Raw genomic sequence first — 60,581 nt, forward strand, 5'->3', positions numbered from 1 at the left:
ATGTATGCGAGTGGAGATCCAGCTTCTACTTTGAATCACTGGGACCCCAGTTAAAAAAGAGAGAGGGTGTGAAACCAAGTGGCCCAAACCTGGGCATCCAGCTGGGAGCGTGAGTGTGTGTGTGTGTGTGTGTGTGTGTGTGTGTGTGTGTGTACTTAGAGTGGCCGCACTGTCCACTGGGGAGGGTCTCTATGGGCTTGAGGCTTTCCCGCTCTCGCCCCTGGCCCACCTCCACCCCTCCCTGCCTGTTGCATGGCTTCTGTCTGGATGAGGCTCCCTATCCTAGTTCCTAGCCCAGGAACCAGAGAACAGATGTCCGTATACCCTCCAATACAGAGTCTGCGTACAGGATTTTTCTGAGGGTGTAGTCAGCATATGAAAAGGTGAGCATCCTTCCCGAGTTCTATTTTCCAGAGGTCCTTTTAACAGAGTATCCCATCTTTGATGGGGGCAGAATGGATGCCCACTCATTGGGACTTACAAGATAACAGTGGGTTTCCCCAGAACCCCAATATAGATCTTGACACAGATCTAGCCTCACTTGTGAGAACATAGGGCAGCATGAGCCGTTACCTCGAAGGGCGTGAGGCTCCCAAGTCACTGTTTGGTTGCCTATGATTTCATATAGTAAGCTTGAGGAGGGTCTGGAGTCCTTCTTGTCTCCTACTAGGGTTAAAGGGGAATTTTCCCCTCCCCTAGAGAGTCTGTGTAGCTAAGCAGTGGAGAAGGGGGTCTCCACAATCATGGAGAGCCGGCTGGCACTGGTTATCCAGTCATCCCCCAGGATCTGATCATGCTTTAGGGAGGGTTACTAACCTTCAAGATGCAGTGGCCTTAGGCCACCATCGGCTGTAGCCCTGCTGTTGGGCACCAAATTTCCTTTTGCCCCTCCCTGTAATTTCTAACATTTGGTGCCAGAACCCTGGAGGGGATCAGTGGCTAGGTCTCTCTTGTAACCTGGGAAGTAGCCAACAGACGCACTCACTTTGTGCCAAACTCAGTCAATAGCAGGTTTTCTCAGGCTAATTCCCAGATCCTGAGAGGTTTCTGACAGGCCACCCTCCAGGGACCGCTCGGTTCCCCTTCCCCCATTTCTTCACTCCTTGAGTCCAGCCAAAAGGATCAAGAGAACAGGAGGCAAACTTCCAGCAGGACCTAAGGAGAAATGGGTCGTAGAAGGAACTCTACATGAAAAAGGAAATCCTATAGAGGAGCAAATAAGACAACCTGAGGGGAGGGGAGGGGAGGGGGGAAGAAGGAAACTCTCTAAAGCACATAATGTGCTTAAACATATCGAAGTCAACCACTAAGCCAAGCATGGGGAGGAGGGATGGGGAGGGAACGGGGTGGGGGTTGGGTAGGGGCTAACTGGGTGATGTGTGCATGTATGTCTACACAAGTTTTTTACCCCATTATGATATATGAATACAATGCACCAATAAAAAATTTTTTAAAAATTCCAGCAGGAGTGGGACCAAGCTCTGGGGATTAGACTTACTCCTCTGACTGGTGGCTTCTGCTGGCTGGCTCACCCCTTTCTCCTTCCCTCCTTCACACACAGCCTCAGCATTGGAAGGTCCTTTGCAGACCCAGGTTTCTGCATTCAACACCAATCACTAATTCAGGACTGCTAATTCCTACCCCTGTCTTTTTGTGGTACCCAGAAAGGCCCCCCAAAACACACCCCTCCCCCAACAACCAGGACTTCCGGCTCTAGAAATTCCCTTGAAAAGGCCTGGGGATGAGGCTTGGTATTTTTTCTTTGCCAAAATAGAACATGGAACCCGACTTTCTGTTTCTGGCTCTGCCCATACACCAGGAGGATGACCCACACTCCAGCTGCCTTTATATAGGAATTTTTATGAACAGCCCATCAGTCCTTCAGCATCGTGTCTTACCAGCTCTTGGATTCCCAAATTTTAAAATACCCCCTCCCCGTCCCCACTGGTGTGCATTTAAAACATCTTTCCACTTTGGGACTGAAGGGGAAGCTTAAACCAAAACGCCTTATCTTTTACTGTAACAAAGCCTAGCTTCCATATTAATTAGGTGATGAGAATCAGTGACCTGCCTGAAAATGACACATCTGACCCCCAAAATCCTATAAGACAGATAACTTCATTGCGCAGATAGGCAAGGGATGGGGGCGCCCTTTATAATCTAGCTTTTTTTTCCCTTCTCTGCTGGAGGCAGGCAAACTCTCTTCCCTTCTGCCTGCCTTCCCCTGGTTAATGGTTGCTGTGTGTGTGTGTGTGTATATATATATATATATATATATATATATATATATATATATATATTGCATATATTATATATATATGTATATCTATTTTTCATTCTTTATTTTGAAACCAGATCTCACTGTGTTGCAAAGGGCCTAAGTAGTAGCTGAGGCTGTCTGCGAACCCGGATCCTCCTGTCTCAGCCTGCTGTGTATATTCTAATCAACTAGCTGTCCTGCCTAATCACCCAAACTGTTAACAACATGGCCTTATCACGCAACTCTTTCTTTTTTGTTCTTTCTTTCTTTCTTTCTTTTTTTTTTTTTTTTTTTTTTGGCATTTCGAGGATAGAGCCCGCCAGACTCCTCCCTCGGAGGACCAAGCCCAGGTGCACAGCCAGAGCTCAGGTGGTCGGCTCCCATCACGGTCACTGCCAAGCCACCAGGTCATCCTTTTGCCAGAGCACCAGCCCCTCCCGTTCCGACCCTACCCCGCACTCCATAGTCCCTCAAACTCCTCTCCTGTCTGTGTCACAGCCAGCTCCTCCCTTCCCATCTGCCTCCTAGGCTGGCTGAGGATGCTGTGCTACGTCTGGGCAGCCAGGCTCACTCCACCCTGGTGGGCTTGCTAGCTTCTCCGCAGTCCCTGCCACCAGCGGGGCTGCCCCACCTCTGGCCTCCGGGTTGGCTCCTCCAGGCTCGCCAGGCGCTGACACCTGGAGCTCCTGCAGCCCTCTCCCCAGCTGGCCTGCTGGCCCTGCCAGTTCCGGGAATCCCTGGTGCCCTGGTGCCCAGGCTGCCCAAACACCTTCCCCTTTCTCTCCTCTCCTCATTCATCTTCGCGCTGTCTTGTCCTTATGGGAGGTCACCGGCCCCAGGGAATTATCTGAGTTTTTTCAAGCCCACTTTTGCCCAAGTGGAGGTGCAACTAGGATCTTTCTCTGATGCAGAAGAGTTCCATCAACAGGCCCCCAACACTTACCCTGTGATCATTAATGCTGTTCGCAGAACCAATCCTGATTGGACTTACCAACAGGGAGAAAACTTTTTAGAAACCATATGATCTCCTGCCTTTTGGCAGGAATGGACAAAAATGCCTATACAAAATAATACTCACAGTAAGACACAGGTTTCAGGAAGTCCCATTTCAATCTCAATGACTGTTCCAGGAAAATATCTGCATATGAGATCTGTGCCAAGTGCCCTTAAATGTAATCACACTGTAAATATCACCATCCCAACAACAGAGACGAGCCTACTCCCAGGTTGGTCAGTCTTTTAATTGCTCTTAGTCTACCATTCCCAAGGAATTCCAGGGTTGCTGTTCTATTGGCAAACTCAAAAAATTTTACCTTCTCTATCACTATAACTCATTCACGAGTCATTTACCCTGTGACTGTGATAGCAATTTACTTCTGTGGTCTCCAGCTCTTTTTGCAGGATTGTCAGCCACATCACTGGCCATTCCCAGGTTAATGGTTGGTGCTTATATTTGAATAAATCAGCAGGCCTCTAATCACCAAAACTGTTAACAACATGGCCTTATCCTGTTAGCCATCAATGAAGAACTAGGTGAAGTATGTCACGCAAGTCTTTTTTTTTTTTTTTTTTTTTTGCAGAACTGGGGATTGAACCCAGGGACATTCTACCTCCAAACTATACCCCCAGCCCTATTATTTAATTCTTTATTTTGAAACAGGGTCTCACTAAGTTGTGGAGGGCCTCACTAACTAGCTGAGACTGGTTGCAATTCTGTGATCCTCCAGTCTCAGGCTCCCAAGTACTGGGATTATAAGCACGTGCCAACATACCCAGCCACTCAACTCTTGAAATAGGGCAACAATTGATTTCTTGTTTTTACTCCATCACTTGTGATGTCAGAGATATCCTGGGATGTGTTGTTTTAATATTACTGGTAATTCAAAAAACATAACTAGTTCAATATCTGATATGCAAAAACAACTAGACCATATTCACCAATCAAAAGGAATCTTTGGATATGGTTCTTCCTGGATAGCATGGGTCCTGCCCTCTCTACCTCCTTTACTCGCTTTCCTCCTCATCCTCCTCTTTGAGCCATACATAACCTGATTATGTTAAAATTCAAAAAATTCACTAACCGCTTGACCAACAAGCTTCTCTTACAGACCAGAGGCCAATACATCTTCCTCTCAAACACACAGGACCTTTAAGATCCTCACAGTGCCTGCACCACAGCTTCTAGCCCTTGATCTACCTCCATCCCAATGCCAAGCAGGAAGTAGCTTGAAAGAAAATGGTGCCTCATTTCCCAAGATAAATATTAAAAACCTCTGGAATATGGACGCTGTGAGGTCTTTTCAGAGGAGACCCAAAAACCATTGCGGATGCAGGAAGAAACGTCCCCAACTTTTATCCCCCTGCCCCTAGCCCATAAATTTACTAAAACCTGGCCCAAGGTCAAGCCCACCAATCAGTGGATTATGCAACTGTTCCTGCACTTCCTCCTTACCTAAATCCCATAGGAAGCCTCAAGTCTGTAAGGAAGTGGCTGACTCGCGGGTTCTTCCCCTGGCCAGTCACTCCCTCTCAGGTTTCATCCCAAATAAAGCCTGTTCTTGTGCAAGCCCTTATCTCCTTATAATTCCTAACACTCACTCTTTTGATAAACAATATTACTGATAATTACCATTCATCTAATACTTATTATGTCATAAGCTCTGTGCCAAATAACTTTACATATATTTACTACATTTATTTATTCCAAACCGCAAGGCATATAATTACAATTCCATTTTATGAAGAAACAGTGTTGGTCTTCAGCCAGTTCACAGGTTCCAAGCCAGCCTCAGCAACTTAGGCTGTCAATGACTCACTGAGACCCTGTTTCCAAATTTAAAAAAAAAAAAATAGGGCTGGAGTGTAGCTCAGAGGTAGAATGTCCCTGGGCTCAATCTCCCGCACAATAAATACATTCATACACACATGCATACATACATACCACAGAATATAGATCAACAAAGCCAAACAAAACCCACACAGACAACAGCAACAATCTAAGTGAAAAGTTATTCTCAAAAACTCTCAAATTTGAATAAATAGAAAGAAACCTCCAATAATAAAAACAAACAAAAACTCAACAGCTTTGCAAGAAGTAGAGAAGAGACAGAGGGTCTTTTGATAGTCCAGATTGCTGAAGAACCCTTGAATTACCACAGACACTCATAAATGCTCACAAGGTCAAGGTAAGAACAACAGGTAAAACTGGAGAGAGCTTTGCAGAGTCCACATCCTAAATTAGAGCAAGGCAGGAGAGGTCTGAGCCCTATGAACTCTCAATTCTGTGCCTATGAAGTCTCAATTTTCTTAGAGGACCATGTCTCATGTTAAGGAGAAACTGCTAGAAGTAGAAGCCTAAATGAACAGGTCAGAAACAGAAAGGGGACAGGAAAGGATGAAAATAACAGAAGAGGGAGCGCCAGAATCCTGAATTGAGGAGGGCTGGGGGATTAGCTCCAGGGCATGGCTAGCAAGCAGGAAGCCCTGGGCTCCACTCCCAGAACACACACACACAGAACACACACACACACACACACACACACACACACACACACACACACTTCACCTTACTTGAACAAGAGCAAGGAGACACATCACATAGTTAAACAAAGTTACTGTTAGAAAATAAAAAAGACCAGGCGTGGTGGTGCACGCTTGTAATCCCAGTACTTGGGAGGCTAAGACAGGAGCATCATGGTTCGCAGACAGCCTCAGCTACTTACTCAGACCCTTTGCAACTCAGCAAGACCCTGTTTCAAAATAAAGAATAAAAAATAGGGCTGGGGGCATAGCTCGGGGGTAGAATGCCCCTGGGTTCCAACCCCAGTACTGCCAAAAAAAAAAAAAAAAAAAAGAAGAAGAAGAAAAGAAAAGAAAAAGAAAAAAGAAAGGAGCAGAGTAACATCACTAGTACACTAAAAAGATATTTCCACAGATAGATAAAACATAATTTTAGAGCCGGGCATGGTGGCATACACTTATAATCCCAGCATTTGAGAGGCTGAGACTATAGGATTGCAGTTCGCAGACAGCCTAAGCTACTTAGCAAGGCCCTTTGCAATTCAGCGAGACCCTGTTTCAAAATTAAAAAGACTAAAACATTAGGGCTGGGGTGTCGCTCGGAGGTACAATGCCCCTGGGTTCCATCCCAGTACCAGAAAGAAAAAAAAAAACCATAAATTTTATTAATTTTTTGTGGTACTGAAAATTGAATCAAAGGGCATCCTACCTCTAAGCTACCCCCTACCTATTTAATTTTATTTATTTATTTATTTTATTATTTTATTTTTGTGTGTGGTGCTGGAGATTGAATCCAGGGACATTCTACCTCTGAACTACACACCAGCCCTATGTGGTTTTTTTAAAAATTTGGAAACAGGACCTCACTAAGTTGCTGAGGCTGGCTGTGAAGCTGTGATCCTCCTGTCTCAGCCTCCCAACGACTAAAATTACAGGCATGTTCCACCATAACTGGCTCCACCACTTCTTTCTTGTAAATAAAATTTTACTGAAACACAAACAAGCTTGTTGGTTTACATATTGTCCATGGCTGCATTCTTCCTGCAGGGACAGAGTTGAGTAGCTATGGCAGAGCCTGTATGGCCCATAAAGCTGAAAATATCTTATATCTGGCTATTTATGGAATAAATGTGCCAGGCCCCATTCTAAGATGTTGCTCTCTTCCACATAGTCAAATGAGCATGCTGATATATTCATTGGATCTACATTACAGCTAAAAGGAATAGGGGGTGAACAGTGGAAGGAACTCTCCTGTTCTTAAGAGAATAGCTTGGAAATTGTATATATCATGTCAGCTCACACGCTCCCCAATAGAACTTCCTCTCATGACCACACTTAGTGGCCAAGAAGGCTAAGCCACGTGGTCTATTCTGGGTGCCACGTGCCTAGATAAAAGTCGGGGTACCCAAAACAAAAGAATGAATATTGAAGCCGATTAGCAGCTTCTATCAGTAATTCTATTCAATTTTAGAGACAACTGTGGGTTACTGGGTAAGCATCTACTCCAAACACTTAAAGAAAAGAAGGTGAACAAAGTCATTTTCTTATGCAAGTGCTAGGAGAGATAACTTTCCACAGGTGGCTTAAATAAAAAATAAGATTCAGCTGGGCGTGGAGGAGTGCAGGTCTGAAGCCAGCCTTAGCAACTTACTGAGGATCTCAGCAACTCAGTGAGACCTGTTTCCAAATAAGAAATAAAATTGGGCTGGAGGCGTAGCTTGGAGGTAGAATGCCTCTGGGTTCAATCCCCAGTACCACACACACACACACACACACACACACACACACACACAAAAAAAAAAAAAAAAAAAAAAATTCAAGTTCTTTTTTTTCCTCACATTCTCCACTTAACCTAATTTTATTCATGCTTGCCTCAGGATTGGGAATAGATAATTTGGTAAAAACATAACAGTAAATACAAAAAATGCCTTATCACATACAACTTTTAAACTATAAAATGATGTATCCTTAACTAGTTCCATGCACACAAGTCTAACATTACATTAGACTTCTAGGACTATTTTATAATAAAGTAATTCCTAATTTTTCTTTATAGATAGTTCAAGCACCTCAAAATACAAATTCCTATACACAGTGAGTACTTTACTTAAAAGGAACACTAAATAAATTAAGTACATGGACAGCCTTAGGATAAGCTGATATTATATATTCAGCTAGGTAGACAATGAGCCACAATGCCGAATAGAAAAGTGTAACTGCAAATAAAATTTAAAATTAAGTTAACTAGCCGAGCGTGGTGGTACATGCTTTAATCCCAGCATTTGGGAGGCTGAGACAGGAGGACTGCGGTTTGCAGACAGCTTCAGCATTTCAGCAAAGAGGCAGCCTGCAGCCCACATGTCAATGGCTTTAGTGTAATTATTAGCAGAAAGTAAGATACATGGGCATCTGTACCATTTAGTAACCAAACTGGAAATTGGCTCATCCATTGGGAAAAAATATATACTCATGTAGGGATGAGAGAATGCTTCCTCTGCTGTCAACAGATCCATGGGGCTAAATGTCAGAATTTGTTCCAGGAAATCCAGTGCTTTTCAACTAATTCCTAGAAGAAGCTGAATTAAAGGTTTGTGTGGCTTAGTCATGTCATTTCTAATGTAAACTGGAATTACACTGAGAAGCTCCTGACAATCTTCCTCATGTACAACAGGAATAGATTTTAAAATCAGTTGCATCTGCTCATGTTCATGTGCACCTGCCAAGAGCATTTTACCAGTCAGCATTCAGCAAAGGGGCAGCCTGCAGCCCACATGTCAATGGCTTTAATATAATTATTAGCAGAAAGTAAAATACATGGACATCTGTACCATTTAGTAACTAGATCTTCAGAAAGATGAGCCTAATGAGAATGAGGATACATGATCCATGCAAGACCAAAACCACGACCTTCAGCACCAAGTGTAGATGTCAGCTGCATCCGGGCAAGACCCCAGAAGGATGAGGATGTGCTGCCTAAAGGTCTGGCATGACCTGTATTCAGGTCAAGTCAAAAAGAGCTGCAAACATCTCTGAGTACAGGCAGAACCTCCTCAAGGACAGACAGGAGCAATTGCCTAATTGAGAAGCATGTGAAAGGCAAAGTTCCCATGCTCTGTTTAGTTACTAAGAAATGTAACCCAAAAGTTTAAAGATATCCCCAGTTTGAGCCGATTATTTCTTAGCTTATGTTTCACTGTTTATGTTAGTTGTTCTGTGTAAGAATAAAAGCTAGGATGCGAATAGGAGTTTTGCTACATACCCGAGGGAGCTGTAGTCCTCCGCTCATCTTAAAGACAGTCTTGGCTGCTGCCTCTTCCTCAGCAACCCGGTTCACCTACATACCACCAAGTCTTCAGTTTTAATGAAAAGGTTAGTTGGTTTGTGATCTCTGTACAGAAGATCTCATTCATTACAGAATGAATATACTTAAGCCCACATAGCAGTTAATACATGAAAAGCCTAGCATGCTCTTCTGGACCCTGCTCCAGCACATCAGCCAAGTCTTTCTCCATGCACTCCTGAACAATGTAAACACTGCTCAAAATGAACTAGTAAGAGAGCCCGCATCATCTGTTAACTGGCTTCCACTGGGACCAAGAATTTCACTTTCGCAATGTTATTAGGATCAAATCTTCTAATCACTTTTATTTCACAGATAGCATGTTTGACACTCTGGGTTTCAGTAAAGGACAGTTTTCTTGATGGCTACTCTTTTGTCACAGTCATTGTCTACAGCAGAAAAAAAAAAAAGCCATTACCTCCACAGTCCATGTAACCTAGAACCCAGATCAAAACCATGAATGTTCATCAGACTTTCAAATTTCTCTACCATTTTGAAACTTACTATTGCCTTTTCCTTTTGAATTGTTGAACTTGTGTAAACAAGGAAGAAAATTGGCATCAAAAGGAAAGATCTTTCAAAAAGGGAGAAGAAAAATGATCATGCTTTCACAGCAAGATGTTTTCTTGAGCCGGGCGTGGTGGCACACGCTTGTAATCCCAGCATTTGGGAGGCTGAGACAGGAGCATCGCAGTTTGTGGCCAGCCTCAGCTACTTAGTGAGGCCCTTTGCAACTCAGTGAGACCCTGTTTCAAAATAAAGAATAAGAAGCCGGCGTGGTGGCGCATGCTTGTAATCCCTGCATTTGGGAGGCTGAGACCAGAGAATCGCGGTTCGCGGCCAGCCTCAGCTACTTAGTGAGGCCCTCTGCAACTCAGTGAGACCTGGTTTCAAAATAAAGAATAAAAAATAGGGCAGGAAGTGCCGCCTGGAGGTTGAATGCCCCTGGGTTCCATCCCAAGACCCGCAAAAAAATAAAAATAAAAATAAAATAAAGAATAAGAGCCGGGCATGGTGGCCCATGCTTGTAATCCCAGTACTTGGGAGGCTGAGACAGGAGGATCACGCAGGTTCAAAGCCAGCCTCAGCTCTCAGCAACTTAGTGAGACCCTGTTTCCAAATAAAATATAAAATAGGTCTAGGATTGCAACCCAGAGGTAGAAGGCCCCTGGATTCCATCCCTAGAGCGCGTACACACACACACACACACACACACACACACACACACAGAGAATAATTAAAAAAAATAGGGCTGGGGGTGTAGCTTGGAGGTAGAATGCCCCTGGGTTCCATCCCTAATACTGAAAGACCAAAGTGACGCCATGACAAGCTTCAGTTAAAACTTTAAGTAAAGTTGGGCGTGGTGGCACACACTTGTAATCCCAGCATTCAGGAGGCTGAGACAGGAGAACTGCGGTTCGCGGACAGCCTCAGCTACTTAGTGAGACTCTCTGCAACTCAATGAGACCCGGTTTCAAAATAAAGAAAAAAAAAAATAGGACAGGAGTTGTAGCTCAGAAGTCAAATGCCCCTGGGTCCCATCCCCAGACCTGCAAAAAAAAAAAAAAAAACACTTTAAGTAGGCTTAGGTTTCCTTTTCTTAGAAGTTTCTATAACTCATGGTCCCTTCTGGAGAAATTGTAACTGTGCTAATCTGATCTTCCCCTAGACACAGGCAATCAGTGCAGAGTACCTCTGTGTCTGGAATCAGTAAATAACCAAGCAAAGTCACTCTACTCTGAGAAAAGAGACCCCCACTCAACTTGAACATTTTTTTTTGGTGGTACTGGGGTTCCTGGAAGCCCTTCTACCTCCAGGCTACACTCCCAGACCTGTTTTTACATTTTTATTGTGGAAACAGGGTCTCCTAAGCCAGCGCGCGCGGCTGGCTTCAAACCTGCGCGATCCTCCTGTCTCTGACTCCCAAGCGGGGGGGATTACAAGCATGCGCCACCACGCCCGGCACAACTTGAACATTTCTGAGATAGGTACCACGGGCTAGACCAATCAACTTAAAGGTCATCTAAGATGGCTGAAATTTTCCTGATGACAGCCCTTTCCTATGGCACAAAAGCTAAACCAATCAGGGACCGACAGTGGTTGCTTGGTTGCAAAACAACCAATCAGTGTAATGGTGGGAAGGGTGGTCTTCTTGGGGGGCAAAGTGCTCTTCCTCCGTGGTTGGTGTATGTGGAGAGCCCAAGCTTGAGCTTGAATACAATCCCTCATGTAATTTACATTGGCTCCTGGTGATCTTTGGCAGATAACAGACTGGCATAACAATACCACAAAGAAAAAAAGGTGTCTTTTTGATGGTCATTGCATATGCCAACCAGGCCCGTTGAGTTCCTCTTAGATTTAAAGCTCAAAAATCTCTACTCATATTGAGAACTAAAAAGATTGCAGTTAGCTGGGCGTGGTGGCGCACGCTTGTAATCCCCGCCCTTGGGAGGTTGAGTCAGGAGGATTGCCCAAATTCAAAGCCAGCCTCAGCTACTTAGTGAGGCTCTCAGCAACTTAGTGAGACCCTGTTTCCAAAAAAAATATAAAATAGGTCTGGGAGTATAGTCCGGAGGTAGAAAGCCTCTGGGTTCCACCCCCAGTACCACTAAAAAAAAAAAAAAAAAAAAAAGATTGCAGTACTCATAGTTAAAGAAAGGGGCGGCTAAGCCAGGCGTGGTGGCGCATACTTGTAATCCCAGCATGCAGGAGTCTGAGACAGGAGAGAATTGTGGTTTGTGGACAGCCTCAGCTATTTAGTGAGGTCCTCCGCAACTTAGTGAGACCCTGTTTCAAAAATAAAGAATAAAAAATATGGCAGGAGGTATAGCTTGGAGGTCAAATGCCCCTGGGTTCCATCCCCAGACCCACCAAAAAAAAAAAAAAAAGAAAGAAAGAAAGAAAAAGAAAAAGAAAAAAGAAAAGAAAAGAAGAGAAAGGGGCAGCAGCTGGGTATAGTGGTGCACTCTTATAATTCCAGTACTTAGGAGGCTGAGACAGGAGGATTGCAGGTTCCTAGCCAGCCTCGGCTACTTACTGAGGCCCTCTGCAACTTAGTGAGACACTGTTTCAAAATAAAGAATAAAAAATAGGGCTGTACCTCAGAGGTATGATGCCCCTGGGTTCAAACCTCAGTTTCACACACACACACACACACACACACACACACACACACACACACACACGAAAGAAAGAGAGAAAAGAAAAAGAGAGAAGGAAAGAGGCAACAACTCTGCAGACATTTACAGAAAGCACTCAAGAAACTCAAACGGAGTACAATGACATACTATGCACTCATATACTGTGCTAAAGGATTTGACATGTAACAAAAATGTGAATATGTATGCACACAGCAGGCTTCTATGAACATTCTCCTCACACTGCAAATACATTCAGTGTTGGACCGGTCCCGAGCACTATCACTCTAAGGTGCTTGTAAGCACTACTTCCATTTTGCTTCTTTTCTTCCTTCGTTGCCATATATTTCCTTCCTTCCTTCCTTTCTTTCTCTTTCTTTTTCATTTTTGCAGTTCTGGGAATGAAATCCAGGGGGCATTCTACCTCTGAGCTACACCCCCAGCCCTATTTTTTATTCTTTATTTTGAAACAGGGTTTCACTGAGTTGCAAAGGGCCTCACTAAGTAGCTGAGGTTGGCGGTGGACTGTGATCCTCCTGTCTCAGCCTCCCAAATGCTGGGATTACAAGCATACACCACCACGCCCGGCTCCGTTGGTATATACCCCAACAGGAAGCCCCGATGCTGTTGGCTGACAGATGTCATTTTTTGGTGATCAGGTGCCTCCACCTCCCACAATCACAGTCAAAGCTACATCCATCTTAAACCTCGTTTATGGCCAGCCTCAAAACTTGGGCTGACTTCGCGCTCTGTGAGGGCTGGCTGACTCCACTGGAGACTTTGGCCAGCCAGAGTCAGCTGAGGCTGAGTCACTGGGGCGGGCTGGGGGAGGAGATGCAGAGCCTCGTGCCAGGAAGGCGAGACTCAGGCCACTTCGGCCACCTCACATTCCCAGGCAAACCTCTGGCCTCCAGCCAAGATCCAAGTTCTAAAGATAAAGATTAAAGATAAGAGTTAGCCAGGTGTAGTGACACATCCCTCTAATCCCAGTACTTGAGAGGTTGAGAGAGGAGGATGGCATTTTTTAGGACAACCTTAGCAACAAAGTGAGATTCTTAGCAACCTTGCAAGACCGTTTCAAAACAAAAAGAAGTTGGGTGTGGTGATGGATACTTATAATACTTGTACTTGGGAGGCTGAGACTGGAGGATCACAGGTTGGAGGATAGCCTCAGCAAGTAGTGAGACTTACCAACTTAGTGAGACCCTGTTTCAAAATAAAAATAAACCAGGGGGCATGGTGGCGCACACTTGTAATGACAGCACTTTGGAGGCTGAGACAGAAAGATTACACAGGTTCAAAGCCAGCCTCAGCAACTTAGTGAGACCCTGTTTCCAAATAAAGCATAAAATAGATCTGGGAGTATATAGCCGAAAGGTAGAAAAGCCCCTCAGTTTCACTCCCAGTACCACCAAAAAAAAAAAAAAAAAATAGGTTGGGGGTGTAACTTGGAGGTAGAATGGTCCTGAGTTCAATCTCCAATAACACACACACACACACACACACACACACACACACACACACCCACACACACAACAATGAAAGAAAAGAAAAAGGGGGGAAAAAGGACGAGAGTTAAACGAATAAAGTCATGAAAGCCATGAAGAAGTGAACACTTGACCATATGTTGGAACTAAGGGGCCCGGATGACACTCGAAGTAGGGTGGGGAGTGGAAATGCTGGGCTGATAATGGTCCTGATGGCTACACTGCCAGGCTGTGGGAAGAGGAGAACTGGGCCAGTGGATATTTGCCACTTCCTGGTCTGGCAGACTGTTGGATTCATAGCTGAGTATTTGAAAGCAGAGGGAAGAGCACAGTTGGGAGACTGCCAGGAACATCTGTGCTAAGGAAGTCAGCACTTTCCCCAGAGCCAAAAGGCAGCCTGAGCTATGGGCAGGGATGCAAGACACCAAAGGGTGGCAGCTTACTCTTAGGCTAGTGGAGAGAGAGAGAGAGAGAGAGAGAGAGAGAGAGAGAGAGAGAGAGAGAGATTGAGATTGAGGATTGGGGCATTCTACCTCTGAGCTACACTCCCGGCCCTATTTTTTATTTTTTAATTTTGAAGCAAGGTCTCACTAAGTTGTGGAGGGCCTCATGAGATTGCTGAAGCTGTTCGTGAACCTGCAATCCTCCTGTCTCAGCCTCCTTAGTGCTGGGATTACAGGTGTGTGCCACCATGCCCAGGCACCTCACATATTTTAAACCAAAACATAAATGTGTGAGCCAGGCATGGTGGCACATGCTTGTAATCCCCACACTTGGGAGGCTGAGATAGGAAGATCACACAGGTTCGAAGCCAGCCTTGCTGGCTTAAGAGACTCTGTTTCCAAATAAAATATAAAATAGGTCTGGGAGTGTAGCCCGGAGGTAGAAGGGTTCCATCGCCAGTACCACCAAAAATAAATAAATAAATAAATAAATAGATAGATAGATAAATAAAATAAATGTGTATTAGTTCGCCAATCTTTTCAATATAATTAAGGCATTCATTTGGTGTGTGTGTGTGTGTGTGTGTTACTGGGGTTGAACCCAGGGGCATTCTACCTTCGAGCTATACCCCCAGCCCTATTTTTTATTCTTTATTTTAAAACAGGGTCTAAATTGGGGAGGGTCTCACTAAGCAGTTGAGACTGGCTGTGAACCTGTGATCTTCCTGTCTCAGCCTCCCAAGTACTGGGATTACAAGTGTGCACCACTCTGCCTGGCTAGGCATTCATTTGAGAATGTAACTGAGGGTGACTTTCATATCATCTTTCTTGCATAAGCCCCACCAGGCATCATCAAAGATTTCTAGCTTTTATTTCTTTAATGGAGAACTTTAAGATACTGTATTTTCTCGGTAATTTGAGTGCAAAACCCTATATTTTTTCTTCCAACAGTTTACAGTTGATTGCCTCACAATTGCTGTTAGTCCAACAGCAATTTTTCAATGAACCACTTCTATCAAGTCTTTCCAAATAATTTGACTTGATTTTCTTAGGAACAAGTTTGTTTTAAATTAAGTTATGAGTTTACACATTTACTTACATTACATAATCACAATTAAAATATAACTGGCATTGGCAAACAGAGATTAGCTTTGTAGGCTGCCTTAACAAAGTGCCACAAACTGGTGGCTTAGAAGGATAAAAGTTTATCATCCCACAGTTCTGGAGTCTAGAAGTGTGAAATTGAGGTCTCAACAAGGTCCCGCTTCCTTTGGAACCTATACAGGATGGCTCTTCTCATGCCTCTTCTTAGCTCCGAGTACTTTTCTGACAACCTTTGGCATTCCTTGACTTGTAGATATTTCACTCCGGTTATCTTTGCTTGGCCATCTTCTCTGTGTTCAAATTTTCCCTTTTCACAGTAATACCAGTCATGATCCCGAGGAGCTCAGGCCAGAGCTTGCTGCTGTGGCAACACGAAGACCTTAGCAAATTCTGTCTCACTGTCCCAACCAGCATCTACTTAATGGCTAGGGTGTATCTACCAGAACATGATCGAAATAGGCATAGGAAAGATTGTAACCATGAGGTTCAGGTTGGAGATATGGAGGGGAATATAGTTTGCCTTCCCTGACACTGGTGACTCCCAGAACCACCCGAAGCAGCTCAGAAAATGAATGGGTGTATGTGCTTATATTCAGGGACAGAGCCTTAGAAAGCCATGTTCACAGCACCTACAGTGACCCCTCCCCCCAGAGCACTTGGTTGCCCCACGCTGCGAGCGGAATCTTTGGCAGGTTCATGAGACCCAGATTCCCAGCAGAGATCAGCATCTGACTGGCCCTCACTGTGTGTTGAACTAAGCCCTCGAGTAGATAACATCCAGCAAAATTCCATAGTTCCAACTAGACCTAGACCACAGCTGTGAGGACTTCGCTTTTAGAATTCCATATCAGCCCTGCCCTGAGTGCGTTGATCTATTCTGCCCTGACAAAACCTGTAAACGGTAGTTCCCATTCCCTTCTACCTTGTGCTGGTGAGCAGGGACGCTGAAGGTCATTTCAATCAGATTCAGTCCCAGGGCACTCCAGCCAGTAGCCTGGCAAGCAACAGAGAAGGAGGAAGGGTTTAATAATCCCTAGCTCCCAGTCTCTCTAAGGGAAATGTAACCAAAGCTTCTCTGGGTCAGTCTGACTCAGCAAGTGATCATTTGTGGGTTTTGCCTAGCTGGCATCCCTTTTCCTAGTAACAGAATTCAGCATTTCATTTTGAGGAATCACCTCTTCCCCTTGTGGTTTAACAGCTATTGCACAAGCTGGGCGTGGTATGTGCTTGTATTCCCAGTACTTGGGAGGCTGAGACCAGAGCATCACAGGTTCTGAGGCTAGCCCCAGAAGATAGCAAGGCCTTCTGCAACTTAGTGAGATCCTGTTTCAAAATAAAAAAATAAAACAGGGCTAGAGGTGGAGCTCAGACATTGAATGCCCCTGGTTCAATCCCCAGAACAGTCCCCCTGCTTTCTCCCAAAAAAGTGATTGAACATTCAGGCTATAAAATTTGAGTTAGGCCTTGGCAGTGAAACAATGATATCCCTTTGGTAGCAGGTTTTTGGTTTTGTTTTGTTTTTGATTAAGGGCATATTGTGGCCCTGGAGACAGGGCAGATGGAAGGAAGAGAGAGGTCAAAAACCGTAAGGTAAATAAATAGAGGGTATTAGAGGGTAACAATTGCTAAGGGAAGAAATGACTCAGATTAAGGAAGTCAGAAGCCGGGCAAGAGTCAATTTTGAAAGAGGTGGCCAGCATAGTTGTGAGGTATAGCATTTGAGCATCAAGGAAAAGTGGGGATTAGCCATGCATATCAGAAAGGATGACCCTGTGGAAGGTCCCTGACAGCATGGCTCGAGGAATAGCAAGGAGGCCAGCATGACCACAGAAGAGGAAGCCAGGGGAAGGTGGCAGACAGTGAGGTTTTTAAGGGCAATGGAGGAACAGATCATGTAGGGCGTTGGCTTTTATTCTGAGTTAAATGGGAAACCACTGGGAAGATTTTGACTTTGATTTTTATAAGGTCACTCTGGAATGAGTACAAGGCTGTAGAGAGACCAGGGAGAATACCACTGTAATGACCCAGGTGGAAGATGATAGAGGCATAGGTAGGAAGTAGTCAGACCTTGTCTGCATAAGTCCAGCCAACAAAATTCCCTGACCTTTGCAGGTGGGATGGGAGATACCCAGGAGTCAAGTGTAACAGCAAGGGTTTTGACCTGAACAAACAGAAAGACAGAGTGGTCATTCAGATTGGTAAAGTTATGGGAAAAGTAAGATCAGGACACGTGGTAGAATGCGATATAATCTAGATAGCCAAGAGATCATAAACAGGAGGCAGCCCAATAGGGAAGTAGGGAATCAGGAGACAGGCTTAGGCTGGGGATAAAAATGTAAAGCAAAGTCAGGCATGGTAGTGTGCGCCTATAATTCTAGTATTTAGGAATCTGAAACAGGAAGATCACAAGTTCAAGGCCAGTCTCAGCATTGAGTGAGGCTCTCCGTAACTGAGACCCTATTTCAACATAAAAATTAAAATAAGACTGAGGGTGTACCTCAGAAGTAGAATGCCCCTGGGTTCAATCCTGAGCACCTTAAAAAACAATTAAAGCCAAGATATAAAACTTGCCTTCTCTTTCCTCAACCAACTGTTGCAAACCTTACTTGATTAATCAGGCTTGTCAGGTCACAGGAAAAAGGAGAATTGTGATGAAAAAGTCAGTCGACTTTGCCAAACTCCTGCCTTTAAAGAGATCTCGTAGGCTAGAGCCCAGTACTGCCCAGCATTCCCAGCTTCTCCCCATCTGGTCCTCACGCTTGACCACTCCCGGTTGGGTAAGAAAACCAGGCTGTACCCTAGTGTTCTTAACCTAACCACCCAAAGGCAGGGAATGGCAGACAAGGCCTCCTGGAATCCACACACTCCTCACATTTACACAAACGATAAAAAATAAGCTTTGCTGCTGTTCAGTGGGGCCGGGGTCACTAACCCCGAAAGACCCTAGCTGGCTCCACGAGGAAAGGGGTAGACTAGAAGGCTGCGGAGCTCCGCACCCGGGACAAACCCGCCCGCTAGGGGTCCAGCCGCCTCCACCCGCCGCGACGCGGGGGCCTGGCGACCTCGGCCTGGGACCCCGCGGCATCCTCCGCCCACCATCCCGCCGCGCCCCGGGAGCCCTGGACCGAGCGCGGCGGCGCGGGCGTGAGGCCCCGCCCCTCGCCCCGCCCCTCCCGCCGGCAGCCAATCAGGGCCGCGCAGGCCGGCGGCGCCACTCCGGCTGCGGCGGCGGCGGAGGTTGCGGGCGGCTGGGCTCGGCGCGGCCGGCATCAGGTAAGGCGCTCGCCCGGGCTCCGCGGCCGGCGCCGGCAGCCCGCGGGCCCGCGAGGCCTGCACGCCGCGCTCGGGCCGCCGCCCCACGCCGACATCGAGGCCGAGCGAGGCGCATCTCAGACAGAGCACAAACCTTAAGAAATCAAACCTGGGCTTCGCTTTATAAACCACGTTTTTGGCTGGGGTTTGCGGTGGGCGCGGGCCGGGCAGGCTCTGCCGTCTCCAGGCTGCGGACTCCAACTCTGCCCGGACTCTAGAGCCGGTGGGTCTGCTCCAGCCGGGCCCGGGGCCTCTCCTATCCGCGCTTTCCTTTTTGGAAACTGGAAATTGTGTTTTATAGACATTGTTGTGAGCCATGCGTGGATTAATATCCATGCAGTGCACTCTATACATGAAGTGCTGAGAAATATGGCCAATAATGAGTTTATATCACATAAAAAAGATTCGAGGCATCATACTCATACACAGTTTTGGATAGTGGTACTTTTTCACTGAACATACACAAATTTTCCTGTACTACTATATAATCTTGGTTACATTAGTAATGTTTCGGTGCCTCGGCCCTCATTTGCCGGTGGGGATAATGATGTTTACTTGGTGGCGTGGTTGTGCAGGATAAATGACTTGTTAAACATAAGTTGCTTAGGAAACAGTTTTTAGAATGGAAAGGATCCAGTAAATGTTAGCTCATTATTTTCGAAGCCAGCCATACTGTACTGAAAGTGTTTTTTTCCCCATAACTATTGTAATCTCTGTATTATTTCCGAGGAGTTTTTAAAATTGAAATACAGGATATTTATTTATTAACTCATTTTTGTCCTAGAAGATTGCATTCTTACATTGTGCATTCCAGAAAAACACTGAAGTCATGGTAGACAAAGTATTGTAAGGGAGCTTCTGTAGCCAGAGAGCTAAAAAATATGAAAGGCTGCCCTTCAATTTTTAGGAATAATTATCAGTATTTTCTCAGTTTTTCATGTTTTTTTAAATTTTTTATTCGTCATATCGTTGCCTAGGCAATTATCATTGGATTAAAGTGAAAGACTTGCCACTTGGTACCATATCTTTTGGGGGAAGGTTGTCCCACTAAATTGCTTAGGCTGGTTTTGAACAGATGATCCTCTTGTCTCAGCCTCCCAAGTAGCTTGGTAGGCCACATCTCTTAACTTCTTTGCTTTAACTGTATTTAGTTTTTGACCAATACTTACCACTCCCAATCTTTTTTATAAAATAAGTATGAAGTCTTTCCTGGCATGGTGGCACACACTTGTAATTGGAGTACTTGGTAGGTTGAGACCGGAGGATCACAAGTTCAAGATTAGCCTCAGCAATGTAATGGGGTCTTCTACACTTTAATGAGACCTGTAATTCCACTACTTCGGAAGCTGAGACAGGAGGATCACAGGCTCAAGGGCACTCAGCAACTTAGTGAGGCCCTTGCAATTTAGTGAGACCCTGTTTCAAAAAAAAAAAGAGAGCTGGGCTTGGTGGTGCATGCTTGTAATCCAGGGCTTGGGAGGCTGAGACAGGAGGATCAAAGCCAGCATCAGCTACTTAGTGAGACCATGTTTCCAAATAAATTATAAAATAGGGCTGGGGTATAGCCCTGAGGTAGAAAGCCCCTGAGTTCCATCTCCCAGTATCACAAATAAATAAATAAAATAGGCCTGGGGGTATAGTTTAGAGGTAGAATGTTTCTGGCCTCAATCCCCAGGACACCACACACACACACACACACACACACACACACATACACACACACACTGCTCAGATGGGGTTCTGTGTAGAGGCAGCAGGACACACACACACACACACACACACACACACACACACACACACACACTGCTCAGATGGGGTTCTGTGTAGAGGCAGCACTGCCCCAGAACTGGGAACTGACAGGAGGTCTCAGGTAGGAACTATGTCAGCATTTTGATTTTTGATTCTTATTTGCATATCTAGGACTCTCATTACATGGTCATTTATATCAGCAGTAACATGTTGGGCCATTTGTTTTTGCCATATGGTATATTTAAAGGTCTAGGAAAAAGCTAGTGTTGCTTAGCCATATATTCTGGAATGTGTAAAAGATGTCCCACAGAGAAATGCCGTACTGTCCTTTTCCATTAGATTTAATCAAATAACATTTTTAGTCTGGAAACTTTTCATTAATAAACTGCATACATTTTCATTTATGAAAACAAAATAAAATCTAAAGATTGTGGCTTTGTGACAGGGGAGCTAATACCTAAACTGTTCCTTGAGTCTTTGAGTTATGAGCAAATGGCCATACTCTGAGCTGCTGGCTCTGCCTGATAGTCAAAAACTAAGGCTAAGCTCCGGGCAATAGGGTTATATACACAGATAATGTACAAGGACTGATGCCCTGAACTGTTCCGCAAGGGAGTTAAGGTAGTTTACACCAAAGTCACAATGAATAGTACTAAATAGGAGTATAACTGAAAACTGGTAGCAGAGAAAATGTAATCACAGGAAATGAGTCCAGGGGAAAAAAAAGTAAAATGTTCCAATGCTGTTCACTAGAACTTTCTGCGATGGTGGAAATGTGCTGTATTTAATTATTTACATTTAAATAGCTCTTGTGTCTAGCGGCTACCTTACAGGACCGTGCAGGTCTAAATTGTTGTTTTTGTGGTACTGGGGATCAAACCCAGAAGCATTCTACCTTTGAGCTATACCCCCAGCCCTCTTTTTTATTCTTTATTTTGAAACAAGTTCTCACTGGGTTGCGGAGGGCCTCACTTAAGTAGCTGAGGCCGGCCGCAAACCTGAGATCCTCCTGTCTCCGCGTCCCAAGTACAGGAATTACAAGCGTGCGCCACCATGCCTGGCTTTGGTTTCCCTTCTTAACCACATACACGTGTAGGCCACTGCTGTTTATGGTCCTTGCTGTGTTTTATGAAGGGATGCCAGGTGTGGGTGGGTGGGGGGGCTACTGGATATTGAACATGGAGGCATTTTACCTCTTGCGATATACCTGCAGCCCTATTTTTTTTTTTTTTTGAAACAAGGTCTCACTGGGTTGATGAGAGTCTCAGTACTTGCTGAGGCTGTTCTTGAACCTGTGTTCCTCCTGTCTCAGCCTCCCAAATACTAGGATTACAGGCATGTACCACTATGCCCCACTTTCATTTTGTTTTTTGATACTGCAGGATTTAAGGAGTCTTTCCTCCTCCCTGCTTCAACTTGTGCTATTTGGGCAAATAGTTGGATATTTCATATACCTTGTACATAATGACTTTTTTTTTTTTTTACCTTAACTATTTCCCTTTTTCTGTCAGGAAAACCATATCAGAAAACCTCCAAGTCTGAAAGAGTCTTAAAGTTTCTCACCTGAAATCTGAGCATTTGCCACTCTTTAATCAGACTGCACAGGAAAACAAAACAGTGAGAGAATTCGATATGTTCCCTATAGGGAATGAAAAGATTTATATAATTAATATCAAGGATACACATGGTGGTGCAGACTTTTAATCCCAGCATTTGGGAGGAGGCTGAGACAGGAGGATCGGGTTTTTGAACAGCCTCAGCTACTTAGTGAGGCCATTTGCAACTCTGTGAGACCTTGTTTCAAAATAAAGAATAAAAAATAGGGTTGGTGTGTAGCTCAGAGGTAAACAAACGCCCCTGGGTTCCATCCCCAGCACTGCAAAAATACAAGGTTACACATAACACATTGTGAGATCTTGCTTAATCAATCTGCTTAAGAAAGAAAATATTTTTTCTCTAGTTTTATTTTTGTGTGTGTTATACTGGGAATGGAACCCAGGGGTATTCTATCTGTGCTATACCCCCAGCCCTGTTTTAATTTTAATTTTGAAATAGTCTTAACTAAATTGCTGAGGCTGTACTCAAAACTGGGATCCTCCCATCTCAGCTTCCCAGGTACTGGGATCACAGGTGTGTTCCACCATGCACGGCATCTCTAGAGATCTTTAAAAACACTATTATTGTGATTTATTATTTTCCTTCTGGTATTGAGCTACACCCCAGCCCTCCTTCCCCCCTTTTTGGTGGTGGCACTGGCTTTCTATCTTTCAGCTGTACTCCCAGCTCTATTTTCTTTTATGTTTTTTTCTTTTTGTGTGCGTGGTACTAGAGATGGAACCCAGGGCCATTCTACCTCTGAGCTACACCCCTCTGCCCTATTTTTTAGTCTTTGTTTTGCCACAGGGTCTCCCTGAGTTGCAAAGGGCCTCACTAAGTAGTTGAGGCTTTCTGCAAACCGCCATCCTCCTGTCTCAGCCTCCCAAATGCTGGGATTACAAGTGTGGGGATTACAAGTGTGCATCACCACCGCCGGGTTCTCTTTTATTTATTTATTTTTTTTATTTTGCAACAGTGGCTCAGTATATTGCAGAGGGTCTTGCTAAATTGCTGAAGCTGGCTACAAAACTGATACTCCTGTTTCAGCTTCTGAGGTACTGGGATTATGGGTGTGCCCCACCGGGTCCAGCTACCCCCAGACCTTGTAAATTTAAAAATTTTTAAAGGGATGATCTCATTAGGTTCCTGCAGCTAGCCTTGAATATGCATTTTTTTTTTTTTTTTTTTTGTACTGGGGATTGAATTCAGGAGCATTTTACCTCCAAACTATACCCCACCCCACCCCCACCCCCTTTTTTTTGAAACAGGATCTAAGTTGATGAAAGTCTCACTATTTGTTGAGGCTGTCCTCAAACCTGTGATCCTGTCTCATCCTTCTAAGTACTGGGATTCCAAGCACGCACCCCCACACCTGGCTTGAAACTGCACCTTCCCAAATACTGGGATTACAGGCAAGTGCCACCACATTCTGCAGTTACTAAGCTTTTTAAATGAAATTGGGGCTTTTAAAGAAACTTGGAGCTACACGTGTTTTGCTTACATGGAAGACGTGTACTCCTTTGGCTCCACTTGTGAGCTGTGCTAGATATGCCCAACAGTCCAGCAGTTCCTGGTCTCCTGTAGCACTGGGCCAGGAAGAATTAGTCTTTAAGCAATACCAGACCAAGGTTATGACCTCTGGAGGGGTCAGTGCCAAAGATTCTGCAGGGGCGCTCAGAATGTCATGATCTCAGCCCAACTTTGAAATTGAGTTGCATATTTTTCTACAGTCATTTGAGTTAATAAGCAGGTCTTTAAAAATAGGTATATACCCCTACATGTTCAAATATACTAGACATTTATTCCTTAGTAAGAATAATTTGCCACATGTTATCTCATTTCCCTCCTATTAAGATCACTTTCAATAAATGGCAATAGCTTTTGAAATGGTGGTAAGGAAGACTGGAGAGTCACAGGTTCAAGGCCAACCTCCAAAATTTAGCAAGGCCCTGACCTTATTTCAAAACAAAAATGAAATAGGGCTAAGGGTGTAGCTCAGAAGTAGAATGCCCCTGGGTTTAAATTAGTCTCTAGTATCACAAGAAAAAAGAAAAGAGTAGAGATCCCGGAGTGATGGGAGGAGAAGACGGGAAAGGAGTGGCTTTTGTTGGGTGGGGACAAAGCCTAAGCAAGTCCTACCTGTTCAGCACTTTTGCTCCTGGCGCCCTGGATGGCAGCAGTTTCAGAGCTCTGATGACCTGAGCCTTGACCTAGTTCCTTGCATAGGAAGCAGAAGAGAAGCTAAGAAGCTTCAGTTAACCAAGTCCAGAAGACTAAGCCAAAAGGGAACAACAATAACAAAGTAGCACAGCAGCACTCAGTGAGAGTGTATACTGCCTCCTGTTGCTGAGGCCCCCCTCAAACCTGCGCTCCTCCAGCTCTGCCTCCCAAGTACTGGGGTTACAAGCATGTGCTACTAATGCCTGGCTCAAGGATTGCAGGTTTGAGGTCAGCAACTTAAGGAAACCCTGTTTCAAAATAAGAATAAAATGGGGCTGAGGTATAGCTTGGAATTAGAATGCCCCTAGGTTCAGTTCCTAGTATCAGAGAGACAGACAGAGACAGAGACAGAGAGTGAGTGAGTGAGTGTGTGTGTGTGTGTGTGTGTGTGTGTGTGTGTGTAGGGGGTCATCTAAGTTCCTCTGTCCCCTCTTTTTTATAGGCACAGAAACTGAGGCACCAGGATACTATATGCCCAACCCTTCACTTGTTTTAAGAGTTGCCTGAATTTTCTTTTCTGGGAACCAGAGAACATTTTAGCACTTGGAGGAAGCTGCAGTGAAGTCTAGCCAGCCATTCAGCCTACAGATGTATGGCCAGTGTGACCTTTGGTGCCTGGTTAGTCCATGGCAAGCCAGGGTCAAATACCAGGTCTCCTCTATATCATAAAAGCTCTCTAAGTGGGAGCAAGACAGGTCCTATAAAAGTCTCTGCAGTGATGTGGGGTTTGGCTATAGAACCAGAAAGTCTGGTAGTGGCAGGGCAGTGCCACAGTCCTTGACAAAGAGGCCCTGAATGCAAAAGGTTTGGAGTAACCTGTTTGGTTGTTCTTTTAAAATAATACAATCCTCTGGAAACTCAGCTAGGAATGCTTTTACTTTTTATGAACCCATCTGTAAAATGGAATTAGCTTCTCAGTTTTTTTTTTTTTTTTTTTTTTTTGTTAACCAAAGTTGTGAGGATTAGGGTTAGTAGATGTAAAGCAGCTAATATGAACAGCCCACATTGTTTCCACTCCTCATATTTGTGTATTTTGTTATCTGTTTCCTCATGCACCTTTAAGCTCCAAGAAAGAGTTGTTGTGGTAAAGCAGAGGGCAACCAGAACAGGCTTTTCAGGAGCCTCTGTGGTCCAGACTGTTGCCCAAGCACCCTCTACTTAGTTCCGGGTCCCCACACACCATGTAGATAACAGTGTCTTAGTTATCCTTTTGAAATATTTCTTGCATAAGAAGACATCACACTTAGCCAGGCACAGTGACAAACAGTTGTAATCTCAGTACTTGGAAGGCTGAGACAGGAAGATCACAGGTTCAAAGACAGCCTCAGAAACCTAGTGAGACCTCCCAGCAACTTAAGAAGGAGACCCTGTTTCAAAATAAAAATAAAAAGGGGTAGGGGTTTTAGCTCAGAGGTAAAATGCCCCTGGGTTTGCTCTCCAGTACAAAAAAAAAAAAAAAAAAAAAAAAAGGAAACAAGTCATCAGACTGCAAATCAAAGGCAACGTGTATGTATGCTGAACACATCACAAGACCCACTCTCAAAGCAGGAAGGAGGAGAGAGAGGAGAGAAGGGAGGGGAGCTGGGAACATCTCAACACAAAGCCCAGATCTTCACCACATAGTCTTCCCCATGTCATTTTAGGCTAGTGGCCCAGAGTCAAGTGCCTTGCCATGGAACTACATCTCCAGCTGTACCAAGTTTTTTTTTTTTAAATCAGGGTTATTATTTTGCTCTTATCCATGATTATCATCCCTACACTTAACCAAAAAAACAGTAAGACCCCATGTAGAGCTGGGGCCAAAGATGGGCTGCCTCTTCTCTTTTCAGAAGCCGTAGAGGCACCTTCTCGCTGGCCTGGATGCTATGCCCAGGTAGAGGGGCTGGAAGGGCATCTCTAGTCTCTACCATCTTCTCTGGCCACCTACTTGCCCTGCCCTTGCAGCTCAATCTTAGTTAAAGTAGCAATTTTACCGTCTCTAAAATATGAATGAAAAGGTTAAGTTTTTGTGGATTTCTGCTCAACTCACAGTTCAGTGTTTCTCCAAGGATGGCTTCTCACCTTCTGTTTAAGATATCCTGGATGCTGATTAAAATAAAAATGCAAACTGGGTGTGGTGGGACACGCTTGTAATCCCAGCATTCAGGAGGCCGAGACAGGAGGATGGAGGTTCGAGGACAGTCTCAGCTACTACTTAGTGAGGCCCTTTGCAACTCAGTGATACCCTGTTTCAAAATAAATAATAAAAAATAGGGCTGGGGGTGTAGCTCAGAGGCAGAATGCCCTTGGGTTCTATTCCTAGTACTGCAATAAATAAAATAAATAAATAAAATAAATTAAAATGCAGCTTTTTTTGATACTGGGGATTTTTTTGATACTGGGGATTGAACATTCTAACTCTAAGTCTCAGTCCCTCCACCCTTTGAAAAAGGGTCTTGCTAAGTTGCTAAGGGTCTTGCTAAACTGCCCAGAATGGCCTCAAACCTGTGATCGCCCCTTCTCAGCTTCCCTAGTACTGGGATTGTAGGCACGTACCACCACATCCAGCTGAAAATATAGACTCCTCTCCACTCGAGGCCTTCTTAATCAGGACCTGAGGGTGGAGCCCAGAAATACTCATTTTCAACAAGCAGTTTCTCAAGAGTACATTGAAATTTGCTACCACTATTACACCATACTTTTTCCTTCTTTCTCCTGCTTCCTCTTTTTATTTTAATTTTTTGGGGGAGTGATACTGGGAATTGAGCCCAGGATCATTCTGCCTTAGCTGTACCCTCAACCCTATTTTATTTTATTTTATTTTGAAACAGTATCTCATTACGTTGTGGAGGGCCTCACTACATTGCTGAGCCTGGTGGGGAACTTGCGATCCTCCTGTCTTAGCCTCCCAAGTAGGAGATTACAGGTAGGTACCACCAGGCCTGGCTTCTCCTGCTTAATTTTCTCTCCCCTTTTCCTCTCTCATGCCTCTGGCTCCTGCCCACCTGTTTGCTCCTTTATTTCTTCAGAGTAGCCTGTTGACTTGTGTTTGTTTTTGGTGGGGGTTACTGAGGATTGAACCCAATTGAACCCAGGAGCTATACCTCCAGCCCTATTTTGTTATTTTATTTGGAAACAGGATCTCACTAAGTTGATGCTAGTTTCAAATCTGTGATCCTCCTGTCTCAATCTCCCAAGTACTGGGATTACATGTGTGTCAGCACACCTGCCTACATAATAAATTTAAGTCCTCTCTAAACCCAGCTAGGAGGGGATAAAATGTATATATTTCTTATTGCTGGCTTGTGTCCATAAAAGGAAGCCAAATAAAAAGCTGTCCTCTCCAGCACCAGCTGTAGGAAGTGCACCATTTCTTCGGAAGCCTCACATTTCCAGCTACTCTTTCAGTATAGGACATGGACTTTGGGGTTTGGAAATGCACTCCTCTAATAAACATTGTGGGCATGATATCCCAGGGAAGTCAGCCATCAGCAGCCTCAGATTAGAAGCACTGGCCTGGGTGGGTACACTGCTGCCGGGCACAGGTGTTGAAGACACCGCGAAAGTGGGGCCCACAGGGCAGGAAGTAGCAGAGGGGGCAGTGGGGTAGCATAGGGCAGTGTTTGCATGGAGTTTGGCTGGTACCACTGGGTTCTAAACCTCTGCCTTTGTCTTCACAGCCACTGAAGGAAGAGGCCAAGATGAACACAGAGGTGAGTCCCTTACTAAGACCATTTTAAAGTGTGCTTTTCCCTTCTCTTCTCTTCTCTCTCTCTCTCTCTCTCTCTCTCTCTCTCTCTCTCTCTCTCTCTCTCTCTCTCTCTCTTTTGCAGTATCCCTTATTTCTCCTTCCCAGAGTATTCCTTTCTCCCTAGTGAGCTTTCAGAAACATATGCACAAACTTGAAAAACCTCCCGTCTAGCCTACCGATGTGCACATGGCCCTGGGTGAGATAGGGAGAATTTGGCCCGACTGGAGTTCTTATCTGTGTCTACCCAGCTTCGGTTAGAGTTGAGTTATCTGCCTCCTCTAATCGTGGAGCCTCAGTGTGGGGGGCGGGGTGGGCTGGGGGTGCCAAGTCCTGCTTTGTGTTATTCTGAGATACTTGTCTTGTTCAGGGGGACCTGTGTCTTTGCATTGTCTTCTTGTGCTCTCCTTCCTGTTCTTTGATCCAAAGAGGTGTTTGATGTCTTTAGCCCTTCATTTTCTTTCTTCATTTTACTCATCTGCTCATTTCTGCTTTCATTCCCTCCCTAGTCTAGCCTGGTCCTTGGGGTTCATCCCTGCAGCCACTATTGTGCTGGTGTCCCCAACTCCTCTCTTCTCATCTCTTCTCTTCTCTTCGTGTTCTTTCTTTCTTTCTTTCTTTCTTTCTTTCTTTCTTTCTTTCTTTCTTTTTTCATTCTTTCTTGTGGTGGTACAGGGGACTATTTCCCAGGGACATTTTACCTCCTCTCTTCTCATCTCACTCTTTCTTTCTTTCTTTCTTTCTTTCTTTCTTTCTTTCTTTCTTTCTTTCTTTCTGTGGTACAGGGGACTCTTTCCCAGGGACATTTTACCTCTGTATACTTTCAGCCCTATTTTATTTTATTTTTTATCTTGAAACAAGGTCTTACTAAGTTGCTGAGGCTGGCTTCAAATCTGCAATCCTCCTGTCTCAGCCTTCCAAGTCCTGGGATTACTGGCATGCACCCCCAGGTGTGGCTCCCCACCTCCTTTCTCCTTGCCTTGGTTATCCACCTTGGCAGCCCAGATGCCATCACCATGGGCCATCACTTGGCAGAGTGGCACGGCTTTGTGCTGACTACAGCTGGCAAAGGTCTCAAAACCTTTTCCTGGATGCTCAGCTCTATTTGTTTCCCTAGGCAACTCTCTTCCCTATCACCCTGGAAAACCTGGTCTGGTTTTTCACTGTTCCTCCTAAGCCCTCTTCCTCACAGCTACCTCTCGACTCTTAGTATCTGGATCACTTTTTACTTTACAGAGAAAAATGTCAAAGTTCCATCTGACATCGTCTCTCTTGGTCCCTGCCTCTCCTGTGTCCTCTTGTCACAGTGGAAGAGATGTTTATCAGTGAAAGAGGCCATGAGTAATGGAAACTTCAACCTAATGTGGCTTTTTCCCTAGAAGTCCCAATGAAGGCAGTTCTTAGGGCTGGTCCATCTAGGGGCTCAGTGATTTCATCAAGAATACAGATCCTTTGGGAGGCTGAGACAGGAAGGATCATGGATCGTGGACAGCCTCAGGTACTATTTAGTGGAGGCCCTTTGCAACTCAGTGAGACCCTGTTTCAAAATAAAGAATAAGAAATAGGATGGGGGGTGTCGTTTAGAGGTAGAATGCCCACTGGGTTCCATCCCCAGTACCTCAAAAACAAAAACAAAAACCTTTTCATCTCTGCTCTCCTTCCAAGTGTTGGCTTCATCCTAGTGTAACCAAATTCTTTCTTCACTGGTTCTCTTCCCCCATCCCATCTTGGGTGCCAGTATGTTATAGGTGTTTTCTCAGAATAGCCAAAGCAATTTGTAACAACAAACACTACTCTGGAGGCAACATAATACCTAACTTCAAACTATACTACAGAGCTATAGTAAGAAAAACTGCATGGTATTGGCATAAAAACAGTCGCATAGATTAGGGGAACAGAATAGAAGATATAGAAACAAACTCTTACACCTATAGCAACCTGATTTTTGACAAAGGGGCCAAAAACAGACTCTGTTAAAAAAAACCTTTTCAACAAATGGTGCTGATGAGAAACTGGCTAACCGTATGTAGAAAAATGGAACTAATAATCCCCAGACTTTCAACCTTGCATAAGAGTCAATTCAAGATGAATAAAAGATCTAAAAATTAGACCAGAGACTTTGCAAGACTAGAAGAGGGCGTGGGTCCAACTCTCCAACACATAGGATAAGACACAAAGTCCAGGAAATAAAAACAAAACTCAAATTTAAAAGCTTCTATGAAGCAGAGGTAACTGTCAAGAACCTAAAGAGAGCTGGGCGTGGTGGCGCACGCTTGTAATCCCTGCGTTTGGGAGGCTAAGACAGGAGGATCGCACTGGTTCGAAGCCAGCCTCAGCTACTTAGTGAGGCTCTCAGCAACTTAGTGAGACCCTATTTCCAAATAAATTATAAAATAGGGCTGGGGGTATAGCCCAGAGGTAGAAAGCCCCTGGGTTCCACACCCAGTACCACCAAAAAAAAAAAAAAAAAAGTCTACATACGGGAGAAAGTCATATACAGCTACTCCTATGATACAGGATTATAATCTAGAATATATAGAGAGGACTTAAAAACTCAATACCCAAAAAACAAGGAACCCAGTCAAAAAATTGGCAGTGGATCTGAATAAACATTTCTTAAGAGAAAAATTACAAATGGACAATAAATATATGAAAGTATGTAAAAATGTTCAACATCATTAGCTGTCAGGGAAATGCAAATCAAAACTACCCTGAGATTCCATCTGACCCCAGTTAGAATGGCAGTCATCAGGACTACAAGTAACAGTAAATACGGATGAGGATATGGGGAAAGGAACTCTTTGTACAGCCTCTATGGAGATCGGGATGGTGGTTCCGTAAAGGACAGGGACTGAAGTCACCTTTCAACCCAGCCATACCACTTCTGAGGAATCTTCCCAAAGGAACCAAAATCAGATTACTATAGGAACACATGTATTTCCATGTTTATAGCAGCTCAATTCCCAATAGCCAAGCCATGGAACCAGACTAGGTGTACATCAACAGAAGAATGGATTATGAAGTTATTGTATATACACAAAATGGAATTCTACTCACCCATAAAAAAAGAACACAATTATGTCATTTTCAGGAAAATGGATGAAACTTGAGAATATTGTGGTTAGTGAGATTAGAAGATCACAGAAAGTGAAAGCCCATATGTTTTTACTTATATAGAGAAGCTAGAAAGAAACTGGGAAATAGGGAAGACCTCAAATAAATGACAGGAGACACTAGTGGAATGGAAGAGGGGACCCAAAGAGAGGAGAGGGGAGGAAAAAGGGGAGGTCTGATGATGGTAACTATTCAAAAACCCTTTGTTCATTTTTGAAGTTACCTGTATTGATGTAAAGACTGCCTGTAGGGAGGGGGCAGCAGGATGGGAGCTGGAGGAAAACAAATGCTGCATGCCTGTATGTATTTTTCACTCTGGACCTCACTATGGTGTATAATTATAGTGTACCACTAAAAGTAAATGGATAAAAATAGGGCTGGGGTGTAACTTGGAGGTAGAACACCTTTGGGTTTAATTCCTAGTCTCACACACACACACACGCACGCACGCACGCACGCTATGAAATGTAAACAGTTGAAAGCAAGCCTTGCTCCTCCCGTATCCTGACCATCCTCCCCTGCCTGCAGTTGACTTCTGATGAACACATTCTCGTGCCTCTGAACTCCTATTCTGATGGAGGCCCTTGGGACTGGCTCTAATTCCTGGAGTCATTTAAGTTCTAAAGAAAAAGTAAAAACCACATTAATATTAAACTCATACAGCCCGGCCCAGTTAAAGCTTTGTCAAGCATCAGTTATCTTTTATCTTCTATAGTTTCAGGTGTTTGTCTTTTTAACCTCTCAGCCGTTTAGAACACTCCCAGCCTTGGGTCCCCTTGCTATTTGCTCTTCTTTTCTGCCTTCCAAGAGACTGCTTGCTTCCCTTTCATATCTGATCCCTCTGCTCTCTGGCTTTGTTCTCACAGCTCCCTGTCTCAGGGGAAGGTTACCAGTGAGCTCCATATCACCAGATTTGGTAGATACTTTCGTGAAAGCATTTGACAACTAAACTCTAGTTTGGATCTTAAATGTTCTTCAATGGCTCATGTGTTTTTTGTTTTGTTTTTGTCTTCTGGTACTGAAAGTTAAACCTAGAGGCAATTCTACCTTTGAACTATATTCCCAGACCCTTTTATTTTGAGAGAGGGAGGATCTCACTAAGTTTCTGAGGCTGGCCTCAAGCCTGTGGTCCTCCTTTCTCAGCCTTTCAAGTACTGGATTGCAGGCATATGCCACCATGGCTTGCTGGTCCACGTGTTAAAAGCTTGTTCCCCAGGAAGGTACTATTGGGAGACTGAAACTGAATTCCAGTACCTGGCCCAATTTGCTAAGTCAAATAATTGGGACAAGCCTTTGGGAAGAAGGAAAAAGAAATTTATTGATTTGCTAGCAAACTGGAGAAAGCCAGTGAATTTAAGAGTTCAGAATCATGCCGGGCATGGTGGTGCGTGCTTGTAATCCCCGTGCTTGGGAGGCGGAGACAGGAGGATTGCGCAGGTTTGAAGCCAGCCACACTGGCTTAAGAGACCCTGTTTCCAAATAAAAAAGTATAAAAATAGGTCTGTGAGTGTAGCCCAGAGATAGAAGGGTTTCCAGGAACCCCAGTACCACCAAAAAAAAAAAAAAGTTCAGAATCAAATTGTAGATTCTCTCTGAACAAAGGAGTCAAGTCCCTTTTAAGAGTTAGCTCTTCAGGATCATGTGGGCTTGTCAGAAGAGACACAATTCATGTCTAAGTCATCCTTAGTTGGTTTTTTCTCAGACTCAGAGGTGCCAGGTGCATGTTCTTTGCTTCTTTGGTCAGTAAGAGCCTGTTACTTTTTAACATAGGGAGAAGGAGAAGGGGAGGAAAAACATCAGCTTTGAAACTGGTCATTTGTTAGCTGCCAGGATTGGAAGCAGGAAGCTGTTACATTTTCCCCACTTTTTTTTTTTAGCCCAAGTTTCACTTTATTTTTTTTAACAATTTTTTTATTGAACATAAATAGTATACATTTACACTATATTTGGTGCCCTCTCCCCCCCCGCCCCCATTTTCCCTTCCCCCCTCCCACCAATGGTTGTCCAGGTTAACCATGTCTTATTCATAATTTTACACATGTTCAGGTGTAGACCCTCATTAATCAAGATCGGCCTTCCTCCTCTCCTATCTTACCATTCAAACTTAGCTAGTATTTCCCCTCCATTATCTCAAGTCCCACTGGTATCCTCTGTGTTTCCTAGTTTGGGCATATTAGAGGAAACATATGTACCTTCTCCTTCTGTGCTTGGCTGATCTCACTTAACATGATGCTCTCCAGGGCTTTCCATCTTCTTGCAAATGATATAATTTTGTTCTTCTTTATGGCTGAATAGAATTCCATTGTGTGTATTTCCCACAGTTTTGCTATCCATTCATCTGTTGATGGTGATCTGGGTTGGTTCCATATTTTGGCTATTACAAATTGTGCTGCTATGAATATCTACTTTTTATATCCATAGAATGGGCATCCAGAGGGATTTTTTTTTTTTTTTTGGTGGTACTGGGGTTCCTGGAAACCCTTCGACTGTTACGGTTTGAGAATACGTTATGGTTTTGGGGAAACTGTCCCCAAGCCCCGTGTTAGAGTTCAGACACAATTTCCCTCAAAACCTAAAAACAGAAAAACCACGGGTTCTTGTCCTGAGCTAAGGATAAGTTTATGATAGCCTGGACTCTTGCTGAAGATTTAAAGAAGTTTATTAAGATAGAAATACAGAAGATAGTTACAGCCCCATGCCATTTCTGAATAGCATAGGGGGGTGGTTCGAGTGAATGCACCAAAGATACAACTTGTGGAGCATTCTCATAGTCAGCCCCACCAGATCTGGGCAGGTCCTTTGATGTGTAGACGTGCTGCCCTGTCTCTGCCCAGGCCTCCTGCTCATGTGCACCCCAGCCAGATCCGCCCCCTCTGAGGCAGGGTGGCAGCTCTGTCTCAGGCATAGACCCCCACACCTTTCCTTACACTCCCAAGATGTGTTAAGATGTGTTAAGGACCTGGGATTTCCTTACCTCCTTGAGGAACCTTGCCTCTCTTTAGAAATGTAAAACGGCCCTTTTTCCTGCAGAACTTCTTTTCTCTTTAGAAATGTAAAAAGGCGCCAGGCCTGGTAGTGCACGCTTGTAATCCCCACGCTTGGGAGGCGGAGACAGGAGGATCGTGCAGGTTCGAAGCACTGGCTTAAGAGACCCTGTTTCCAAATTAAGAAAAGTATAAAAATAGGTCTGGGAGTGTAGCCTGGAGGTAGAAAGGCTTCCAGGGACCCCAGTACCACCACCAAAAAAAGAAAAAAGAAATGTAAAAAGGCCCTTTTCTCTGAAGCTCCTGACTTTCTTTACTACCAAAGATATATTTTTTAAAATTGGAAATCTTTCTCAATACTGGTACATTAATACATTTTGAAACCTCTTCCCCAATACTGGTACACTACCTCCAGGTTACACTCCCAGACACCTATTTTTTATATATTTTTTATTTGGAAACAAGGTCTTTTAAGCCAGTGAGGCTGGCTTCAAACCTGGGTGATCTTCCTGTCTCCGCCTCCCAAGTGCGGGGATTACAAGCGTGTGCCACCACGCCTGGCAGAGGGATTTTTAAAATGAGTTTTGCCGGGTGTGGTGGCACATCTTTGTAATCCCAGTACTTGGGAGACTAAGACAGGAGGATTACAGGTTCATGGCCAGCCTCAGCTACTCAGTGAGGTCCTCCACAATTTAGTGAGACTCTGTTTCAGAATTTAAAAATAGGACTGTGGGTGTAGCTTGGAGGTGAAATTCCCCTGGGAATATGCCTGGCAAATTTGCTCTAGTGATTTAGAGCATACTTTACAACTCTTAGAAAAGTTTGAGTCTTGTTTTACTATCCATCTTTTTATTATTGAGCTTTTCTCTTGAGATGCTAAGAGGGCCAAGAGGCAGGTGTTTACACAGGTGAGTACTATGGGAGGCTCTTTGTTTTTATTTGATTACAGTGGTTAAATGCAGAGCCCAAACTAGAAGTGTCTGCTGACAAACCTTGTGTGTAGGAGGGGAGCCACACAGGCAACCTTGGAAACTGTAGAATGGCTTCCTTCCTTTTTGCCTTATTATGGGGCAGCACAGTTTGCCTTTTCCTTGGAAATTGGGGTTTCTCAAGCCAAGTGTATGAATCATTTTGTGTGTGTGTGTGTGTGTGTGTGTGTGTGTGTGGTTCCTGGGGATTGAACCCAGGGACCGACCTTCTATCTCCAGGCTACACCCAGCCCTGTTTTATTTTTTATTTTGAAACAGGGTCTCATAAGTTGTTGAAGCTGACGTCAAACCTGCAATCTTCTGTTTCAGCCTTCCAAGTACTGGGATTACAAACATGGGCCACCATGCCTGGCTCAAGTGAATCTAAAAGGGAGACTTTTCCCAGCCTAGTGTTGCCCAGAGAGGGCAGACTGCTGCTTGTCTCCACCTCTTCAGCCAGTGAGCCTGCAGCAGGGATAATGTGAGGGAAGAGAGAAGGGCTGTGGTCTTCTCTTCTCCCCACAGCCACTGCTCCATGGAGATTGGGAGCCAGGCAGTTCCCATTTTTATTTTGTTTTGTTTTGGTTTTTTTGGTGGTACTGGGGTTCCTGGAAGCCCTTCTACCTCCGGGACACACTCCCATGGGCTACACTCCCAGACCTATTTTTTAACTTTTTTATGTGGAAACAGGGTCTCTTAAGCCAGCCTCGAGGCTGGCTCCGAACCAGTACAATCCTCCTGTCTCCACCTTCCAAGTGCAGGAATTACAAGCTTGCGTCACCACGCCCGGCAGCAGTTCCCATTTTTACACTCATATATACCTTCTCAGTTGGCACAGATAGGAGAAGACGAGACTGGGAGATGACAGCCCAGCCCCAGGTCTGCAGGGCAGGGAACAACCCTTAGTCTTTAAAGAATGAAGAGACTACTACCTTTTTTAGCACCAGGATGGGAGAGAAACTGCAGATTTTACACAGCCCCAGGCTTTGGGGAAAAGCTGTCCGCCTACGAAACACCTGCGGAAAGTCGCCAAGGTGCTGGCAGGGAGTGACATCATCCAACATACCACCATCATCCCCACCACCACTGAGGGCAAAGGAACCGCTGCTTTATGACTGACACCACTGCCCAAAAGCTGCGGCAGTGCAGCAAACAGGACAGTTTTATTTCAGTCTCATTAACTCTTTTTCAACTTTTTTCCAGATGAGACACTGGAGGTGGTGGTATTCTCTGCACCATTAGCTTAGATCCAGGCTGTTCAGACTCCGTATTCTTCAACTACATGGACACTTGGGAAAAAAGACACCAGAATTTTTTTCATTCAGCCAAATAATTCCAACCATATTCCATCAGTCACAATTTTCTACATGCATCCACCAAAATATGTTACTGTAAAATATTTTTTTCTCCTACAGTTATAAGCCACTCATTTAGCTATGAATCTCATGGGATCCAGTACAGCACTAGCATTTCACAAGGAGAAAAACAGGAACAAAACAGGCACACAGAGTATTTACGTCAGCATTCTTGCAGCCAAGAGATTGACCATGTAACCTAGAGGAAAGAAGATTTATTTTCTTATAGTTTGGGGTTTGGTGTATGTGAGATCTCAGGGCTGGTGACAGGAAGTGGAGAGAGGGAGAGCTCATGGGCTGTGCTCACATCATGGAGGCTGGAAGCCAGAGAGCAAGCCGGGGGAGGAGGAGCCTTATGTAACCAGAGCCGTGCCCCCAGGGACCACCTCCTCCAGCCATACCCTACCAGCCTACTGGGGACCAGCCAGCCACCCAAGCAGATCCATTACTCCTGGGATCACCACCCTCTCACTCAACCCTGAATAGTAATAAGTGAGCTCTTTAAGGAACATTTTATATCTAACTATAACACAGAATCAATCCAAAAGGGCCCACAAACTAATGGGCCTGGCGTGGTGGCGCATGCTTGTAATCCCCACGCTTGGGAGGCGGAGACAGGAGGATAGCGCAGGTTCGAAGCCAGCCGCGCTGGCTTAAGAGACCCTGTTTCCACATAAAAAAAAAAAATATATTAAAAAATAGGTATGGGAGTGTAGCCCGTGGGAGTGTAGCCTGGCGGTAGAAGGGCTTCCAGGAACGCCAGTACCACCAAAAATAAAAAATAAAAAACTAATGGGAACCTCCAGACAGCAGCTAAGTCAGCGGGACAAGAACCTACATTTACAAATGGGGACAAGTCCCTCCGATCAAATCCCTGGTTCCCACTTAACCATCATTATAGCACGAGAGATGCCAATAGACGTTCCCTCAAAGGGGAACTTCCACCAAAAAAGGGGGCCCAAATGTGAGGAATCAAAGGGCTCTGGAGTGCACGCCAGGGGAACTTACCCAGATGCCAAGGCTGCCATGACTTACTGCATTCTGTTTCCTTCCTCCCAAATCAATCCCAATGGCAGAGCAAGCTGAACCCACTCAGGCAGAGGAAAGTGAGACTCCCAAGGTGAAAAAGAACACTGGCTGCTACTGGGAAGTCTCCAATTTCCCATCCCTCATGGGGCGAGCGAACAGTTCTTGGGTCCTGTTGTGGTTGCCAAAGTTGAAACCAAATTCCAGTACCTGTCTCAAGTTGCCAAATCATAAAATTGGGACAAGCCATTGGAAAGAAGGGATAAATTTTTATTGATTTGCTAGCAAACTGAAGAAAGCCAGTGGATTTAAGAGTTCAGAATCAAACCCTGGATTCTCCCTAAACAAAGGAATCAAGTCCCTTTTAAGAGTTAGCTCTTAGCCGGGCGTGGTGGCGCACGCTTGTAATCCCCGCGCTTGGGAGGTGGAGACAGGAGGATCGCGCTGGTTCGGAGCCAGCCTTGCTGGCTTAAGAGACCCTGTTTCTACATTAAAAAGTTAAAAAATAGGTCTGGGAGTGTAGCCCGTTGGAATGTATCCCGGAGGTAGAAGGGCTTCCAGGAGCCCCAGTACCACCAAAAAAAAAAAAAAAAAAAAAAAAGAGTTAGCTCTTCAGCATCATGTGGGCTTGTCAGAAGAGATAGAATTTATGTCTGAGTCATCCTTGAGTTGGTTTTTTCTCAGACTCAACAGCTGCCAGGTGTATGGTCTTTATTCCTTTGGTCAGTAAACTGATAAGAACCACAGGGGAGAAAAAGGGGGGCAGGAGGAAAAGTATCACTTTGAAACTGGCTGTTAGCTGCCAGGATGGAGGCAGGCCTCAGTTACAAGATGGTGGAGCCTTTAAAAGATGAGCCTAAGCTGGGTGTGGTGGCGCAGGCTTGTAATCCCGGCACTTGGGAGGCAGAGACAGGAGGATCGCGCAGGTTCGAAGCCAGCCGCTCTGGCTTAAGAGACCCTGTTTCCAAAAATAAAAAAGTATAAAATAGGTCTGGAAGTGTAGCCTGGAGGTAGAAGGACTTCCAGGAACCCCAGTACCACAAAAAAAAAAAAAAAAAAAAAAGGCCTAGCAGGAGGTGTACAGGTTATTGCAGGCATGCCCTTGGGGAAGGGGATGGTGGGACCCTGATGTGTCTGTCACTCTCTTGTGCACTTCCTGGCCATGGGATGAGCCATTGTGAGCTGCCACATCCCTTCCCCAATGATGGGCCCCAGGCCCAAAGCAAGGGGGCCACATGATCATGGATGGAACCTTCAAAATCAAGAGCCAAAAAAAAAAAAAAAAGACCTTTCTCTTTATAAGTTGATTGCCTCGGGCATTTGTTATGGTGACAGAAATCCGACAACACAGCTGTTGACCAGATTCTTCAATGTCCCGTGCGCTCAGGGCTTCCTGCTTGTCTCTCTGGTCACTTCTCAGGTTTCTTTCTTAGGCTCCTCTTGTCCCTGCTCCTTAAGAGTCAGTTTCCCAGGGATCTTCTTGCCCTACCCGCTGCCCAGGGGAACCCTTCTCTGCCCACAGCTCTCATTATCGGCAGAATAGTTAGGAAAGTTCCAATGTGACTCTGTCCAAGCAGATCTTTCTCCTCAACTCAGGAACTTTAGTCCAACAGCCAGTTACCAAATGTGACAAATCTTGTCATTTTCTTGATTTAAACAGTCCCCCTGAATTTATGTCACACAGTGTGCCAGACTCCAGACTTAGATTGATGGCTGTGAAGGTTTAGAAAAACCATACATATGATACTTTTACTCATGAAGCTTGTTGATAAGTGAGACTATAATATTTTTTTTTTGTGTGTGGTACTGGTATGGAACCCAGACATGTTCTATCTCTGTACTAGATCCCATTTTATTTTGAAACAGAGTCTCATTAAGTGGCTGAGAGCCTTGCTAAGTCGCTGAGGCTGGCTGAGAACCTGTGATCCTCCTGTCTGAGCCTCCCAAGGACTGAGATTACAGGTGTTCACTACCAGGCCTGGCTTGGTAATATCTTTCAAATATGTTTCTTGCCTTATTTTGTTCCTCCTCATCACTTCATCACTTCATCACCTTATGTAATTCCTTTCGTTAACCTCCCCTGGGTCATTTTCTCCCCTCTCTCAGGCACAGAGGACAGTCCTCCTCCCCTGTGCACAGTGTGTTACCTTTGTTGGTTGGTGCAGCAACTCCTTGGCACCTCCGTTCACATGGAGGTCCAGCTCCTCCTCGGTCCAGTTCTGTCATTTCTGTGTGTGAAGAGTTTTCTCTGAGCCTGCTTTCTGGAAAGGACACCTCCCTCTTCAGTGAAACAATGAAGTTTCATTGTTTTCTTTACCTCTCCTTTTCCCTCCTGGTCCGCATGCCTGGTTCTTAGTATCTCTGTGGCATCTGGCCTGATGCCTCCTCATACTTGGGCCTCACTGAATGTCAGTTGAAAAAAATAGGATGATTGACAGCTGTCGAGACTTGTCACGCAGTGCAGAGCTCAGGTGGCTGGTGAAAATGTAGAGGAAGGAAATGATGTGTCAGAAATAACGTGCTGTGCTTCAGAGGCTGGATGGAGGGGAAGGTAAGAAGGAGCCTCAGCCATAATCAGCCCTTCAACCTCAGAGGAGGTTGTCTACAGTAGGAATGACTCCCAGGATGACAGGCATTCCAGGCTGGGTGCCTGATAGGATCTGTGTGGCCGCCTGCCTTTTTGTAGAAGTTCAGAGGACAACCAATCAGCAGGGCTGAGTGAGTGGAGTTCAGCAGAGCTGGATTCAAGTCGGGATGAGATAGCCAGGAAGAAATGTCTAGTTTGCATTCCCTTCACTGGGGCTGGTGGGAAAGGGCGGCCCACAGCTCAAGGTATAGCCCACAGCTTGAGGTGTTGGAGTCTTTCAGCACAGAGGTGGTCATGGGAACCTCAAAATGGAGGGAACCCTAGCTGGGCGTGGTGGCACACACCTGTAACCCCAGTACTTGGGGGACTGAGACAAAGCAAGTCTCAGCAACTTAGCGAGACCTTCGGCAACTTAGACCTTGCTTCAAAATAAAAATTAAATAGTCTACCTCAGATAAAAATCCCTCTGGGTTCAACCCCCAGCACCAAAATAAACAAAACCCTACTCTGGGAATATGTGAAAGAGAAGGACGAGGATTGAGCTTTGGAAGGTATGTGCACCTTTGGGCAGAATGAAGAAGGAGAGGGTAAGGTGTGAAAAGGAAACCTCAACTCCGAGGTGAGAGAAGAGGGAGAGTGAGCTCCAGAGCTCTAGGAAAGCGTCCGGTATGTGGTGCAGTGCGTGGTGCAGGAGGATGTAGTGCGGAGACGCTCCTGAATGTGGAAGTGAGAAGGTCCTGGACAACCATGGACCGGGGCTGGGTGTGGGAGTGAAAAGCGGATTACGGGGGCCAGGAGCGGTGCGAGTTGTGAGGAGTCAGGGGGATGTAGGGGCCCTGCAGTAGGGCAGCAGTGGACACTGGGCCTGGAGGGAGCATCCCCAGGCACTCACTTTTGTGCTTGTTTATATTTTGGGTAAATAGTACATGCATATGTAGCTTCTAGGCCTTTTGGCTAAGATCAAGTATACCTTCATATGTTGCCAAATTTAAACAGTTATAAACACTTTGGAAGTCCTCTTCCCACCAACCTGTGTCCCAGGAACTTGTCACTGGTTTCGGTATAACCGGTTTCTTGGATATCCTCAGATTCTAAACATATGCAAGACATATTTTTTTCCTTTAGCTTGTCCTCCATTCCCTCCCTCCCTCCCTTCTCCACTGGAAATTGAACCTAAGGGAATTTATACCTCCAAGCTACACCACTAGCGCGCGCGTGTGTGTGTATTACAGGTGTTACTGCCACTGCTCCGCTTCCTTCTCTTCTTCCTCTTCCTCCTCCTTTTGACTCTCAGCAATCCACTGAGACCTGGTTTCAAAGCAAAACATATAGCCAGGCATGATGGCACATACATATAATACTAGTACTTAGAAGTCTGAGACAAGAGGATCACAGGATTGAGGCCAGCCTCAACAACTTGGCAAGGTACTTTAAAACTCAGACCCTGTTTCAAATTTAAAAAATAAAGTAAAGCACAGGGGTACACACTTATACTCCCAGCACTTTAAGAGGCTGAGACAGGAGGATCACCGGTTCGTGGCCAGCCTCAGCTACTTAGTGAGGGACTTCCCAACTTAGTGAGAAATTGTTTCAAAATAAAGAACAAAAAATAGGCTTGGGAGTGTAGCGCAAAGATGGAATGCAAGGCTAGAATAAGCTCAAATCATTTCACTTAAATAATTTCATTTTTCAAAGGCCTCCAGGTGGGCCCTTGGAGACACATAAACTATAGGCCAAGACAGAACATATTCTGATTCATAAAACACCTCTCAATAAATTTAAAAGGATTCAGATCTTTAAAGAATATTCTCAGTGGTGAAGCATACCTGTAATCCCAGTGCTTGGGAGGCTGAGGCAGGAGGATCAAACTTGAAGGCCAGCCTCAGCAACTTAGCAAGGCCATAGCAACTTAGTGAGACCCTGCTTCTAAATAAATAAGTAAATAAGTAAAATAAATAGGGCTGGGTTAAGCTTGAAGTAGGAGAATGCCTCTGGGTTCGATCACCAGTACATACATAAATAAATAAATATAGAATAGGGCTGGAGGTGTAGTTCAGAGATAGAATTTCCCTGTCAATGGCCAGTCCCACAAAAAAAAAGAAGGAAAAGAAAAAATATTCTCTGACTATAGTGGTATTAAATAAAGCTCACTAAGCCGGGCGTGCTGGCGCATGCTTGTCATCCCAGCATTCGGGAGGCTGAGGTCGGAGGATCACGGTTTGTGCACAGCCTCAGCTTCTTAGTGAGGCCTCTGCAACTCAGATTTAAAGAATAAAAAACAGGCAGGGGGTGTGGCTCGGAGGTTGAACGCCCCTGGGTTCCATCCCCAGACCCACAAAAAATAAAAAATAAAACTCACTAATAGGAGAACATGTAGAAGGCTCCCAGACATTTTGAGGAAATCCTGGGCCAAAACTAGAGCACTGGCGCAGGAAAGCACCCTTGTAGGTGAGCCTGACGGTTGGAAGCGAGGCTGTGGGGGGAGTGGCACCACGTGACCCGGGGTCTGCGGAAACCCAGGCCGTGGTCACGGCTTGCCCCTCGCCCTCGCTGCCAGCGCCTCACTTGTTCCTTGGGGATGCATTCAGGGAGAGCCGAGGTTCCAGACCACGGGCCGGATGACTTGGAGTGGAAAACCACCTCCTATTGGGAAGGGTGGCAGCAGAAAGGAAGAGCCCAGTGGGAACCTTTTCTGGTGATGTTCATACATTTTCCACAAAGGTACAGTCGGATCCACTTCAGCAGCGTGCTTTAGGCGGAGAAGACTTATCTCAGCCGTGTCCCAGGCGTGCCTTATACGCCCTTGGTGTGGTGGCTTCCAGGCTGGCACCTTTTCGTGCTGGGCAGGACCGACTGGCCCTTTGTGTCGCCGTTCTGGTGGACTGCTGGCTGTTTCACGCCCCGTCTTGGCCTCTTGTGTTTCAGCCTGAGAGGAGATTTGGCGTGGTGGTGGTTGGTGTTGGAAGAGCCGGCTCCGTGAGGATAAGGGACTTGCGGAATCCACATGCCTCCTCCGCGTTCCTGAGGCTGATTGGCTTCGTATCCAGGTGACTCACTTGCTTTGTGCGTCAGAATTCAGGGGAAGCGCCGTGAGAGATGAGGCTGCAGGACATGCACATTTTCAAGACCCAAGAGGGAGAACCAGCCCTCCCCGCCACCAAGAGCAGCACGCGCAGGCTCAGCCCACAGGGACCAAGTTTGAGTGGCTCAGGAACCGAAGGATGCTGGCCTGCAGCGAGTGGGGCACCTAGCGGGGACTGCAGGGACAGGCTGGAGACCAGCCCAGGTCCCTCCGTTACCGAAGAGGAATGTAGACACGTGTTGGGTTTGGGCAGAAAGAAGGCTTTAGAGAGGAATCAGCCATCAGAAGGGCCTTGTGCGGTGGCCCTGCAGGCCCTGTAGGGACACTATGCCATTCTGAGTGCATTAGCATCCCCAGTTTACAGGTAAGGAGTCTGAGCCAGGAAGGCTAAGTGATTTGCCTGAGATCACACAGCTGGGAAATCTAAGCACTAGATTTGAATATACGTCTGTTGACCCCATCCCAAAGCCCGTCTTTTTTTTTTTTTTTTTTTGCGGGTCTAAGGGTGGAACCCAGGAGCATTCGACCTCCGAGCTACACCCTCTGCCCTATCTTTTATTCTTTAATTTGATTCAAATTAAAGTTGTGGAGGGTTGCAGAGGGCCTCACTAAGTAGCTGAGGCTGTCTGCAAACCGCGATCCTCTAGTCTCAGCCTCCCGAACGCTGGGATTACAAGTGTGCACCACCACGCCCGGCTTCAAAGCCCATCTTTTATTTATTTATTTAGTTTTATTTATTTATTTTTGTCATACTGGGGGTGGAACCCAGGGGCTTTTCTATCCTCCCAGACCCATCTTATACTTTATTTGGAAACAGGGTCTCACTAAGTTGCTGAGAGCCTCACTAAGTAGCTGAGGCTGGCTTCAAACCTGCGCGATCCTCCTGTCTCAGCCTCCCAAGCGCGGGGATTACAAGCGTGCGCCACCACGCCGGGCAAAGCCCATCTTTTAAACACTGTATTCCTTCGCCATTTGTGTAAGAGCTATGGAGCCCCACTTTACTTTAAGGCCTCATTTATTTCCTCTAACTCAGTGAAAGCCAAACTTATCACCCTGTTTCTTCCCTGCCCCAACTCAGATCTTACCCCTGCTCCACCCCCACCACTTGCCAAGTGAATTCTGGGTAATATATGTATAGTACATGTTATATATAACCATGTTTATATGTTTATATATTATGTATGTATAACACATATATATGGGGACTAGACCCAGGGACATTCTACTTCCAAGCTACAATCCCAGTCCTTTTGTTTTTTATTTAGAAACAGGGTCTCCCTAAGTTGCTGAAGGTCTCATTAAGTTACTGAGGCTGGCCTCCAATCGTTAATCCTCCTGTCTCAGCCTCCCAAGTACTGGGATTACAGCAGGTATCCACTATAACCATATTAACATTTTTCAATAATAAATTTGAACTAGATTTAGTCACTGGGTCAAGCATTAGACATGACTGCAATTTAGGTGTTTCTATTTCCAGTGTTTTAGAAATATCAGATAATTTTTTTTTCTTTTTGGTACTGGCCATTGAATCCAGGCCATTTTACCTCTGAGCCATACTTCAGCTCAGTTTTTTGTTTTTAATTTTTTATTTTGAAACAGGGTCTCACTAAGTTGCTGAGCCTAGCCTTGAACTTGTAATCCTCCTTTCTCAGCCTCCCAAGCATTGTGATTACAGGTATGCACACTTATGCCCAGCTAAATCAATATTTTCACAAAGCATAAATAATTTTTGTAATGGCCTGTGCAGAAGGTTTTTTAAAATTATCTTTTAATTTATGGGACCACTTTCAGGATGCCTATTTCAAAACCTGGCTCCTATTTAAAATTTTTAAAGTGGGCTTGATGGCACAAGAACGTCCCAGAAGTGCTGGAATCTGCCCTCAGCCAAGCTTCTCCTCCCCCTGCAGATTCCAAAGCAGCTGCACACCTGGGGAGGTCAAGCGTATTAGAGTCAGAACAGCCCACTACAGCCCTGTCTGAAGCTGGGTTGGAGTGTGGCATTTGGACTCCAGGCTCAAGTAGGAACTCTCCTTTTCCTTAATCCTTAGTCCTCTGCCACTTGGATGCCAAGATGGTCACAGTGGGCACTCCTCAACTACCCAGATCATGTGGGAAGTGGCCTCTGCTTAACTGCACCCCTGCTGGTACTCACACTTCCCCCCACAACACTTGCCAGGCCCCGAACCAGCAGTGCTCCTGCCTTCCCTGTCTCCCACTCCTGCTTCGGGGCACATTTCTCCCCTTAGTCTTGCATTGCTGGTGGTGTGTGTGCATGTAAATGTGCGTGTCTTCCTCCCTCCGCCTGAATTGCGCATTCAGTGAAGTGTGAAGGTTTCACTTTATTCTCCATGGTCTCCTCTGCAGTGCCCAGCACAGCTTAGGCAAACAGTAAGTATTGGTTAGCTCAGGCAGTGCAGGCTGGGCCTGTGGGAAGAAATGGAGCATGAGGCCCTTTGGAGCAGAACTTCCCACAGTGCCGCCGCTCTTGTTGGCTGGAGCCACCTGCCAGCTGCCCCATACTGCTCTGAGACGGCAGCCCTCGGAGAACCAGGCTCCTCCTTTTTATTTTGGAGAACTGATTAAAAGACTCTTCCCCGGCCTTTCTAACTGCTTTTGATTCCCATTTCTCTGTTGTTCTGCAATAGACGAAACCTCGGGAGCATCGACGACGTGCAGCAGGTGTCTCTGGAAGATGCTCTCGCGAGCCCCGAGGTTGAGGTGGCCTACATCTGCAGCGAAAGCTCCAGTCATGAGGACTACATCAGGTTGGCTTTTGTTGTGTGTTCTTTTGGGGTTTTTTGCAGTGCTGGGGCTGGAACCCAGGGCAAGGCAAGCTCTAGGCCACAGATTCAGGCACGTTTGTAATGCAGGTAGTCTTTGCCTTGCATACATAAAAATGCCTGAGCCAAGCTAAAACCCTGCTTGAGGGGTAGAGAAAGGCTGTATCACAGGTTCCAGGCTAGTCTCAGCAACTTAGCAAGACCTTGTTTCAAAATAAAATGGAGTCGCGTGGTGGCGCACGCTTGTAATCCCAGGATTTGGGAGGCTGAGACAGGAGGATCGCAGTTCACGGACAGCCTCAGCTACTTAGGCCCTTTGCAACTCAGTGAGACCCTGTTTCAAAATAAAGAATAAAAAATAGAGCTGGGGATGTTGGAGGTAGAATGCCCCTGGGTTCCATCCCCAGTACTGCCAAAAAAAAAAAAAAAAAAAAAAGTTAAAAACAGCCAAAGAAATGAAAACAAAAGTTGAACTAGTATTTATTTAGTGCACAGTAATTAGAAACATTAAGAATTCAATCTTAGCTGGGTTTGGTGGTGCATACCTGAAATCACCAGTTCTTGGGAGGCTGAGGTAGGAGGATCAAAGGTTTAAGGCCAGTGTCAGTAACTTAGTGAGTCCATCTACAGCCTCCTGAGACCCTTTTTCAAAATGAAAAATAAGCCAGGTATGGTAGCACACGCTTGTAATCTCAGTACTTGAGAGGCTGAGGCAGAAGAATTGCAGATTTGAAGCCAGTCTTGTCAACTTAGCAAGGCTCTCAGCAACCTAATGAGACTCTAAATAAGAAATAAAATAGGGCAGGGGGTGTAGCTTGGAAGTAGAGTGCCTCTGGGTTCAATCCTCAGTATAAGGGGAAAAAAAAAAAGGAAGGAAGAAAAGGAGGGAGAGAGGGTGGCCACCAGGGGTATAAGAATCCAAGTCTTATTTTTTTGTAAAGACCCAATTGAGAAGAGTTTGAGCGGAGCTTGCCTCCTTATCACATGGTTCTTGATCCAGAGCCGGTGCCCTCGAGGAATGCCAGACTCCTTCCTAGCCGCAGCTCAGCTCCCAGCGTTTGATCCTTTCTATGTTCAGTGTCATGAAGTACCTCTCAGAGTTCCAGTAACATGAAGTGTTTTGCTCTGAGGTTAGTGGATAAGGAGAGTGTGGTGTCACTGAAGAGGAGAAATGACACTGCAGGGCAGGAGAAGTGAAGCACCTTCCCGGCTGTGAGTGCACACACTGGGCGCTTCGAGCACTCTGTGGGACCCAGGGCAGGAGGAGCCAGCGGGGGCTCTGCGTCACAGCCTCCCACCTAGGTTCCCATAGCCGCCACTATGTTCTGGATGCAGGCAATCTCTTCTCCATCAGTCTAGCTCTAGAATGGACTCTTCCCTTGTGTCCCCTTAAACTTCTCTGGCACCAGAGTAGATTTCTTTAAAAATATGATCATGTAGCTCCTGTGCTTATAAACGCTTATCCGATGATCTCAAGATGATAGCATCCAGCCTGCGGTGGTACACACCTCTAATTCCAGCTACTCGGGGCTGATGCAGGAGGATCGCGAGTTCAAGCTGCCTGGATAACTTTATGAGACCCTATCTCAAAATATTTTTGTATGTATGTACTTGGGGATTTAACCAAGGCATTCTACCTCCGATCTACACCCGCAGCCCTTTTCAATTTTTTTTTGTTTTGAAACAGGGTCTTGCTTGGTTGCTGAGTCTTGCTAAATTGCTGGGGTTGATCTCAAGCCTGTATCCCCCCGTCTCAGCCTCCCAGTACTGGGATTGCAAATCTGTGTCACCGCACCCAGCCCATCCTCAGCTGTTTTAGCAACCTGACTCCCCTCTGTTCTCTGTAACCTACTCTCTGCCACATCCAAATTCACAAATGGACAGAACCCTCCAAAACGCCCAGGCCCCTGACCCTGCTGCTCAGAGTTGTATCTGGAAGACACCTACCATCCATCAAGACCCAAATCATATGTCATTGGTGAAATCTTTTACAACTTCATCAAGCAGAGCTAACTGCCATGGGTTTTGCTGTGGTGTGTGTGTGTGTGTGCGCGCGTGCACGCGCGCTAGTTACTGGATATCAAACCCAAGGGCACTCTACCGTCGAGCTACACTCTCAGTCCTATATATTTATTTATGTATTTGTTTGTTGTTTGTTTATTTGAAACAAGGTCTCACTAGGTTGCTGAGAGTCTTGCTGCTTGCTGAGACTGTCCTCAAACCTGCAATCCCCAAGTACTCAGCCTCCCAAGTACTGGGATTACAGGCATGTGCCAACACCCTGCTATAGTAGTGGTGGTGGTGGTGGTAGCAGCAGCAGCAGCAGCAGCAGCAGCAGCAGCAGCAGCAGCAGCTGTAGTATGTGTGTGTGTGTGTGTGTGTGTGTGTGTTACTGGAAATTGGACCAAAGGAGGCATTCTACCACCGTGCCTGGCTTGTAGGTATAATTGTCACGTGGTCGTTGGGCGTGGTGGTGCACATCTGTAATCCCAGCACCTAAGAGGCTGAGACAGGACGATCGCAGTTGTAAGGCCAGCCTCAGTAACTTAATGAAATTCTTAGCAACTTAGCAAGACCCTGTTTCAAAATAAAAAATAAAAAAGGCTGGGGGTATAGTAGCTCAAAGGTAGAATGCTCCCCTGGGATCAATCCCTAGTACCAAAAATTTTTTTTCCATGTGGTAACAAGTTAATTTATCTGTTAATACATTTTTATTTCTTTTCCAAAGCAACTGGCAAATAGTACTTAATTGGAAAAAAATGGGTGAATATTCAAGTTAATATATAATTAGAAAGTAATTCTGGTACAGGAGAGTTAAAAATAATATCAAATCGCTAGGCACAGTGGTGTACACCTATAATCCTAACCACTTTGGAGGCTGAGACAGGAGAATCACAAGCTGAAGACTAGTCTGGACAAATTAATGGGACCCTCACATAAAATAAAAATTGTAGTAAGTGCTGTGTATATAGCTTAGTGGCAGAGTACTTCCCTAGCATGCACAAGGCCCTGGTTTCCATCCCCAGTACTGAAAAGAAAAATATCAGGTGTAATTCTCCCTCTGGCCCTGATGCTTGGCCCTGTTGGTAACACGTGTACTCTGGTGCACTTAGACATTCTGTTCTCTCTTGCGGAGCATTTCAGTGAAGTTATTTGAAGTACTCTCTTCCTGCTTTTCTCTTTCCAAAGGCAGTTCCTTAATGCTGGCAAGCATGTCCTGGTGGAATACCCCATGACGCTGTCTTCAGTAGCTGCCCAGGAGCTGTGGGAGCTGGCCGAGCAGAAAGGTGATGTGTGCTCTTTGTCTGGAACATAGACCCTCTTAGTAAGAGTTTCTGCCTCCAGGATATCTGTGCTACCTGTGTTGGCCAGCATTCCATTGCTATGACAAAACGCCATAGAAAATCAGCTTCGGGGAGGAAAGGTTATTTTGGCCCAGCTCTTACAGTGCTCCCCACCTTCCAGTAGTCCATTCAGTTATCAACTCTCACTGGATTAATCCACTGGTGATCCAGTCACTTCCCCAAAGCCCAGCCCCTGTGTTGCTGAGGTGGCCTCAAACCTGTGATCTTCCTGTCTCAGCCTCCCAAGTACTGGGATTATAGGTGTGTGCCACTACAGCTGACTCCAGAAGCCCCACCTCTAAACACTGCTGCAATGGAGACCAAGCCTGAATCCGTGAGCCTTTGGGGAACATTCGAGATCCAAACCATAACAGCACCATCTTTATGTCTTGAAAACCAAACCCCATTTCCCACTCCCACACTGTAGCACACGTGGGGAGGTACGCGGAGGGCAGACGGAGAGGTGGATATTTGCCAACTTTTATCTGAGGGTTATCAGCTTCTTCTACTCTAATGAAGAAAGAGAAACTGGTTTCTGCCTGTGCTGGTATCGCAGCATGTGATAGTTATTATTACTTATATTGCTAATAGAAAAATTCCCCAATTAGTGATTGTCTTATGTGCATTCTTTGTAGCTTTTGTTGTTTCACAAAAGGAGCAACCATTTATTAAATGTCTACTATATGCCAGGAACTTGGAAGCTCTTTTAAGTTTTTCATATGCTTAATTTTCCTAGAAATCTTGGAAATGGGTATTTTAGTTTATTTTCCGTTGTTAGAACACTTGAGATTGGGCAACTTAGAGAGGAAAGAAGGGTGACTTGGTTACCTACCTCACTCCCCTGCAGGCGGCAGCCCCTGTTGGCCCCTGGCCCACCGTCCCGCGGTTTCAGCTGTGGCCGCTGGGCTCCGGTTCTGTCAGCCTGTCGCCCACAGCACACGGTGGGGAGGTGGTGGAGGAGGTCTGTTTACCTACTGTAGCCAGGAAACAGAGAGCCAGGAGGGTGGGTCTCACTCCTTCCAGGACACTCCCCCAGGGACCTCACTGCCTTCCGCTAGGCCGCACCTCCTAAAGGGCCTGCCACCTGGGTAGCACCCGGCTGCAGCCAGGCCTTTAACACCTAGGCCTTTGGTGGGCCCTCCACAGCCAAACTGTAGTGAACACTACTATATGATATCCTGAGTTCATGAAGGAAGGCTATGCCTTGTATGTAGTGGCTGTCCTCCAAGAGCACACGGTGGAAAGGAGGTGGAGGGGGTGGTTGCACACTGGAGAAGTTAGACACACTGCCTCAGCCAGACAACCGAGGCCAACGTCAACAGTGAGAAGTCCTGGGAATAGCATGTGCCCTTGATATGATGAAAACGGTAAAACGGCCCTTTACCTTGGTAACCTTCCTCCCCCAAACATCTGACCCCAGTCGAATCACAGGGAAAATATTAGACATCGCAACTGAGGTGCATTCTACAAAACACTTGACCAGTACTCTTTAGAACTGTCAAGGTCATTAAGAACAAGGAAGCTGGGCCTGGTGGCACATGCCTGTAATCCCAGTATTTGGGAGGCTGCGATAGGAGGATCACAAGTTCAAGGACAGCCTCAGGAAGTAGTGAGACTCTAATCAACCTAGCGAAAACCTGTTTCAAAATAAAAATAAAATAGGTCTGGGAGTGCAGCTCGGAGGTAGGATGTCTCTGGGTTCAACCCCCAATTCCTAAAACACATACACACAGACACACACACACACACACACACACACACACACACACACACAACAAGGAAAGTCTGAGAAACTTTTAACTCAAGAAGAGCACTGGCGGCATGGTAACTCAATGTAATGTGGTGGTACTAATCCCAGTACTTGGGAGGCTGAGACAGGAGGATTGCAGGTTCAAGGACAGCCTCAGCAACTTAGGAAGACTTAAGTAATCTAATGAGACCCTGTTCAAAAAATAAAAAGGGCTAGGGAATAAAATGTCCCTGAGATTACTCTCCATTACCAACACACACACACACACACACACACACACACACACACACACACACACACAGTAATGCGGTATCCTGGACAGGATCCTGAAACAGAAGAGGCACATTAGGTTAAAACTAAAAATGTCTGAATAAAGTATAGAACTTATTTAATTTTTAGAGAAGGTTTGTTTTACATTTATTTATGCATTTATTTGTAGTACTGAGAATTGAACCCAGGAGCATTCTACCTCACTGAGTTGCTGAGTCTGGCCTCAAACCTGTGACCCTCCTGTCTCAGCCTCCCAAGTACTAGGATTGCGAGCATGTGCCACCATGGCTGTCTTGTTTTTATTTTTAATGGATACATAATTAAACAAATTCATATTGTATACTGCTGTTTTTGTATATTTATTTATCATACAGTGATTGAATCAGGGTGATTTGCTTACTATCATCCAAACATTTATTGTTTCCTTGTGGCAAATACTCAAACTCTTCTAGCTGTTTTGAAATGGATATTGCATTGCTGTTGACGGTAGTTGCCACGGAACACTAGCACTCACTCTCTTACTGTAACTTTCTACCCATCTTTCCTTCTGCTGTCCTCTCCCCAATTTTGTCGCCATTCTTCTTTTTTATTTTTGGTGTGCACGTGTGGTGCTTGGGATTGAACCCAGTTGTGTTCTACCTCCGAGCCACACTCTCAGCCCAGTTTTTTTTTGTATTTTATTTATTTTTGTGTGTGTGTGTGGTACTGGGGGTGGAACCCAGAGGCTTTCTACCTCCGGGCTATACTCCCAGACCTTTTTTATATTTTATTTGGAAACAGGGTCTCAATACGTTGCTGAGATCCTCAAGAGTATCTGAGGCTGGCTTTGATCCTCCTGTCTCAGCCTCCCAAGCGCGGGGATTACAAGCGTGCGCCACCACGCCCGGCTTGTTTTGTATTTTGAAACAGGGTCTCACTAAGTTGCTGAGGGCCTCAATACGCTGCTGAGGGTGTCCTTGAACTTGCAATCCTCCCGTCTCAACCTCCCAATTACTGGGATTACAGGCGCGCGCCATGGCTTGTTGACCATTCCTCTACTCTGCTTCCTCCACAGCACTCACTGCGTTCTCTCAGGTGGCCCCAGTGTCATTCCCTCGTTACTGACGGTACTGCTTGATGAAGGCTACTGTGTTTCCTATGCCTTGAGTACTTACTTGCTCTCTGGCTTAAAACAGTTTGGTCAGAAAATGGTTTAGACTTCTCCCCCACGACGTGTGTGTGTGTGTGTGTGTGTGTGTGTGTGTGTGTGTGTAAAGGTTAATGTTCTTTTTTTTTTTTTTTTTGCTATACTGTGGATGGAACCCAGAGGTGTTCTACCTCTGAGCTACTATTTTTTTTTTTTTTTTATTCTTGAAACAGGGTCTAACAGCATTGCAAAGGGCCTCACTAAATAGCTGAGGCTGGCTTCGAACCTGCGCAGTCCTCCTGTCTTAGAATCCTAAATGCTGGGATTACGTGTGCCACCACCCCCGGCTTTAATTTTTATTCTCTATTTTGAAACAAGGTCTCACTAAGTAGCTGAGCCTGTCTGCGAACCACAGTCCTCCCGTCTCAGCCTCCCAAATGCTGGGATTACCCGTGCGCCACCACGCCCAGCAGGTTAATGGTATTTTGATGCTAAGATTTGGATGCTAGGTGAGCTTATTGCTTTGGCCCTTTCAGTGAATAGCTCCAGGAATACATGTATATGAGTGTGTGAGTGTACACACATGCATACGCATCCTGTGTATATTTTGTCATGATGCACCATTGAGCAAATAACAAAAACAACCAAAGGTGCAAAGAAAGTATGCAGCATCTTTAGTATCCACAGGTATGGACACACAGAGACCATTTGCACAGTGGAGAGCAACAGCATGCTCCCAGAAAGGCCCAACTTCCTAGATGCCCAGGCCGTCCAGAGGTCTGGACAGATCTGCCCACAAGAAGAGGAACTTCTGCTTATCACAGACTGTGTTGTGCAGTTTAGCTTCTAAACTATTCTGTGTCAGAAGCTTCTGCTTATCCCCAAAGTTCCCTTTGCAATGTTGATGTGCTAGGAAGCATGTGGAGGGCCAGGCATGCAGATTAAGGCCAGCCTTAGCAACTTAGCAAGACCTTGTTTCAAATTTAAAAAATACAAATGACTTTGGGTATAGTTCAGAAGGTAGAACGCCTCTCTGTTCAACCTCCAGTACCAAATTTAAAAATAAAAAGGTAGGAGGGATTCATACCTGCTCACTTCTGGGATGCAGAAAAGCCTAGAACATTGGTAGTGTTTCTGTGAAGCTGGTTTAGGCAAAAGTAGATGTCCCAGGAGCATCTCCCAGGGGCCAGGTTCTGTTTCAGTGAAGCTAGAGCATAACTACACTTTGCATCTTTATTTTTAATTTATCTTTTGGTGCTAGAGGAGGGGGATATCGAGCCCAGGGCTGTTCTACCACCAAGCTATATCCCCAGTCCTATTTTATTTTTAAATTTGGAAATAGGGTCTTATTAAATTGCTGAGGCTGGCCTCAAACCTGCAGTCTTCCTGTTTTAGCCTCCCAAATACTGGGATCACAGGTGTGTATCACAATGTCCAGCTACATTTTGCACTTTTCTTTTTCCTTTCTTTTTTTTCTTTCTTTTTTTTTTTTTTTTTTTTTTTTGCAGTACTGGAGATTGAACTCAGGGGCTATACCCTCAGCCATATTTTTTATTCTTTATTTTATTTTTCCTGTTTAAATTTGTTTTGGTGCATTGTAGTCATCCATCCTAATGGAGTACAAGATGGTGAAGGCACACATGCACATCACTCAGTTTGCCCTTACCCAGTTCCCGCCCCATGCCCTCCCCCTCCCTATTCTTTATTTTAAAACATGGTCTCAAGCCGGGCATGGTGACACAGGCTTGTAATCCCAGCATTCAGGAGGCTGAGACCGGAGGATCACGGTTCGTGGACAGCCTCAGCTACTCAATGAGGCCCTCTACAACTTAGTGAGACCCTGTTTCAAAATAAAGAATAAAAAAAAATAGGGCAGGTGTTGTAGCTCGGAGGTCAATGCCTCTGGGTTCCATTCCCACACCCGAAAAAAAATTAAAAAATTAAAAAAAAACATGGTCTCAGGTGCCAGGCATGCTTATAATCCCAGCATTTGGGAGGCTGAGACAGGAGGATCGCAGTTTGTGGACAGCCTCACCTACTTATGAGGCTCTTTGCAACTCAGTGAGACCCTGTTTCAAAATAAAGAATAAAAAATAGGTCTGAGAGTATAGCTCAGAGGTTGAATGACCCTGGGTTTCAAAAAAAAAAAAAAAAAAAAAACAGGGTCTCACTAAGTAGCTGAGGCTGGCTGTGATCTTGCGATCCTCCTGTCTCAGCCTCCCAAGTACTGGGATTACAGTTGTGCACCATCATGCCCGGCCTCAACAGCTTTCTTTCAATCCAACATTTAGTTATGAATAGTAAGGCTTTCTCCTTCCTGGAGGGAGGAATGTTTATTAAAATCTTCTGGTTTGTTGAGGGGGTGGCACACACTTATGTAATCCTAGTACTTGGGAGGCTGAGACTCCGAGGATCGCAGGTTTGAGAACAGCCTCAGCAAGTAGTGAGACTCTAACCAACCTAGTGAGACCCTGTTTCAAAATAAAAATAAAATAGGGCTGGGGTTGTAGCTTGAAGATAGAATGCCCCTGGGCTCAATCCCCAGGAAAAAAGAAAAGAAAATCACCTGGTTCTTGCAGTGCTCTCAGTAGACTCGTGTTTGCCCTTTCCTTCAGCCTTCCTGGTTCCCTTTTCTGTCATGGGTTTCTGTGCTGCGCTGCCCCCTGCTGTCTAGAACATGAGCCAACACCTGCTGGCTGTCAGGGGCCTCCCCGGTCTCGCCTTGGTGGGCAGATGGACCCCACTCTGCTTCCTTAGATTCTCTTTTCTGTTTTAAGCATAGATCCAGAACCCTCTTCCACTGGACATGTAAGGGTATAGTGCTGTCTGCCCAGGGAATTATTTGTAAGGCTGTGTGTCCTGTGCTGGGGGAAGACGTGTAATTCTGGGATATACAACTATACACAGCTGATGGTGACTGACATTTTGTCATGACAGGAAGAGTCTTACATGAGGAGCATGTTGAACTCTTGATGGAAGAATTCGCATTCCTGAAAAAAGAAGTGGTGGGGAAAGACCTGCTGAAAGGGTCACTTCTCTTCACAGGTCAGTTTTAGATGGGATTGCAGGCGACGGGTGAGGTCAGAAGGCCAGCTGGGCTCTCCTGTCTCTAGGATGTGAGTGAGCTTGGATTAAATTTTGCTAAGGACTTTCTGGCTCTGACCAATTTAATTTTCTCATGTTTTATGAGAAAAATATCTATTTTTATTTCTTTAACTAGTGATTTCAATCTATCTGGTAAAAGAACCAAGGTATTTTAGCCTATGAATCCAGGTTCTTTAAATACCGAATGTATAAATGGCAATAGGTGTGTGTGTGTGTGTGTGTGTGTGTGTGTGTGTGTGTGTGTTACTTGGGATTGAACCCAGGGGCTTTCTACCTTTGAGATACATCCCCAGCCCTATTTTATTTATTTATTTATTTTGGTGGTACTGGGGCTGGAAACTTTCTACCTCCGGGCTAAACTCCCAGACCCTGGGGCTTTCTACCTTTGAAATACATCCCCAGCCCTATTTTATTTGTTTGTTTGTTTATTTATTTTGGTGGTACTGGGGGTGGAAACCTTCTACGTCCGGGCTACACTCCCAGACCTATTTTTTATATTTTATATGGAAACATGGTCTCTTAAGCCAGTGAGGCTGGCTTTGAACCTGTGCGATCCTCCTGTCTCCACCTCCCAAGCGCAGGGATTACAAGCGTGCGCCACCATGCCCAGCCCCTATTTTATTTTTTATCTTGATACGGGGTCTCACTAAGTTGCTGAGGCTGACCTCAAACCTGTGATCCTCCTTTCTTAGCCTCCTAAATACTGTGATTATTAGGCATCCACCACCATGCCCAGCAAAAATAGCTTTAAATGCCATAAATGGTCATGATAGCTTGAAAAGTGAAGAAAGTAGTTATACCTTTGAACTAGTTCAGTATCAAAATTTTACAGAGTTAAGTGTTTTTCCAGTCTTCATAATCTTTGGCTGGATTGACTGCTGTTTCCAGTAGAATTTATTTCACTAACAGAACTGAATGTAATAAAAAAAAAAAAGAAAAAAGGGAGGCGCCTGTGTGAAGGTGTTTGTGTTCACCCCGAGCTTTCGCCTGTGTTTAACGCGCTCACGCCTGCGGGGCCTCCTGTCCTGAGGCTTGGCTTGCCATCCCCCCACCCCCTTCCCCGGTGGCCCCCGGGGCCCTGGGCTTCTCCCAGCTCTCATGGTGTCTGTGATTCCCCGCAGCTGCCCCCTTGGAAGAAGAGCGCTTTGGCTTCCCCGCGTTCAGCGGCATCTCTCGCCTGACCTGGCTGGTCGCCCTTTTTGGGGAGCTTTCTCTTATGTCTGCCACTTTGGAAGAGCGAAAGGAAGATCAGTATATGAAAATGACTGTGCGCTTGGAGACTGAGAGCAAAAGGTAAGAAACGGCAAGGAGCAGGAGACCTCGGGACCGGGCGGCCGCAGGGCAGCGGGAGGGCGTCCTGAGGGTGCGCGCCTGCTCCCAGCTGCAGAGAGCAGCGTGCTGCTGCAAGCAAGGAACCGCCTGTGTGTATGTCACCTCAGTTCATGCTGGCAGCGGCCCCTTAAGGCAAAGACCAACATAAGCCCATTTCCCAGTAAGTAAATGGCAGCTTACAGAACCCAAGCAGGTTTCCGTGGACATACAAGTAATTAGTATCTGCTTATTATCTATTTGTTAGCTAATTTATTAATTTATTGTGGTAAGGGCATTCTACCTCAGAGCTATACCCCAGTCCTATTTTATCCTTCTATTTTGAAACATGGCCTAAGTTGCAGAGGGCCTAAGTTGCTGAGACTGGCCACGAATCTGCAATCCTGCTGTCTCAGCCTCCCAAGTTCTGGGATTACAAGCTTGCAGCACCATACCTGGCTACTCTAAGCTTTTAAAACTAGTCATGGAGCCAGGTATAATGGTGCACGCCTGTAATCCCAGTACTTGTGAGGCTGAGATAGGAGGATCGCAGGTTCAAAACTAGCTTCAGCAACTTAGTGAGACCCTGTTTCCATATAAAAAATAAAATAGAGCTCGGGCTGTAGCTTGGAGGTAGAATGCTCCTGGGTTCAATCCCTGATATCACAAAAAAAAAAAATATATATATATATATATAGGTGATGGCACACAGTTGTAATCCCAGTACTTAGGAGGCTGAGACAGAAGAATCCAAGGTTTGAGGCCAACCTCAGCAACTTAGGGTTTTGCAACAAGGGTTTTGCATTTAATCTTTATGTCAACCCTGAAATAGGTACTATTATCACTTAGCAAACTGAGGGTCTGAGAAATTAAGCAACTTCCCCATGGACACAGAGATAATAGGTAGTTTGGTAGGAATCACATTCAGACAACCTATCCTCAGACCCCAAGCTGTGCTCTTCTCCCCAGCCATGCTCACAAAAGACACAGGAAGCTGGGCATGGTGGTGCACGCCTATAATCCCAGGACGTGGGAAGCTGAGACAGGAGGATCCCGGGTTCGAAGACAGCCTTAGCAAGTAGTGAGATTCATAAACCTAGTGAGACCCTGTTTCAAAATGAAAATAAAATAGATGTTGGTAAAATACCCTTGGGTTCAATCCCCAGTACCACAAAGGGGGAGGGACAAAATTCATAACATCAAATAAATTTTTAAAATAAGTAAAAATAATCAAAAAATGTTACCAGGTGCATTGGCTCATGTCTGTAATCCCAGCTATTTGGGAGGCTAAGGCAGGAAGACCCCAAGTGTGAAGCCAGCCTGGGAAATGAAATTTTAAAAGGGCTGTGCCTAACATGTGCATGGTCTCAGGTTTCATCCCCAGCACTGCAAAAGCTTTTTTTTTTTTTTTTAATATACTGGGGATTTAACCTCCAAAACTATACCTCCAAAACTATTTATTTATTTATTTGTGTGTTTGTTTGTTTATTTAGGGTTCGAATCCAGGGCATTCTACCTCCAAGCTACACCCCCCAGCTCTATTTCTTATTCTTTATTTTGAAACAGGGTCTCACTAAGCTGCTGAGGGCCTCACTGAGTAGCTGAGGATGATCTTGAACCTGTGATCTTTCTGTCTCAGCCTCCCAAGTACTGGCATTACAGCATGCACCACCATCCCCAGCTTTATACAGAATCTTTGAAGTAACCCCCATGCTTGATGGCAAAAGTACATGAAAGAAGCCAGGCACGGTGACACATGCCTGTAATCCCAACACTTGGGAGGTTGAGACAGGAGGATCACAGGTTCAAGGCCAGCTTTAGAAATGTAGTGAGACTCTCAGCACCCTAGCAGGACCCTGTTTCCAAATAAAACAATAACAAGCCAGGTGTGGTGGTGCACGCTTGAAATCCCAGCATTCGGGAGGCTGAGACAGGAGGATCATGGTTTGTGGACAGCCTCTGCTACTACTTAGTGAGGCTCTTTGCAACTCCGTGAGACCCTGTTTCAAAATAAGAATAAAAAATAGGGCTGGGGCATAGCTCAGAGGTAGAATGCCCTGGATTCGAACCCTAAATAAACGAACAAACACACAAATAAATAAATAAATAGTTTTGGAGGTATAGCTTGCAAGTAGAGTGTTCCTGGGTTCAATCTCCAGAACACACACACACACACACACACACACACACACACACACACACACACACACACTACAAAGGACTGGTAGAAAAGTTAGAAACACAGTCACCCATGGCCTGTGGGAGATCAGGATGTCAGAGCCACCACATTGAGCCACAGCTTCAGGAAAGATAGGTGCACGATGAGGCCCAGTGCTGGCAGACACGCATTTGCCCTTCCCTGTAACCTCCAACTTTACTCTTTGTCATTGCAGTCCGCTGACGTGGATTGAAGAGAAAGGGCCTGGTCTAAAACGGAACAGATATTTAAGCTTCCATTTCAAGTCCGGGTCCTTGGAGAATGTGCCAAATGTCGGAGTCAATAAGAACATTTTCCTAAAAGATCAAAATATATTTGTCCAGAAACTCTTGGGCCAGTTCTCTGAGAAGGAGCTGGCGGCTGAGAAGAAGCGCATCCTGCACTGCCTGGCACTTGCAGAAGAAATCCAGAAACACTGCCGCCCGCAGAAGTGAGAGGAGGGGCGGCGCCAAGATGGGCCAGAGCGTGGTGCTTAGCCAGAGCTGGCCTCGAGCTCTGATCTGACACCGAACTTGTTAGGCGCGGCGCTGGGGCAGTGTCTGGGGTCGGGGACCATGCAGTGGGATGAGGAACCTACCTTGGTGGAGCTGAGCCAAACGCTCTGTGTGCTGATTTCATTTACTCCTCCCCTGAGCCGGGGATGGCCAGGTCTGTGTCATGAACACCCTGGGAAACCTTGTTGGAAGTCACCCAGGTAATAAATAGCAGAAGTAGGCTGTAAAGCTGACCCGCGCTCTGAACCACGACCAAAGCTTACTTCAACTCCCTTCCCTGCTTTAAAGAACTTTGTTGTCCCACACAGTATTTACTGGGTGACTCCACTCGGTGCTGGTAATTCTTAAAGACCAATAAAATGTAGCCACTGCCTTTAATAATTACCCTGTCAGAAGGGAACCAGCCGCACCAGCTTGTCATTATAACAGGCCCAGGGTAAGAGCTGCGCACCGTGGACCCGGAGGAGCCTGAGAGATCCCAGGCCTGCTCTGGCTGGCGATGGGCTAGCTGTAAGGCCAGAGAGGACCTGGGCAAGGGGTGGGAGTGAGCAGCAGCTGGACAGCGCCAGGGGACGCGCTGCTGGAGCATCAGAGTGGAGGGGCCTCCAGCAGAGAAACTGGTGGGGGCTGATAAAGCATGGGGCTGCGCTGCGAGTCATGAGGCGGTGAGGGGCGCTGCCCGCTGTTACTTAACGAGGGGAGGGCGGGTGCAGCTGAGGCGCTGCCTTCAGAAGGCGCCGAGAGGTGAGCACTGAGGTGAGGAAACATCCAGGCGAGGCTCGCTGACCTGAGCAGAGCTGAGCAGAAGCACGTGCCCTGCGCTTCATTACTGGTTTTCCTGTGTCTTCTCTGAACCTGTGTTAAGCTCCTTGCCTCTCTAATGTTTCCCTTACGGTGTGTACCCACTCCCCACTGTCCGCTGTGATATTTAACCAGCTTAGAAGCTATAGAGTCAAGAAGGGCATGGTGGTACACACCTGTAATCCCAGTCCTTGGGAGGCTGAGATAGGAGGATCCCAGCTTTGCAGCCAGGCTCAGCAACTTAGGAGACTCTGCTCCAAAGACAAAAAAATACAAAGGGCTGAGGTATACCTTGAACCCCTGGCTCCAATTCCCAGCATCACACACAATGTTGAGGCCAGGGATGGAGGCCCTTTTTTTTTTTTTTGGTGGTAC

General features: G+C 45.6%; 1 protein-coding gene across 1 annotated transcript; it reads left to right on the forward strand.

Moving 5' to 3' along the window:
* Window positions 1–27,582: 27,582 nt before the first annotated feature.
* BLVRA (biliverdin reductase A) lies at window positions 27,583–59,345 on the forward strand (the record flags this gene model as incomplete). The annotated part of the gene is made up of 8 exons (XM_080701171.1): window positions 27,583–27,711; window positions 27,827–27,859; window positions 42,854–42,975; window positions 45,656–45,775; window positions 48,980–49,077; window positions 55,218–55,325; window positions 56,507–56,678; window positions 59,087–59,345. 8 exons carry the CDS (start codon window positions 27,583–27,585, stop codon window positions 59,343–59,345), a joined length of 1,041 nt encoding a protein of 346 aa, XP_080557297.1.
* Between the last annotated feature and the right edge of the window lie 1,236 nt (window positions 59,346–60,581).

This window comes from Muscardinus avellanarius (assembly GCF_963383645.1).
Source record: "Muscardinus avellanarius genome assembly, chromosome: 9".
Taxonomy (NCBI): domain Eukaryota; kingdom Metazoa; phylum Chordata; class Mammalia; order Rodentia; family Gliridae; genus Muscardinus; species Muscardinus avellanarius.